Below are 71,723 nucleotides of genomic sequence, written 5' to 3' on the forward strand. Positions count from 1 at the left end.
AATGGCTTCTACACATACTTTTGAACCTTTTTGCCCAGATATTTACTAGTGGCTTCAAGCCCCCTTTTGGCCTCTCTTGTGGGTATTGGTCTTATTCTAAAAACTAACCTTGCTACTAACACGATAGCTCATGGAGAATCATTACTTAAAGGTCAATGAGAATTCATTGGCTCCGGTATTAATTGTGACAATGGGATGTCATCCCTCAAAAGGACTTGAATGCCTCGCTTAACTAGCAACATAATTATAAAAATGACTAGTTAAAGAAAAAATTGATAATGAGATAATTATATAAAGAATGAACGAATCCAAGTAACAGTCACTACTAGTGAGGCATAAATATTACTTTAGCTATTTAAAAAAATATTACTTTAGCTACTAGTGAGGCATAAATATTACTTTAGCTATTTAAAAAAATAATTTTAGGCTATGATGACAAAATGACACCTTGTATCTAGTCAAGGTAGATACACCATCTGAAGAAAGATTCTTTCTCTTTCTATATAGCACAAGTCTACATGTGAAGGAACTTCAAGGGGACAAAAATATAGTGTTTAAAGAACTTCATAAGGATGCAAGCTAATATTACTACTAGCATACATTTATGTCACAAGGTTACTCAACTTGAACCAAGCAAGTATTTGCATAAATATATTGTTAACAAAGGTAATGGCCAAGGTTACTCAATTGAAACCAAGCAAGTGCTCCCATAAACATATTGTTAAGAAAGGTAATGGCCAAGGTTACTCAATTGAAACCAAGCAAGTGCTCCCATAAACATATTGTTAAGAAAGGTAATGGCCAAGGTAGTGATATTAACTGAGTGGTTATAGCCAAGCGGATGTAACTAATGTATCACCTAATTCTTGTTGTAACAAAAAACCCAATCCAATTGTCTTTTTTACGTGTCACAATCATATTGTTGTAGCTATGTGCTAGAAATCGACTTTCAAGATTTTTGATGTTAAAGGTGTAGGATTTTTCATTGAAGAAAAAACATGCACATGAATAAAAATATGCATTTATCTTGTAAATCCATGTGAGTTTGGCTATCATGGATCCCCAATTGTAAACTCATGCTTTGTACGTGATTCTAAGGAAGCTATTTATAATATTTGAAACTTATGCTTTGCCTTCCGATTTCTTTAAGCTTTTGAGACCTTATAGATGAAACTTTAATATAGACACACACCCACACACTACTCTCTCTCTCTCTCTCTCTCTCTCACACACACACACATTTAGACACACACCCACACACTACACATGACTCTCTCCCCTTGTGTGTTGAAATGTTTGTGTGTAGTAGTAGTAGTAATGGAAAATAATACTTAATAATAGAATAGATTAAGGTTCTGTCTCTCTCTTAGACACATTTAGACACACACACACTCATTCTTCTCTCGTGGTGAAATGTGTGTGTGTGTTTTGCTGTTGTGGTTGTAGTAGTGATAGTAACGAAAAATAATACTTAATACTGTAATAAAGCATACGTGTTCAATTTTGGACAAGCACACGGCCGCCCAAGTGCCAACGTGGACACACTTGCTGGCTAGAAGCTTCAAGAGGACGACTGCTGCTGCCTTAGCTTAGAAATGGTTTTCTATTTCCGATCGCTTGGTTTCATCTTCTTGAGCCTTCGATGGGCCTCAAGCTTCACTCTGCAGCTCGCAAGCTTCACAGGTCTCTCTCTCTCTCTCTCTCTCTCTCTCTCTCTCTCTCTCTCTCTCTCAGAGTAAACCATACTTTTCATGTTATCTGGTCTTCAACCTAGGTTTAAGACGGAAAGCAGAGATTAAGTTTTAAATTTATGTTAAAATTTATCTGGTCTTCTTGAGCCTTCGATGGGCCTCAAGCTTCACTCTGCAGCTCGCAAGCTTCACAGGTCTCTCTCTCTCTCTCTCTCTCTGTCTCTCTCTCTCTCTCAGAGTAAACCATACTTTTCATGTTATCTGGTCTTCAACCTAGGTTTAAGACGGAAAGCAGAGATTAAGTTTTAAATTTATGTTAAAATGTCTTTTAATCCATGGAGTCCTCTAATCTGATTTCATCACGTGCTATCCTCGGCGCCCTTTGCACCTTCCGATTCTTCACGTCTCAGAACATATCCATCCATGTCATCATCATGAGATGTTTCTATGTTGTTTCCATGTTGTTCCAGGGTTTTGATGATTCTAGAGTTATGGATTTTGAAGCCCACGGTGCACCCGCTGTCGTTGTGAACAGGTTGGAGCCGTAATCCCTTGATTGCACATGTTAATCTTCACCTGTGATTAGTTTTTTGCACTGATTCATGCGGTGAAAACATGCTCAATGATGTGAAACATTAGTTTTCCAGTGTGATGATGATTTTAATGCAATGTACATTAGTTGATCATTCATGATGTTTGTTTGCGTGTTAACAGAAGGCCAGACAAGGTGGGTAATAGCTCTGAATATCCCATGAGCATGGCAAGTCATGCGAATACATCCACAATGGCCACAGGAAATGTCACTAGCATTGATGTCAACCTCTCTGGCTATGTAGGTCATGATGATAACGTACCTCAGGTCCTCTTTACCGAGGGCACTGTCCAAAATGTACCTCAGGAGGTGCATGCAGCCAGTATTCATAATCAGGTTGCCCTAGAAAATGGCTTGGACAGGCCTGCCCTTTCACCTTCAGAAGCTCAGGGGGGGACTGCTTCTGCATCCAGTCTAGCAGGCCTACAGACTCATGCTCATCCAGATCATACTTTAGAATCTCATGTTGGATCAGTCACACATGCGGGATTATTGCTTGATGCTCAAGCGACACAGACAGATGGATCGGTCACATGCACAGTACTGTCATTGGAGACCCAAACTAGAATGGCAGGACTTCAACAAAATACTGATTTTGGTACTCCTCACAATGATACGGCAAAGCCGATGGATGGATTGGTCACACCAGTTGAAGCTAGACAGCCAGCTATCACTGCTGCAGACAATGATGCTGCTTCCTGTATTGGTCTCGATGACATGGCAACGCTGAAAGATGGGTATGCTGTAGCACAAAGTATCAGAGAACAGCCAGATGTTACTTCTACTGTAGCAGGACTTGAGGATGCTGACTTGACAGAGCCGGTAGTTGGGTTGGCAGCACCATTGGTTGAAGCTAAACTTAGATTGCCAAATACCTGGTTTTCTTTACAGAGTGCTGCTTTGGATACTGGTATGGCATTGCCAAAAGATGGATCAACCACACCAGCAGTACCATTGGTTGTTGAAACTCAAACTAGACAGCCAATAATATCTCCTGCTGAAACAGCACCTCAGAATGCTGCTTCTGATAGTGAGCTGGATAACGTAACAATGCCAATGGATGGGTCAGTCACACCAGCAGCTTCATCAGTTGAAGCGCAAATCAGAAAACCAGATATCATCCCTGATGTGGAGGGACTTCAGACTGCTACATCTGATACTTGTCATGATGAGCTGGATAACGTAACAATGCCAATGGATGGGTCAGTCACACCAGCAGCTTCATCAGTTGAAGCGCAAATCAGAAAACCAGATATCATCCCTGATGTGGAGGGACTTCAGACTGCTACATCTGATACTCGTCATGATGACACAACACTGCTAATAGATGGATCAGTCACATCAGTCGCACCATCAATTGAAGCTCAAACCAAACAGCCAGAGCAACCAGCTCCTGTAGTGCTACAGAATGCTTTGGAGGATACCTCTGTTACAAATATGTTGTTGTTAAAAAATGGCTTATCCACAGTAATAGCACCAAGGATTGAAGGCAAACCACGATTGGTGGAAAACGGGGGCGATATCTTTTCTACTAATCATCAAGGTATGCATTTCTACGCAAGAGTTTTGGAGCATTTGTTACAACTTAGAAATGATGAAGAATATTTTCATAACCTCATCTTGATGCTAATCATGATGCGTGGTTATTTTTCATGGCAGATTGTTTGCCGAGAGTGTTGATTCCAGCTAATGAGATATCTGTACAAGAGCCACAAATTGGTGGCAGTTCTGATCATCCCTGGATTCTTAGTGCACATAAAGATGGACAAGGCAATGAACTGAAACATAGATCTGATGATGGAGGTAGTGATGCTGTGGAAAGAAAAGAACGTGAGGTCACATTGGTTAAGGAGACCAAAGCCAAAGAGGTAGGAGAGGACTCCAATGTTGGAGCCCTGCAGGGTGAAGCTACTGGGACAGAGGTGCAGGGCCTTGGTGAAGGTGACAAACAGGAGCACACAGATCAGGAGGATAAAGTAGGGATGATATGCTCATCAATGGTAGGTCGGACTAAATTTGACAGGGTTTTAATGTATATTTTTTTTTGAGCAGGCAAGGAATACCACTGTGGGCCAAGAAGACGCAGGTGATCTCATTGGAAGAGCGATCACAAAGCGCTTTGGAAAGAAGGATTTCAGTGGGGTTGTTAATAGCTATGATACTGAGCACAACTGGTACAAGGTTAGTGATCACCTTCAAAAAGGCATAGTGACATGTTTATGTGGAGAGTTTTCCTACTTGCCATAGAAGTTTTTTACTATAAGAACGCTACCTTCTTGACCTTCACCTTTCACCCTGAGATAGCCTTCCCTTTGGCTGTCCTGGCCCTTGGAGTGCTTCAGCAATTGTGAATAATGAGATGTTTTAAGCCCTTTGCCTAGCCCATGCTTATATAGGAACTTTATTTACTGGGCGCTTTTTATTGCTCCACGAGTAGAATAAACTGTTAGAATTTTATGTGCATCTCTAGTGTGGGATCTGGACCGTATATTGGAGCATATGTATTTTCTCATGTTTTGGGGATTTACCAGGTCGTGGGCTGCTATCAGCCAACTTTATGGCAGTCGGCCAGCTACATGACGTCCTTATATAAAGGCCTCCCCTCTCACTTGTTGTAACCAATCAATCCCAGCGCATATTGTCTGAATCCCATCTGCTGGCTGTTCAAACCCCTTGTAATCTCATGCTATGATAATACAACTTGATCATTGCCTACTCTCTCCCTCTTTCTGACTCTCTGTACTTTTGTCTATATGTTGATCGTTTCCGCCTGCGCATACTTTCACATGGTATTAGACGTCTAGGTCCTGGCTGTCCACCTCTCCGCGACCTCTTCCCATCTGCGCTTTTTGGAGCAAGAAGTGCTGCTGCGTTTTTCAACTGGTGGCTGTGTTTTTTCTTTTCTGAAGTGTCTTCCACATCAGCGCTTCTTCTATGGGCTGTCCCTGCTGCAGAGCTTCTGGCTAGGCATCAAGGGGAAAGCTACAAGTGGCTGCGTTTTCTTCTGGAGGCTGTGTGTTTTGCTGTATTGTGGTCCCTTCTGCATCGAGCGTTTTCTCTTCTGGTGCTATTGTGCGTTTTCCTTGCAGAGTCCAGGCGGGGCTGCGTTGGTAATCAGTGGGCTGTTTTTACCGTTTGGATAGCAGTGAAAGGTGATTTCTTTGTGTGTGGTGCAGCCCGACAAGCGGCTTTGACAGTTCCTCTTCTTCCCTGGCTTTCCCCCCTTCTCATTGGGTGTTTCCCGGAGGTGTTTTGTGGGCTGTTTTGCTGCTGTCCAGCCCCTTCTTCCCTCAGTTTTCTGAGGGGGCTGATTGGTCCTCGTGCTCTTATCCATTAGATATGCTTGAGAGTGTTGAGATTCGAGTTTTTAGGTGGTGTGTTTCTTTTGCTGTGGATATGGCTCCCCTGTGTACGACACAGGAGGACAAGTTTGATGGGACACATATGGTTGCCAGAGCTTTGCGAGGCCAGCTCAGTTCCAATCTTTTAGATTTTGATGACCTAAGCTCCCTCCTATTCGCAGAGGAATCAGTCCACATGGCACAGGGTAAATTCAAGGTTGTCTCATGATCCGGATCATGCCGTAGCATCAGTGCAGGAGAAGATTCAGAGTCATCGCTACTCGTGTGGGAAGACATGACATTTGTCTTAGGATTGCTTGTCCAAGAACAAGGGCAAGGGCAAGTTTTCATCCCGGAAGAAGGGCAAAGATAGGACATAAGACAGTGATACAGATACTTCTAGTGACTCATCTAGGTCTCCAAGGGCGCTTCTGGCTTAGGAGGACCAGGATGGTGTTCGTCTCTCGTTATACAGATAGTTTCCCCCTTTGTGCTTCCGGCCAAAGGAGGCTTGTGGGCGGGAAAGGGGGATGTCAACAACTCCTCGTTTCTGGTGCATGGGAATTGCGAGTTGGAGTTCCAAGCACAGAAAATCTGGAAGGTAAAGGTCAATTTTGATAGCTATGGGTCGGTTGTGTTCCAGATTCATTGCTTGGTGTAGCAGAAGCGTTGAATTGGATGTGTTCCAAGTTCATTGTTTGAGGTTTTCTGGGACGTGATGTGTTCACAGTCCACTGTTGGGGTGAATTGGGCCAAGCAGAGTTCTTTGCTGTTCAGGGTGGCATTGTGTTTTGAAGAGAGTGCATCCTCCACGGTGTATTCAATATCCGGCCGGTACTGGAGTGTCCTTGGTTGCATCTTCTTCATCAGTTTTCTTCTTGTGACTTTTGCACACTATGAGCTGTAGAGCGGGTGTTAGACTCTTATGTGCAACTCTAGTGTGGGATCTGGACCGTATATCGGAGCATATGTATTTTCTCATGTTTTGGGGATTTACCAGGTCATGGGCTGTTATCAGCCAACTTTATGGCAGTTAGCTAGCTGTAACTATTTGGCCCTCCTAGCTCCATTTCACATGATGGAACACATGCCCGGACACATGGCAAAGCAGCAACAGGGCCAAAAAGCAAGGCCCTGAAGCTGGAAAGGCAATAAACTAAGAACTTTGGCAAAGGATGAGGAATATTTTATTATTACTAAAATATTAAAGCAAAAAGAGAAAAGCAAAGCAAAAAGTATTGCTTTTGGCGCAAAGCAAGGCCCTCCCAAGAAGCTAGAGTTCTCTTGTTTTGGGCATTAAGCTTGTGGAGAGCAAGGAGACCCTCATCTTTATCTACTTGCCGCCGCTGCCCTGCGTCACGCCGACTGGCTGCCGCCCAGCTCAACTACCACTGTGTAGCGCCGCTGCCGTCGCCGTCGCCTTGAGATTCGGGATTTGGATTTGGACTTGGAACTTGGACTTGGGATTTGGACTTGGAATTTGAATCCAGACTTGGATTTGGATTTTCGATCTGGTACTAGCCTGGTGAGAGATACTTGTGGTTCATTCCTGTGGTGTGCTCGGTATCAAAGATCTTGTGCCTCGACATTGGCATCGACTTGGATATCCTACATCAACATATCTGTTTGTTTTGTATTCATTGATTGTATTGATCTTGGTCGGCGTTCTCGTCGATAGTTTCTAAATAAGTTCCTGAAAGGGGGCGGGGCCTGTTCCTCGCTCAGTGTGGTGTACTGTGCAAGATCCCTATTCCCTTCTCTCTCTATATCTTTATCTCTTGGACACGTGGTTGAATTTGTCACGACATGCCCCGTTGGCCTTACAGAGGTATCAGAGCAAGATTTCTCTCGAAGAAACTTTCTTGGGGTGACAGAGCCGCGTTGAGAGCAGAGGGAGACCAAGGGCCTAATGAAGGGAATAACTATGAGGCCAATACAGGACTTCAAGATGGGAACCAAGGCCATCAATCTATTTCTCATGAAATCGCGGCCGTGACATTAGCAGAGTACCGATATTTTCAGCAATTTAGACAGTTTCTCCAAGATGAAGAATTCCTTGCTTGGAGAGCCAAGAAGAAACATGACCAAAGAAGGGCTGAAATGTTTGAAGATTTCATCAAGGATTGAGCCATTGAAGCCGAAGGAGTAGAAGCTGTTGGGGTAAAGGCATTATGCCCACCCTTATAGTGTGTACAAGCCCATAAGTTATAGTACATAGTACACTTAGTACTTTTAATGTACTAAGTGCACTATGTGTACTAGTGCAATATACATGTGTGATAGGGGAGTCACACACTCACATCTTGATGAGTTGACTCATCCCCACAACTCTCTCTCTCTCTCTCTCTCCCTTGTTTCTCTGTGTATGTCTCCCACATGAACTCTAACCCTAATTAACTCTCCCATTCAACTGGTATCAGAGCTATGGTCATTCCCTCCCCTCCCTCTTGATAGCATCTCAGGCTGCATTTCAGGCTGTGGAGCAGGTGCTTACAGATAGCATCTTCGGCCAGCATAGAACAGTGAAGCTAGACGGCTGCAAGGTGGCCAGCATAGAACAAAGAAGCGAGGCTGGAATTCACCACTCGTGTGCTTGCAGCTTTCAAGCGTTGGTCGGCTGGCTACTAGGCGAGTGGCGCTCAGCAGAGCGAGCGAACACAGGCGAAAGCAGGCGGACACGTAACTGGCTGCGGACACGTAGTCAGGCGCCTACAGCAACCAGGCGGACACGTAGGCTTTAGTCGTTGGTTGGCTACTAGGCGAAGTCGGAGGCGGGCATCCATCGAACGCGCTAGCTTCGGTGAGGGCCAACGCGTGTAGCGCAAGCCACTAAACGGAGGCGGCAACATTGAGTCGCCAGCAGCAGCACCGGCTCGCCTTTGCTTGTGTAGACCCCACGCCTGCGAAGCTCGACTACAAAGCAGCCCAACCAGGCAGCATACGTGTATCACTGTAGCAGTGTAGCCGGTCACACAAGCTGGTGGTAGATGCAGCCATCCATACAACTGCAGCACTGCAGGCACATCAGCAAGAAGCGCCCCCCCCCCCCCCCCTCTTTCTGCATCAAATTTCTGCAACAGCATCGCAAAGAAATTCAGCCTGCAGATCAGAGAAATTCAAAAAAATTAAGAGGTATTTGTCTTCAATTTTGGGAATTTCTTATCAATTCAATCAATTGAGCAGGTACAGGTGCCGAATTGCTCAATTTCTGAGCAAAATTGGCAAAATTGGGTGACATTGGTCACAATCAGGATCAATTTGCAGGAAATTGGATGTCGAAATTTGGGGCTTTTAATGTAATTGTGCAATTAAGCATTCATACATGCTATGATGTGAGAAATCACACATTCGGGCAAAATTGCAGCAAATTGCAGTGCAAATCAAGGGGCTTTTGTGCCGATTTGGTTGATTTGCATGCAGGCACTCGCATTTGATGCTTTGGGCAATGTGTTGATGCCTGTCAAGCACTCAATGTGCCTGTAAATCAAGGGGCTTTTATGTACTGGATGTATATGTGGCCAGGGGGAAGCACTGTGAACACTCTGGATGCCTTCATGTGCGTTAATGTACCATGTATGATCAGAAATTGATCTTAAATCAAGGGGCTTTTCAAGATTTTATGCTTGTTAAGCTTGGCAAAGCAGCAGGCAAGACTTTTATGCCTTGAATCCTCAGAAATCAGCTTGCAGTCAAGGGGCTTTTGCCCAATTTCTGTTCGGAACTGTTGTATGCAGTGTTCGGGACTGTAAAAGTCTGATTTTCACTCATTTGGACAGCCAGGAGAGCATTTATTGCTACTGTACCTGCTGGTACAGATTTGGCACAGCTTTGTGCAAGTTTTGGCATGGCTGTACACTGATTTGAGTGAGGAAAAGGTTCAATTTCAGTTGCTGTACTTGTCGGTACAGGTTTGGTACATCACAGGTGAGCACTTGGTACTGTTGTACAGTACTTTGGAAGGGCAACAGAGCACATTTAAGGTGCTGTCCTAAATCTGCAGCAACCAGATTTTGGTGATTTCATCACATAAAGTGGGAGAAAAGTTGCATTTGTGCTTCCGCAGTGGGAGATAAAGCTTGGGAGAACAACTGTGAGCACTTTGTGTGCTTTTGGTGCAGTGTTTGCACATTTTGCAGGGAGTGAGGCATTGACAGGTTGCATATTGCTATGGCAACCACAGGTGAGAGCTCTTCATTGCTTCACATCAAGAAGCTTGAAGGCTCACATAACTATGATATTTGGCAAACCCAGTGCTATAATGTGTTGCTCCAGAAGAAGCAGCACAAGCCTATCAAAGAAAGGGGTGTAAAGCCTGCTTCTCTTACTGCTGAAGAGTGGGAAGATATGGATGAGCTGGCAAGATCTACTATCATGTTGTCTGTGTCAGACTTTTTACTTTTCAGCATTCGTGAAGAGAAGACAGCTTGGGGAATGTGGCAGGGATTGTAGGACTTGTATGCCCAGCAAAGTGCCTCAAGCAAAGTGTATTGGTTGAAGAAACTCATAGGTCTTCAGATGAAGGAAGGGGCGTCTATGGCAGCCCATCTAAATGAGTTTAATGGTATTGTCAGCCAAGTTATAAATCAAAAGTTGGCAATGGACGATGAGTTCAAAGCTACTTTTCTCTTATACACTTTGCCAGAGAGTTGGGACACATTCAGGACAGCCACTAGCAATTCGAATGCTATGCTGTCATATGCAGATGTTGAGGGTGCTCTTCTTCAAGAAGAGATGAACAGGAAAAACAACTCTGTTGGAAAGTCAAATGCAATGAATGCACGTGGGAGATCCCAGCAAAGGGGTAAAAGCCAAGAACGGGGAAGGAGCAAGTCTCGCTCCAAAAAGGACTTGGAATGCCATTATTGTGGCAAGAAGGGACACATCAAAAAGCAATGCTACAAATGGAAAAATGATCAAAAGGAAAAGGGAAAAGGCAAGGACAAAGACAAAGATGAAGCCAAAGATGTAAAGCCAAAGGGCAAAAGTGGAGTCAAGATTGAAGAAATCAATGTGTCACATGCAGGTGACAGTGAGGAGATGAGGTCCTATTCACATCTTCACTTGATGCCCATTCACTTCTTACAGGAGATGGTCATGGTATGCACTCATGGATCATTGATTCAGGTGCCTCCTTTCATGTCACAGGTTGCAGAGACTTGTTTGTCAGGTATACTGCTGGCAATGAAGGAGTGGTTTATTTGGGTGATAACCATGCATGCAAGATTCTTGGCAGAGGTGATGTGAGGCTTGTGTTTTCAGATGGCTCACAGCTTATGCTCCATGATGTCAGGCATGTGCCCGAGATCAAGAAGAACCTGCTTTCTACTGGACAGCTTGATGATGCTGATTATGTTACCACATTTGGTCGTGGAAAGTGGAAGATTAGTAAGGGCTCACTGGTTGTTGCCAGAGGCTCTAAGGTGGACACTCTTTACTTCATGCATGCAGGTGTTTGTCACCATGCTAATGTAAATGCAACCGAGTTGTCGGAAATTTCTATGTGGCATAGCCGGTTGGGACACATGAGTGTCAAGGGAATGGAGCAATTGTCTCGTTTGGGTTACTTGTCTTCTCTAAAGTTTTCAAGTTTTCAGTTTTGTGAGCATTGTATATATGGCAGGCAACTCCAGTGCCCCCACAAGAAAGCTCTTGGACAGAAAGATGCTCAGTTAGAGCTTGTGCATACAGATGTATGTGAGATGCCTCAGCTTTCTTTGGGAGGGGCAAAATACTTTGTGTCTTTTATTGATGATGCCACACGCAAGGTGTGGGTCTATCCTCTTCGTTTGAAGAGTGATACATTTTAGTGTTTGAGAAGTTTGTTGCTCTTGTTGAGAATCAAACTGGCCAAACACTGAAGGCTTTGCGTTCCGACAATGGTGGAGAGTATATGTCCAAATAGTTTCAGGACTTTTGTGATGCTAAAGGCATCAAGAGGGAGCTCTCTACTCCTTATGATCCTCCACAAAACGGGACAGCAGAGAGGATGAACAGGACCATTCGGGAGAAGGTCCGTTCTATGTTGTCACATGCTGCATTACCTCATGGTTTTTGGGCTGAAGCTGTTATGACAGCCGTTCATCTTATAAACAGGTCACCTAACATGAGGCTTGGTGGGAAAGTGCCAGAGGAAGTATGGACAGGGAAGCCTCCGTCATACAAGCACTTGAAAGTGTTTGGTTGCGTTGCGTACGTGCACATACGCAGGGAAATGCGCACCAAACTTGATCCTAAGTCTCACAAATGCATATTCCTTGGATATGGTGACAGAGGTGAAATGGGGTATAGACTTTGGGATCCCGTGAATAGAAAGATCATACGCAGCAATGATGTCATTTTTGATGAAACATGCATGTATAAGGAGCCTGCAAGGCAACAGGAGCCTGGCAGAGTCATCTTTGATGATGATGGACATCATGGACAACAACCAAGGGCTGTAAATCAGCCATTACAGCAGCAAAACCAGCCCTTAAATGGTGCTGAAAATGGTCCAAATGGACAGCCAGAGATGGCAGAAGATATCCCTATGGATATGTCACAGTTAGAGGAGATACCGGGCATGATTTTTCAGCCTTATGGCATGGAACAGGAGCCACCAATAGGTGATATGCAGGCTGGACAGCAACCTGCAAATGATGGTCATTGGGTACGGAGGTCCACGAGACCCTCCAGAGCCCCTGACAGGTTTGTTCCAGGGGTTGACTACTTGATGCTCACTGACTGTGGGGAGCCCTCATGTTATAAGGAGGCTTTACAGAGGGCAGACAAGGCTCTTTGGGAGCGTGCCATGAAGTCAGAGATTGATTCTCTGCACAAAAATGGAACATGGAAGTTGGTGCATTTGCCTGCAGGCAAGAAGGTTTTGCCATGCAAGTGGGTTTATAGGCTCAAAGTTGCACCTGATGCAAAGCCAGGTTAGTGGCTAAGGGCTTCAAGCAGGAATATGGTGTGGACTTTGATGAGATCTTCTCTCCAGTGGTCAAAATGACCACACTTAGAGCTGTGTTAGCTTTGGTTGCACATGATGATCTGGACTTGATTCAGATGGATGTGAAGACTGCTTTTCTTCACGGTGATCTCCATGAGGAGATATATATGCAACAGCCAGAGGGTTATGCAGTGAGTGGAAAGGAGAAGCTTGTATGCAAGCTGAAAAAGAGTCTTTATGGGCTCAAACAGGCACCAAGAGAATGGTATCATAAATTTGATACATTCATGAAATCCTAGAAATTCAGAAGAAGTGACATAGATCACTGCTTGTACACCAAGAAAGCTTTGGATGGCAGTCTATTGATCCTCATCTTGTATGTTGATGATATGTTGATTGCCGGGAAATCTCGTAAGAAGATGGATGCCTTGAAGAAGAGGCTGCATCAAACCTTTGATATGAAGGATTTGGGTGATGCAAATCACATCTTGGGTATGCGGATACTTCGGGACAGAAATCATCATGTGTTGTATTTGTCTCAGAAGGAATACATTGGCAAAGTCTTGCAGAGGTTCAATATGGACGGGGGGAAGAAGACTAGTACTCCTTTGCCTCCATATGTGAAACTCAGTGCTATGGACAGCCCACAGTCAGATAGTGGCAGGGCTGATATGGCCAAGATTCCGTATGCTTCAACTTGTGGCAGTCTCATGTATGCCATGGTTGCTACTAGGCCGGACATTGCATTTGCAGTGGGAGTGGTTTCTAGATACATGGCCAACCCTGGCAAGAAGCATTGGGAAGCAGTGAAAGGTGTCATGAGATACCTGAAGGGCACACAGGATATGTGCATATGTTTTGGCAAACAGGATGCATTAGTGCATGGTTACACGGATTCGGATTATGCCGGTCATCCAGATAACCGGAAGTCTACTACCGGTTATGTGTTTACATTCACAAGAGGTGCTGTGTCATGGATATCCAGGATGCAGAAGTGCACTACCTTATCTACTACAGAGGCCGAGTATATTGCAGCCACAGAGGCTTGCAAGGAGGCATTATGGCTATCTCGGTTAGTGGTTGATTTGGGCTATACAGGTGATATTCCATTGTTGCATTGTGACAGTCAGAGTGCCATCCAGTTGGCAAAGAACCCTGTCTTTCATGCAAAGACGAAGCATGTGGATGTGAAGTATCACTTCATCAGAGAGGTGATAGAGAACAAGCAAATTCAGCTTGTTAAGATTCATACGGATGACAACCCGGCTGATCTCTTGACAAAGAGTTTGCCTCCGGAGCGGTTTGCTCATTGCAGACACTTGATGGGCATTGGATGAGGCCAGTTTCAGCCTTGATATGGCCTTGTATATCATGCTGATTTTTTCTTTTCCTTTACTTAAGGGCACTTTGCCTTTAAGTGGGAGGTTGTTGGGGTAAAGGCATTATGCCCACCCTTATAGTGTGTACAAGCCCATAAGTTATAGTACATAGTACACTTAGTACTTTTAATGTACTAAGTGCACTATGTGTACTAGTGCAATATACATGTGTGATAGGGAAGTCACACACTCACATCTTGATGAGTTGACTTATCCCCACAACTCTCTCTCTCTCTCTCCCTTGTTTCTCTGTGTATGTCTCCCACATGAACTCTAACCCTAATTAACTCTCCCATTCAACCTGCCAAAGCTTATCTTCGGGCCAAAGGAGTCACTATTGCAGAAGGATGTAGGGTTATCTGGTCTATTTCTTGTGGAGGAAATAGGGAGGCTATTCCCAGGCTTGCTTTCTCAGATGTAGCTTCTTTAGGACAGGTAAGGGAAAGGAAGGCAAAGGAGCCTACATCAACTGGCAAGATGGACTTCAAGCCGAGAGAGAAGAGCGTCAAGTTTGATGGTTTTCATGGAAAGCGGGATACACAAAAAGCATTATCTTTTGTTAAGCAGTTTGATGCTGCTTTTGGAGGAGACTACTCTGAAATATCAAAGCTTCGCATGGTTCGCATGCACTTGAAAGATGTCACCTTGAATTGGTGACTAAAAGTAGCACAAGAAGAGATAGAACTGAAGATGTGGACCTACTTCAAGGCTATGTTCAACAAGAAGTTTCTACTCGCGAATTTTGAAGCAAATGTGCAGAAAGAGTGGGATGAAGTAAAAGCAAAAAGTTGGTGAGAATGTGGTATCTTACCTTAACAACTTTTTAGCAGTTTCTTTGAAGTTTACTTCTTATACTCCCATTCCACCACTAATGGAAATGCGAAAGTTTGTGAATGGACTACAATCAAAGCTTATGCAAGCAGTCTATATGGTTGGTCCAAAGTCTTTGGAGGAAGCTCAAGACAAAGCTTTACAAGCCGAGGCCTTGTAAATGCCTTGGATGGACGGCAAGACGAAGAACGGCAATCGGGATCCATCTCAAAGGAGGAAATTTAAAGACCGATTCCCATCAAGAGCCGGGTCTCAAGAAAAGAAGGATGGGAGTGGGGACAAGCATTCGAAGAAGATTGTCCCTCAAGCAATGTGAAGAATATGCCAAAGAAGGGAAGTGTTTCCAATGTGGAAACGGTTGCAAATTGTTCTGACAAGCCAAAGAAAGAAGCCAGATAGATAGGAAGATCATCAGATTGACATTCTGCCAGGAAGTTTGTCAAGAGAAGATTGCACTACAGCAGTCTTGTACCATGTTGTGGTCTATGAGAGTCTTAAATGAGGAATTCAAGGATTGTATTGGAAGAGATTATATAATCGAAATTTTGTGACTTTTCTTGTCATCAAGGAGGATTCTTTTATGAAGTAAACCCGTTTATATGTAACAAACGAAAGCAACTGGCCTAGCAGAGAACAGACATTGAGCTATATGTTCGAGAATGTTTGGTTTTGTCAGATGATCAAGTTTGATGACAAAAGCTAGTAGGATTATTGCACCCATTGAATGTTCTATGGGAGAGTATTGCTATGGATTTTATCTTTGGATTGCCAAAGTCAGTATATGGACCTTTCTCAAGACATGTTTGTTATTGGTTGGATCTTTCAGATCATTGGAGGATATATAATGCCTTCCATGATAGTTTATGGAAACCATGTACAGGGTTACCCCCAGAGGAGCCTTTTTTGAAGGATCCACGAGGGGTGGAAGAGCCAGAAGAGATTGAGTTTTATTCTGTGAGAAAAAGAGGAAAGACAGTGGTCAGAAAGTTCCTAATGGAATACGAGAATTATTTGCTATTGGATGCGAGTGAAATGGATGCCAAAGCTATCTAGATATACTACGAGCTTATGAGAAAGTGGTTGGCCCAAATGTATTTGAAGTATAGATATGGACGTCTTGCGATCAAGAGGGAGGGATTGCGCCTCTAGCCTTGTATATATATTGGACTGGAATTGATCATTATTCTGCTAAGCTAACCTGATAGGGCTAGTATTGAACACATGATTGAATCTGTCATAGCACGCCCCGTTGGGCTTACACCAGCTACATGACTTCGTTATATAAAGGTCTCCCCTCTCACTTGTTGCTGAAAGAATGGCTGTAAATAAAAAAAACAGCAAATAGATCTTGCAAAGAAACACATGTGCAAAAGAACTGAAGTAGAAAACTTGTTATCTGCTGAAGTAGAGCACGAGGGCTGCCCATTACAACCAACAGCAGTGGCTGAATAATGAAGTGCTAATGATGCTAACCCAAGCCACCTATTTATAGGTTGGACAAGAGCTGGTCGGCCAGTATAAAAACAGTGGGCTGGCCGACTATGCAAAAATACTAAAATAATGTCTAAAAAAATAGACAAAAATAGCAGAAAAATATCTAAAATAAGATGAATACATGGCCTCATAAATCTGGCCAGATACAGTATGAAATATGCACATATATGCCCAATCTGGAGATGATAATGCCAACAGTTGTAACCAATCAATCCCGGCGCATATTGTCTGAAGCCCATCTGCTGGTTTTTCAAACCCCTTGTAATCTCATGCTATGATAATACAACTTGATCATTGCCTACTCTCTCCCTCTCTCTGACTCTCTCTACTTTGTCTATATGTTGATCGCTTCCCCCTATGCATACTTTCACATAAACACTATAAAGTTGGCGCCTTTGACACTTGGGCTTCATGGGCTGGCCGACTATGCATGGTCCCCATGCATAGTCAGCCAGCCCATACGAGGACCAGGCCACATTCGGCCAGCAGCAGGGGCCTGTTGGCCAGCCCATGAACCCCATGTGTGAAAGGTGCTGGTGTTTATTCTAGTTGTGGAGGAGCAATAAAAAGCAGGCCAACAGCTTCTCTACAGGCTGACCAGTAAATAAAGGTCCTATATAAGCATGGGCTAGGCAACGGGCTTAAAACATCTCATTATTCACAATTGCTGAAGCACTCCAAGGGCCAGGACAGCCAAAGGGAAGGCTAACTCAGGGTGAAAGGTGAAGGTCACGAAGGTCATCTTCAGGCTGCTGTTTTCCAGCCAAGGAGCAGTTAGTCGTTTACATCATTCAATAAAGAAAAAACACCAGTTCCCTTGGTGGGGCCCTTCAGAGGGTATTGGGACCCTATCTTGTATACTTCTCCCTCTCTCTAGTTGCTGCTTCAGAGGGTATTGGGACCCTATCTTGTATACTTCTCTCTCTAGTTGCTGCTTCCGGATGCTCCCTACTGATGTATTGTAGGGCTAGATACTTAACTTCAGTCCTTTCTTTTCTTTTCTAGATAGTGTATCAGATGTCATATGGTTGTAACTTTGGTCTCATAGGTCACTTTGGCCTTTTGAAGACGTTAATATAACATTTCATTTCATTTCTCTCTCTCTCTCTCTCTTTCTCTCTCTCTCTCAGTCTTATTGTGCTATTGTCAATTTCACTGCTTCTGATATCTACTCTGTGCAATCATCTCGCGGGCCAACACCAAGGGCTTCAAATTTCAATGAATATTCATTATCAAAGTATAATCCCGTCTTCCACATGTTACAATAGGAAAGCTTACTGTGATAACACCTAAAGGCATATGGGTAAAGGAGTGGTCATAGCTTGGTTGGGTAGCACGTGCGTTCTATGTATCTTTTATCTCTTGGCGCTACATCTCATAGCTTGGTTGGGTAGCACGTGCTTTCTATGTATCTTTTATCTCTTGGCGCTACATCTCATTGGTGAAGTATTCAACTGCTTAAGAAGCTAGTAGTGATGAGAGATGGTGGCTTTGGTATTTCAGGTTGTGTATGAAGATGGAGACCATGAAGATTTGGAGAAAGCTGAAGTCAAGGCATTATTACTTCCCTTAAATTATTCAGCTGCAGTTCCATCACGCAAGAGACAACCACCAAAAGGGGTTGTTGAGGAAAGGTGCAGCTCTGAGTTTATGCCTATGTTTTTTCCATTTGTGTTGTAGTCTGAATACCAATGTATGTATTTTTTTAGAGAATCGAAAAAGAGGAATAAGCTTAAAGGTGGCACTCTTGCAAGTGAAGGAAAGAAGAGTTCAAAGAAGGCCTCGACTGTAGCCCACTCTCCAGAGCATTCTGGTGGGAGAAGTCCTGTGGAAAAAGACAAAGAAGGCAAGGCTAGCATGAAGCCCCTTTTACCTGAGAACGAGTCTAAAAACCTACCAGGAACAAAGAAAGGTTTGGCTTCCCCGAAAGGTCTGAAAAGGTCTCCATCAAAAGTCCAAAAAGAAGGGAAAAGGAAGACATCAGAAAACGAGATAGATGATGGTAGTAAGAGCAAGTTCCAAGAAAGGAGGAGATCTGGGATGGGCATAACGCTTCAAGAAGGTATCAAAAGGTATCTGCAGAAACGCGAGGATACTGGGCAGAGTCCTATCAGCAAGGGGGTGAAGCGGAAGGCAGAGACTGAAGTAACCAAGACTCCTAAACACAAGCTTCTAAAATTCGGAACTACAGAGAATCCCAGAAGTGCAAGCATGAAGTCCAGTGGCAAGAAGGCAATTGGACACCCTATGCAAGGGGATAGAGAAGCTTTTGAACCAGGATCTACCTTGGTAGGCAGTCCTACACGGAAAATTTTTGGTGGGCAATACTACAGTGGAAATGTAATCAGCTATGATGAGGAAACAAAACTCTACATGGTGAGGAATCCTCCAAGTAGCTAAACCTAAGCTTTAGGCATGTTCTGGTAGGCTTGATAATTGACTGTGCACTGATGCTTTCAGGTAAGATATGAGGATGGAGATGAGGAGGATCTGCAGTGGAGAGACCTAGAGCCCACTTTGGCTTCAGTAAGGAAGCAGGATTCTCCAGCAAAACCAAAATCAGTGAAGAAGTTGACAAGTAGTAGCAGAGGGAAGGCAGCAGGTGTGCAAGTAGGAGCTGCTTTAATAGGTACACCAACGAGGAAGAAGTTTGGTAAAAAGTTTTACGCTGGAAATGTGGTTAGCTTTGACAAGAAGACACAGTTCTACAAGGTGAGAGGGTATATTGTAGCCATCGGATCTCAAATGTAGTTGTCTTGAATGGCCATTGGGAAACTTGTGATGCTGTTTTTTTGTTTCAGGTGATCTATGGAGATGGAGACCAAGAGGATCTTGAATGGAGTGAACTAGAACCTACTCTACTGGAGTGGCAGCAAGGTATTACGCCTACGAAACTGGGTGCTGCTAAGTTAGCTGGAGATAACATGAACAGTGAGCTGGAGGCCAGCAAGGATTCTGGAAGGAGGCAGGTTATTTCAGCAACATGGAAGGGAAGCAATGCCAAAGGTCGGAGAGGACTGGGAGGTGCGGGAGTTGGAGATTCTCTGATAGGTAGTTCTACATGGAAGAAGTTTGGTAGAAAGTTCTATGCTGGCGATGTGATCAGCTATGACAAGAAAACAAAGCTCTACAAGGTGAGGATTAAATTGGACCTTGTGTTCAACCATGCGAAGGCATTGTAAAGATGATTCGAGATAACATCATCCCAACCCCCCCCCCCCCCCCCCAACACACACACACACACACACACACAATATACACGAGAGAGAGAGAGAGAGATTAACATTCCAAAGGGCCTATGAGACCATGAATAGTACAATAATACCATGGTTATACAGTGCCTATGAGACCTGAAGGGCCTATGAGACCATAAGACCATGAATAGTTTCCATAAAAAAGATCCTTCTATTAGTTAATGAAAAAACAGCCACGATGGGCTAAATACAACCACTCAGGGCTAGATACAACCTTGCCTCATGGACAGGGCGGGGATCAAATAATCAAAAGTGGAGAGAGATGCACTTCCCCTCCAGCTGGCCACTCTATGAGGAGAAGGCTATCTCACACAAGGGGACAAAGGGGGGAGGGGGGGGGGATAACCACATAGGTGGCCTGTAATGCCAAGTGGGATCGCCACCTCTATTGGTGAGAAAAGGGCTTGCCGCCACAGCCTCAAGAAAGCTGTTGTCAGAGCCACCTTGCAACTTCCCCCATTGACTGTGGAGGGTATGGATAATGTTGAGCCAAATACTCATGATGGATCCCGTTGGCGGAGTGTGGGTACCCTCGATGGCTTCGCTACATCTAGCTTGCCATATGTGCTAGGTTGCAATGCTACTGCAAATCTCCCATCTCTGACATGAGCCCAGTCTCCAGTGGTCAGTAGATGGGGCTGTGACTGGTCCAGCCGAAATGCGGAGGTGAGAAACCTGAAGGGCTAGCCCCCCACCATCCTCCTCGTAAGCTCTGGCAACCTCAACCTCTGTGGCCCATGCGACGGTGCCCCATGTAATGATCTGGGTCGAGGCCTTATCCATCATGAAGATGCGGAGAATCCGCTGCCAAACTTGCCAAGCCTTTGGGCAATCCCAAAGACAGTGTGGTTGAGACTCTTGGGGGTGGCCACACCTCGTGCAAGCTGATGGTCGACCTCCAATGGCTAAGCACGTGCCAATTGCCAAGCTCTTGTGTGCCATCAGCCAAAGAAAGAGAGTGATCTTTCAAGGCCGAAAACTGTCCCAGAGTGTAAGATGCCGCGCAATTGTGCGTAATCTGCACACCTTATTGGATCCCAAATTACCCACTGAAGGGCCGCCTCCTATTGCTAGGAGTATTTGCTTTTATTACTTTGAAGAGAATGACTGTATGACTGACTTGGGACTGTAGATAAGCCAAACACAAGACCTTCGAAAGACCAAGAGGTTGGCTGAACTGCACACGGCTTTAGAAGCACCAATGATGTCCAATCTCAAGGCCAATACACTCTTCCAAGGGGCTGTAGCAACCTGTGGCTGAGAGACGGGCTTTTTTTGTGCAATATGAATGAATGAACATGCTGCGTTTACCTTCACCTTGATGGCTGGAGCAAACGATGAAGTGGATGGATGCTGAAAACTGTTGAAGGCTGAAAACACAAGGGACTGAAACGCTTTCTCCTTGGCTGAACGCTGATGATGTGTTTTGTTGATGATGAATGCCTATATGCTCCAAGTGATGATGCTCTTAAAGGCTGAGGGCTGAATCGTTTTTGCTTGAGTGATGAGATGCTATGGAATGAAGAAAACGATGCTATTTATATGCACATGAAGCTGACTACAAGCTGGCCGGCTGCATCAATAATGCTACACAACTTGTTATCATGTGATAAATGCTGAAATAATGTGTATAAAATGCTAAAATAATGCTAATAAATATGGTAAAAATGTGGAATAATGTTGAATAATATTCTAAGGCTTCTGCAACGGTCTATATGTATATGGGATGAATGCTATGCAAATGCAAACCGTGATCTGATGCAAACCCTAAGGCTTCTATTGACTCTACATGCGTGAATGATTCTCTTCAAGTGGGTTAAGGGACTTGATTGACTGATTGACACTCTAAGGGTGAGGAATGATCTACGTAGCTCGTGCCTGACATATCCTGGACTGAGGATTACGATGGGGCCACAACATACGATATTTCATATCCTAAAGGGTCATGTTGCTGTACAATGAAGCACTGATGATGAGCCATCTTGTCACCATGCACTGCAGTGCAGAGTGTATATGACATATCCTCTTGCTTAGCGGTTCATGGCTTCCAAGTAGTTCGCTAATAATTGGGGGTACTCTTGAAAGAACTCCTCGTCTAGCCAAATGGCTTGGTGGGTATCTCGAGATCTTGGAACTTCATGTAGAACTGATGGAGTCTTCCACCGGAAAGCTTCCAACGATGAAGAAGGATATGCTCATTCTGCTTCGTCAACCACGTCTGGCTGTTGTTCATCTGAAACATCAAGAAACATGGAAAACGTCATGCATCGTCCAACTGTTAGGCAACCTTAATTTCATGGAGACATCACTTAGCTTTTTAACTATAGAAAAAAGGTCCAAAATTACGGAAAGAAAGCTTGGGACATGTTTGTCCACTTGTTTCAATCTCTGTTTCATTATGTGAAAATAGACCCAATCCCCTTCCTTGAAGTGGACATCCTGTCTAGGCGTATTTGCATGTTTGCTATAAGCTTCCTGGGCTTTGGTCAAGCGGTCTTTAACTGACTCAATGATTTCGGAGAATGCTTCCGTCGTTTTGTTAGCCTCTAGAGATGGAGACACCATTCTCGTCAAAAGAGAAGAGAAATGACGACCAAAGGCTGTCTCATACGGAGTACGTCTGACATTGGATGAATGAGTATCGTTTAAGACGGCTTGGACCAATGGAAGAAAATGTTCCCATTTGGACTGCTGGTCATGACAGTATGACTTAAGAACATCAATAGTTATAGATTTCTGTCTGGCCGTCTGACTGTGGATGGAATGCACTAGACAATTGTAATTTGGTCCCAAAGTTCTCGAATAATGCCCTCCAAAAATGCGAGATGAACTTGGAATCCCTGTCTGATGTAATGGTGCCATGCAAACCACAAATGGGATACCAAGGCTTGAGAAAAAGGCGTGTTACATCCTCAGTTGTGGCCGTATGGTTGCATGGGATGAGTATGTAGAACTTACTAAAGCGATTCACAATGGTAAAACATTGAGTGTTACGAGATCTGGTGGATGCTGGTAGAGAGGCGCTACTAAGTCCATAGAAATGTTGATGAAAGGTCTATCAGGGATAGGCAAAGGTTGAAGTAAACCAACCTTTTTTGTATGTGGAACCTTGACTTTTTGACGAATCTTACAGGCTTGAACATGTGAATAAACATCATTTTGGCCAATAAAAGGACTGTTCCAATTTCTCAAGGGTACTATTGACACCTCTATGGGCTCCAGCTAAGGAGTCAGGGGCATCATGGAGAAGAGCTGATTGCTTTTCCTAAATGACAACAGAGACGGTTCTTGTAGAGTAACCAACCGTTCTGCATTGATTAATGGCCAAGCTCAGAATTGAGGGCCAAAGTATACTAAGTACCAAACTCTTCGAAATTGACGTATTGATCTTTCATGCTATCCAAGTCTTTTCTAGTGATTTCGAGAATGGTATACTATTGCATGGTCTGGATGCTGGTCTTTCGACTAAGAGCATCTGCTATCTACTGGGTTATGCTTACCAGTGATGTACTTGATCATTCCTCCAAATCTGACTCCATCTAGCTTGCCGATCACTCCACTGGGCACTTGGCATGGTTTGAAGCCACTTAAGTGCTTGGGGGTGTGTTTTGACTGTAAAAGCCTGTCCATAAAGGAAAGGCTTCCAATGTTTGAGCGCTATGATCACACCCAAAAGCTCTCTATCATAAACTGAATAATTTCTTTCGACAACATTCAACTTTCTACTCTAGTAGGCCACGGGTCTATTGTCCTGCTCAAGAACGGCACCTATGGCTCCATTGCTGGCATCGGTAATGACTTCAAAAGGTTCATCCCAAGATGCTAACTTCAAAACATGCGCTTCTAAGGTTGCTTTCTGGAGTGCATGGAATGCATCAAGCGCCTTACCTGTAAGAGTGACTTTTTGTCTACGAGTTTTCACCCCCTTAGCAAGTCAGTGAGAGGTGCTGCAAGGTTGGAAAACTGGTGAATATGCGTACTGCAGGCTTGGCAAAGACCGACGAATGAATGGATCTCTTGGGCGGTCTTAGGAATGTCTGAATCCAAGATCTCTTGAACCTTTGAGGGATCCAATCGAATCCCAAAGGAATCGATGATGTAGCCTAAGTATTGAACCTTTGTAATGTAGACTTTTTGGCGTTAATGGAGAGCCCATTATCTCGCAAAAGTTGCAAGACTTTCTCCACATCCTTCTCATGCTGCTTGTATGTCATCAAGGAATATGAAGACACACTTACCAATGAGGATTGTGAAAATCCTGGACATCATTTTATTGAAGGTTGCGGGTGCATTGGTAAGCCCAAAGGGCATGACTTCGAACTCGTAGTGGCCACGCTTTGTCCTAAAAGCTGTTTTTGGAATGTCTGCTTCAAAAATGCGGACTTGATGGTAACCACTCTTGAGATAGATCGTAGTGAAAATTTTTGTGCCGTCTAAATTCTCCAAAATGTACTCAATCCTTGGCATAGGAAACTTATTCTTAATGGTGAGTTTGTTTAATGCCCTGAAGATGGGTGCAGCAAATGGTGAGAAAGATGGTTGAACAAGTTTGGCTTGGAGGAGCTCAGATAACTGCTTTTCTAGCTTGCCCTCTAAAGTCTTGTAAAGACGATAGGGAAACCTGCTAGGAAGTTCTACTCCAGTGTCACATGCACTTTGCACTGTAGTGCATGATGACAAGATGGCTCATCATCATCAGTGCAACATTGTATAGTATTAGAACCTGAAACCGGCCTCTGGTAGAAACCAAACTGCGGTAGACTAGCAGTCACCCTTCCACTTGTAGTCCAGATATAAAAACAAATTTGATTGGAGCTAGATTGCCCCAAATCTGAAATGAAAACGACACCTGTTGGCCCCAAAGCTTGGCGCCCCTTTCGGTATTTCTTTATTCAAATTCAAAATGATGTAAAGCTGAGTACAACAAAACCAGCCAAGAGAATACACCTGTATGTCCAATCTGGCAGCCCACAATACCTCTTAGCACAGAGGATTCACACACACACAGATCTGTGTCCCACAAAAGCAACACTCTGTGTTCCCCTCTGATCATCCAAGACTATTCAACAGGGCAGCCTTGAGCACACATCCGGCATATCCCATGTACATGGTTCCACAACTCAGCACAAACATACATTCACTGTCCAATCTCTGTGTCCACCCTTCCAATCTGCCATACCCCTCCTCTCACAAGGGGCCAGATAGCACAACTCTGCAGAGCAGACATAAGCCAATGGAAAGAAAGATAGATGGACAAGTTCAGAGCTTACCAAACCAGCTCGTGGTTCTGCACTCGTGAAGCCAATCGTACCAGTCTGTACTTGCCTTCTTGCAACCACCTGTCTGATGCACCAAATAAGCTCTGATACAGCACTGCTTGCAACTGTCTAAACAGTCTCAATGCCTGCAGCTGCTGCCACCTGTACCCGCCGCTGGACAGTACAGTCCCTAACACTCTGCACCTGTTCGTACAGGTCTTCAGCACACGACTGAATCTGTCCGTACAGAACTATACGGATTGTGCTGCGCACGCCTGAAGCAGCTTGTTCACCTGCTGTACCCGACTGTACCAGCTGGTACAGTTCTGAACCTGCAACCAGCCACCTGTCAGCAGTCGTACAGTCGCCTGTACCTGCTGTACGGTTCCCTGACAGCTTCACCCGCACCAGCCAACCACAGTGCAGCAGTCGACTGAATCAACGCCGCCTGTACTTGCAGCTGGCTGTGCCTGCAGCAGTCGTACACTGTACCTGCCAGATCTGTACGGGCAGTCTTCACAGAGCTGTACGGCCTGTCTAAATCAGCTTGCTCTTCTCACACACAGCCCAAAAACAGTCGACCAGCCCTCTTCTCTTTGCCTCCACGCATGAGCTTGCACGACTCCCCCAAAAGCTAGAGAGAGAGAGATGAGAGAGGCGTGTAACTCCAAAAGTGGAGTGGCCTCTCTCCAAAATTGTCCTAGGGCCCCAACTTTAATAAACATTAAAGTTCCCTAGGGGCCACTTAGGCCTAGGGGCAACCCATAAATAAAACATTAAAACATTAATGTTCTTGTTCCCCCCTTCACACCTTTTTTTTTTTTTCGAGAAAAGATCCTTTCATTAGTTATATAAAAAACGCCCGTAGGGCTACAAAAGATCTCTCCTGCTCCTAAGAGAGATAGAGCAGCGAATACATCATGGCAGCCTGGGAGACTCTCCCTAGGTGCTGCAGAATACAAGCATCAGTACAAAGAACTGAGCGGCTAAATCATACAATAGGGGGGGGGGGGGAAGCCAAACAGGTGGCCTGTAGTGCCAGCGGGGGGATCCCGTGTGTAAGGTGTAGAAAGGGCCACAGCGCCAAGTGGTGTGAAAGGCCTGGCGCCGTAAGATCGCCTCATCCGAGTCACCCCGGATGCGGTCGTACTGTCCTCGCAGGGTGTGAATCAACTCCTGCCAAATCCCCCGTACAGTCTCTGCTGGTGGCTCCAATCTCCCCTCAAAGGCCGTAAAGCACCGGGCCCTCCATGTGAACCAGATGGTGAGGCTGCTGAGGAGCTCCCATCGTAAATCCCTCTCCTGTGTCCAGCTGGCGGACGAGAAATCCGGTGCTGTAACCAGGCGAGGCTGGCCCCTAATAAATCTGATGGCCTGACTGCCCTGCTCCATCTCATAGCCCATAGCAGGCCCTGACGAAGTCGACCAAGCAGCGGCACCCCACGTAAACATACCCTCTGGAGAGAGGGGGGCCAGAATACGCAGCATCCGCAGCCAAATCTGCTGTGCCTGAGGGCAGTCCCAAAGGCAATGTCTCTGTGTCTCCATAGGGTGGCCGCATCGGACGCAGGCCGCCGGAAGACCGCTGTAAACAAGCCAAGTGCCAACTGCTGAGCCCCTGTGGGCGACCAGCCATTGAAAAGCCGAGATCCTGCGGGCCTGCCGACTAGCCCAGAGCCGAGCCCAGAAATCCTCAAGGAACTCCTGTGAGAGTCCCTGTATAGCTGCCAATGCCCCGCTGCTGCTGGAGAAACCGTCCTCCTCGCCGTCAAAATATGCCGCCCCAGTCGAACAGTATACTGGAAAAAGGTGATCTCTGTGGCCTCAAGGGATGCATAAGGATCATGCCACTCGTACTCCCCGGGGTCCCACTGTAGCCGGGCCAAGGGGCGCGCTGCATATGCCCATATGCGCCAATCCGGGAGCACATCAGCACGGTCGGGGTCAATATGCCACTTCCGAGAAGCGGCGGCCACTACCCGAATCCTCTGAAAGGTGCACTCTGCAACCAAAGGCGACTCCACCTCCACTCTCTGGAGTCTGCCCTCATCCTGAATCTCATAGTAGAAGCATCTGCCATCCTCAGTGCTAGCTCTGACAGCAATCAGGATCTCCAACTGTGTGAAGGCTCCCATCCACCGTGGGGCCACTGGCTCGAGAGGCGTGAACCACTCCTCTGTGAGTGCCTCCTGTATATCATCCCTCATAATCAAACCCCCTCTGAAGTGACTCAGCCTCTCCACCCGGATCTCCTCTGGTAGACTGCAGAAAGCCTGCCAGTCTCCAAAACTGCGAGCTGGGCCTGCCGCTAAAGGTCCCCAGGCTAGACGAGGCCGAGAACCCAGCATATGACCCTGCTCCGTGCGAACCGCTGGGCTCCAGATGAGCGGCTGTCGGGCCCGCTCCTCAACACAAGAAGGAGGCCGCTGAGAGAGCCCCGGTCTCAGCAGCTCCCAAGCTCTCAGGATGCTCAAAGCAAATCTGTCCTCCCATCCTCTACTGAGGCCTGTCCTCCTCATCTCTGTGAAGATCCAACGAATCTCTGGTGCCCAAGTACCCCCTGCTGGGGGCGCCCGAGCTTGTAGTCGCTGCAAGAGAAGCTCTTTCCAAGGCTCAGCGCCTGGAAGCAACCCCCGAACAATAAGCTTCCCCAATAAGGCTCTACTCTGATCGACCGGATCTATAATGCCCAAACCGCCCTGAGCCAGCGGAAATGTAATAACTGCCCATGCAACCTTTGCCCGAGTTGGCTGACCGTCCCTCCCGGACCACAGAAAGTTCCTGATGAGCCTCTGTACCTGGCTGATGCAAGAGCTCGAGAAAATCCAGCAAGACGTAATGTACCACATGGTCGCTAATAGCACCTGATTTGCCACCACCACCGTCCCAGCCAAGGATAGTCGAGCTGTACTCCAATACAATAGCTTCTTCCGAATGCTCAGAAGAAGCGGGGCAATTTGCTGCTCAGGTGACAAATCAAGGCCAATCTGGCATCCCAAATACCGCACTGCTGTGCCTGGAGGAATCCATCTAAAACTGGGGTCCGGGCTCCATGCCGGAGTGGGAGCACTACTGATCCAAAAGGCCACTGTCTTGCGCCAATTGATCAGTGCTCCCGAAGCTGCACTAAAAACCTGGAGCGACTGCTCAGCCCGAATAAGATTGGCCTCATGGCCATGCAAAAATAAGCCCGTGTCGAGATCAAGCCCTCTGAAAAGCTCTGCGGCATCACCCCAGTGTCCAAAACATGCTGAAAGCCCCTGCGGAGGCCTGGCCCCAAAAGGTCCCAATAGCGCATAAAAAAGGCCGGCGTCAGTCCGTCCTCCCTTGGGCAACTATGTCGCGGCAGGACCCTCAAGGCCTCGGCAAGCTCAATCTCTGACAGAGGCGCACCTAAAACTGTACGCATATGGTCTGTGACCCTCCTCTGCACATGGGCCCACACAGTCTGTCTGCAAACATCTCGATCCTCAGTGGCTGGCTCCGCTGAAAGCAGGTCACTATAAAATGCAGTAGCAATGGCTCTGATCTCCCCGAGCTCAGTAGCTACCGATCCATCCGGTCTACCCAGCTGGCGGACTCCTGCTCGCGCATGACGGGGTCCAGTGATCTCAAAAAACTCTCCAGTCACTCTATCACCAAGCTGCGTCCACTGAGAGGCCTGACGACGATAGTAAAACTCATGTCTCTGCTCCTCTACCTCTCTAACCTCCTGGCGTGCCTGGCTCAGCTGGGACGCCACCCACTCACATGCAGGCTGCTGCTCCTGAAGGCGCTGTAGCGAAGCAAGGCTGCGTCTCAGCCGTTGCTCCCGCTCGCGAATCTCTCCCAGTCGTGTCAAAGCTGCAGCGTGTAGAAAAGAGCTAAGATCAATGAGTCCCTGGGCACAGTGGCCCGCTGCATCCTGGTCAGAGCACTGACTATCATGCCAGATCCTCTCAATGTCCTCAGCGAGACTGGGATCTGTAAGTACCCGCTCTGGGATCCTCAACTGCAAGCTAGGCTCCCGGGTCCCCTCCTCCAATGCCAATATAACTGGTGCATGATCTGAAAATGAGGTGCCAGCGAGAATGCCGACGGAGCCCCCTCGCTCCCCTAACCAGTCGCCCACATAAAAGCGATCAATCCGTGATAGATTAGTCCCTCCCTGTCGGCGATCCGACCGAGAGAAACTAAGACTGTCCTGAGACTGAGAGAAACTAAGACTGTCCTGAGACCGGGAGAAAGCCCCATGCTGCCATGCATCAGTGATCCTCAGTGACATGCAAAACCGGTCCCAAGCTGCAAGCTCCGTGCCGTGCACTGTAACATGACTGCCTCCCACCCTATCTGCCGGGTCCTCAAGCATGTTGAAGTCTCCCCCAACACACCAATGTGCGGCCTCTAGCAATGCATCTGTAACCTGAGTCCAGAACTCTGCTCTGGCACTAGCATGATTGGGCGCATAGATGTTGAGCACACCCAATAGCTCATCATGCATCCTCAGAATGACATACTGTGCTCTACTAGGCACAATGATCCCTTGATCCACAATGGCCTGCCGCCATACATCTGCAATAACCATGCATACTCCTCCCTGTCCACCCAAAGGACCAAACCCTGCAGACCAAAAAGTGTCCCATCTACCAGGCATCACCGAACCATATCTCCGGATCCTGCTCTCACCCAAGTGGTGCTCCTGCATCATCAAAATATCAATGCTGCCACCAACCAGGCATCTCTGAAGCTCCTGCCTCAAGCAGCCTCGATAGCGTATAAAGTGTGCTCCGCCAAGGCCCTGTACATTCCATGAGATGATCCTCATGGATGCCCTGCTGAGGTGGATGCTGTCTCAGCCGTACGGCGGGCCTTCGCAAGCGGCTTGGATGGAGAGTAGTCCCCATCCGAACGGCTGCGAATCTGCCCACCCGGTGTACTGCAAGAATCCCGGATCAGGCGCCCGTGGCTGTGGCCCATGGCGACTGCCTCCTGCTCTGACAGAGCAGGAGGTTGCTCTGACAGAGCAACCTCGTGTATACTAACATATCCAGGGTCGTGTGCCAAGTCTGCCACTATGCGCACGACCAAATGACGAATCCCTGAGGTATCCACACTCCCGGGATCCAAGAAAAAATGAGCCAACTCCCAAAGTCGGCCTATCACATTTGTCACCTCCAGATCGCTCATGTGGTGCGAAAACTCAACTGCCTGAGTCTTCAAAGTGCTGAGAGCGAGCTCTAGAGTCCACTCCCGGTCACAAGGTCCACAAAGAGGGAACGAGAAGGCCACCGCTGAGTCTAGTGCCTCCTCCCCGCGGGCCGGAGGTATCACTACATGAACGCGAATGGGTGCTGGCTCATGGGGGCCCTCTGCTCCAAAAAGCCGTGTGAAAGTATAATCAAAAGCCTCCGAGCGCTGTCTAATGCCAAGGCGACTCAGCCGACTGCGGATAGATGAAATCCGTGAGGCCCTAATCGGCATAGGTCTCCTCTGTGATGCTCGAGCGAGGTCAGTGCTCAGCGCTCTCCGGACTGCAGGTGAGCGCCAGGGAACTGCCAGGGCCTCCCGAGAAGGTGAGGCAGGCGGAGGGGGAGGAGGGGGAGGCGAGGGAGGTGGAGAGGGAGCCGCTGCCGAAGCCGGAGCGGCGGAGGCGGGAGGAGGCGATGGTGGAAGCGAGGCGGAGGAAGGGGACGGGGGAGGGGGGGGTGAAGAAGGGGGAGCTGGCATCTCCTGGTCCTCAGTCGCTGTAGGGGTCTCCTCCTGAAGGGGAGCGAAGCTGTTCCTCACGGGAACCCAGTGAGGCTGAGACTGTGGCTGCTGCTGTAGCGGTCTCTGGGCGTGCTGCTGTGGCTGTCTCCCTCGGTGGCGCCTCTGTCCAGGCTGCCACTCCGAGGTCTCTGTGGCCTGAGCAGGTGTCCCGGAGGCAGCCTGCCGAGCCGAATCTGTGGGCGGGCCATCAGTAGCCCGCTGCTGTGGTGCGGGTCGAGGTCTCCTGCGAGGGCAGGCCTTGGCCAGATGACCGACCTGCCTGCAAATGAAGCACTGGTTCGGGAGCCCCGAGAACTCCACTCTCTGATCTATCCACCCCCCCCTATCCTAGGTAGCTGAATGACCTTAGGAAGGGAGGAGATGTCAGACACCAACACTCTGACCGAAGGTAGCCCCGCTGCTCTGGCCACCACTGAAGCAGCTGAGGGGCCTGTCTCTAGTACCGAGCCCACCAATGCTCCGAGCCTGGAGAGGAGCGGAAGATACTCCCGGCGGAGACCAGGGAAACAAACTGTAACATGGAAGAGGCGCTCTCCCTGCTCCGCCGCTGCTGGGTCAAATCCATGCTGCCAAGGTCTGAAGAAAGCCCGAGCACCCCTGATGTCAAGGGGACTCATGGCAAGGACCTTGGCAACGCTCTGGGCGGCCTCGAACTCGATCTGATAATGTCCCCGGCCCAGAAGCTGTACATCCAGGATCTTGCCCACATTTGCAAGAAGGCGGGCCTGAAGAAGATCCCTGATCTCCCCTCTGCTGGGGCGAGTGCCGACTATACGGCAGATGGTGGAATGAGCCTGGAGGCGTTCCACCTCTGCGGTGAGGCTCGCTTCCTCTTCCGGCGAAAGAGAAAGCCTGATGGGGGTGACCTCGGGGGCGGGCGAGGGGGCTGCGGATGAGTCCCTCTGAGGCGGGGCGGGAGGAGCCTCCATCAGAGTCTGAAGCTGCGGCGAAGGCGAGGTGAAGGCGGAAACTTGCTGGAAACGAACGGCACACAGAGAGGCGGGATACGGAGCGAAAAAACGAAACAAAACCCCAAGGGAGGGGCGGAAGCAAGAAGGAGAAGGCGAATGATAAAAAAGAAAAAAGGAGGAGGGGGGGCGGAAGCAACAAGGAGAAGGCGAATGATAAAAATCGAAAAAAAAACCCCAACAAAGGGGACGGCGGGAGCTGCGCGCAACTGGGAAATGGAGGAAGCGAGCGGATGGGGGAGGATGAGGCGCAGCAGAGAGGGGGCACGAAGACAAGGGGGATGCGCGAGGAGAGGAAGCGAGGCGACGGGAGCTTCAACGAGCGCAGAACCTATCGGGTTTTGTTGTTCTAGCTTGTTGTTTCTAGGTTAGGTCGTCTATGTCCTCCCCCCTTCACACCTGGAGATGTCCACACATCATTATCTCTGTCCGGGCACCCCAAATGTGAATCATTTAATATTTTTGCTCAGCAAACACCATGCCCACACTTGTGCTGTTCCATTTTCACAGGGTCATGACAGAACCCTTTAGGATTGATATTTGTCGTACGCTGTGATCCCATTGTAATCCTCAGTCCAGGATATGTTAGGCATGAACTACGGAGGTCATTCTTGGCCATCTAGACCATTGCAGAAGCATCAGATCTTTAAATGGTAATTTTTCCATATTTTATAGTATTTATTCATCAATTTTCAGCATTTAAATACCATCTATAACCCATTTATCTTATAATATCCAGTCGTGTAGTATTAGGGATCTAGTCGGCCAGCCCTACAGCCAACCGACCAGCCCCTTAGCACTCATACCTAATCCATCTTATAATTCAGCCATCAAGCATTCAAGTGTTTGAGCCTTTAGCACAAGGAGCATAAAACAATTGACCACTCAGCCCAACAGCATCAGTGTTTTGGAGCAGCGTTTTCATCCTTCATCTATTGAAGCATAAACGCTCGAGCTTTCAGCACGCCAACAATAAAGCGCAACAACAAATAGCATTCAGCCTCCAGGGAACCTTGCGTTTTCTGCTTGCAAGCAGTTTTCAGCATTCATATCATTATCGTTCTGCTACTTCACTCTGGTGAATGTAACCCGCATGCATTCATTCATTTACATCATTCAGACACAGCATAGAAACAGTCTCAAACAGCCCATATCTCAGCCTCAGATTTGCAGCCTTTCTACATTCCATTGGGAAGAGTGCATAGGCTTGAGATTGGTCATCATTGATGATTCTATAGCCGTGTACAGTTCAGCTCGGCTCTTGGTCTTCAGAGATCTTGCGCTTGGCTTATCTACAGTCCAAAGTCATTCTTACTCCTAGCAATAGGAGGGGACCATTTAGTGGGTAATTTGGGACCCAATTTGGTGTACAGTTCTCTCTCTCTCTCTCTCTCTCTCTCTCTCTCTAAATCTCTTAAAGTTTGAAGTTATAAAAGTGGATGGTAAACTCGCAAAACTTAGGATAAAAGAAGACGGTGTGAGACTTGTGTGACAGGATCCTTAATTACGAATACTTCCGCTGCATGTTATATCTAGGGACCAAATTGATATGATGGTTCTCAGGATGAGAGGGGGGGAGACTGGGTGTGGGACATCGTCCCTAAGCATAATGCTTGGTGTTGAGACAGGAGACTTGCTAACTGTGGGACTGGAGATAAAGATGAGATAGCTGCTATTGATGAGGTAGAGGCTGTTTGAGCATGAACATAAATCAATGCTCCTTTCGCTCCCTTGTGGATAGCTCGTCGGGCCAGGAGATGAGAAATCAAAGGGATGCCGAGAATGCTCCTATCCCCACGAATCATGATGGGCTCTGGAAAACCTTTACAGATAGTAAAAGTGTCATGTCCCTAATCGGGAATAGGCTCATACTGACGAAACCATTGGATTCCTAAAATCATATCACACCCCAAAAGAGGCGAGACAATGAAATCTCGTTGGAATGAGGCCTTTTGAACTTGAAAGGAAAACTGTTGTGCCTTTTGAGAAATGTGGGTGCGGAGACCAGGTGTAAACTCGTCCACATCCAAATGATAGGGCACTAATGTATAGCTCATTTTGGTAGCCAACTAGGGAGAGATGTCGTCCTTAGGGAGAGATGTCGTCCACATCCAAATGATAGGGCACTAATGTATAGCTCATTTTGGTAGCCAACTAGGGAGAGATGTCGTCCTCAGAACTGCCCATGTCAATAGGACTACAAATTGGTGGTCCTTGGTAGAGCCATAAGCTTGGATGAGGCTTATCTGTGCAGCTTTACTCTCACCCTCCTGCTTAGCATCAAATACCAGAGATGGCACAAGATGCATGGAAGGTAAAAGCTGAACTGCATCGGTGGTAGTAGGCGGGGATGGAGGAGCAGGAGATGCTGAGGCAACTGTGGAAGAAGGTGGCTTGGAGGCTTGCTTCGTTTGCCGTTTCTGACAATCCTTCTTACCATGCCTAATGGTATGACAGAAAAGACATTTGTTTTCTGATTGGTACTTCCTTTGCTCCTCTGGAGGAAGACAGCCTTTGGAGATGCTTGCTGAAACCGGCCTCTGATAGAAACCAGAGTGCGGTAGACTAGCAGTCACCCGTCCACTTGTAGTCTAGATATGAAAACAAAACAGATTGGAGCTAGAGCGCCCGAATCTGAAAACAAAGCGACACCTGTTGGCCCCAAAGCTTGGCGCCCCTTGCGGTATTTCTTTATTCAATTCCAAAAATATGAATGGCTGAGTACAACAAAAATCAGCCAAGAGATTACACCTGTATATCCAATCTGACGGCCCACAATACCTCTTAGCACAGAGGATCTATGCACACAGATCTGTGTTTCACAATAACACACTGTGCCTCCCTCTGATCAGCCAAGACCACTAAGCAGGGCAGCCATGAGCATACATCTGGCATAACTCAAGTGCATGATACAACATCTCAGCTCATACATACATGTACTGTCCAAACTCTGTCTCAACCCTTGTCAATCTGCCATACCCCTCCTCTCACAAGGGGCCAGATAGCTCATATCTGCAACAGACATCAAGCAGTAGAAAGAGAGATAGATGAACAGATGAAGAGCTTACCAAAATCAGCTCGTGAATCAGCACTGGAGAAAACAACGGTACCAATCTGTACTTGCAGGCACTTGTTTCCACAACCCTGCTTCACACGCATGCACGTACTTGTCTGTACCCTCCTCCTTGTGTTCACTTCTATGCTGTCTTTGAATGTACAGATCTGAAAAACAGTCCCGTACCCGTCTGTACTACCTCGGAATACGTGCCAGGAGTTGTACTTGCAAACGCAGCCTGCTGTCCACACTTGTACTCGCCTGAACCTGCGCAGTCAGACCTGTCCAGCGCCGCCTACTGCAGTTCAGTCCAGCGCAGCCTGTGTCAGCCCTGTCCGTACACTGTACGGCAGTCGTACAGTACTGTACGAGTGTACCTGAACCAGCAGCCTGTCCGTACAGTCGCCTGGGCAGATGTACAGGCAGCAGTTCCTGTGCGCAGCCAAACCCAGAGAGAGAGAGTACTTGCAGCAGATCTGGCCGTACAGTGTTGTACGGCTGGTTTGCACTCAGAAAAACAGCAGCAGTAGCACACACAAAATTTGCAGTCGACTCTTCTCTTCAGCTTTTCCACGCATGTACACAAGCGCATCAATCCTCCACGACTCCTTTTCCCGAAAGCTAGAGAGAGAGGGAGGAGAGAGAAGCACTCACTCCAAAAGTGGAGTGGCCTCCTCCCCATAAAAATCCTAGGGCCCCCAAACTTTAAAAGTCCCTAGGGGCCACTAAGGCCTAGGGGCAACTTTAATAAACATTAAAAGTTTAATGTTCTAGTTCCCCTCTTCACACCTAGGGATGTCCACACATCTTTAACTCTGTCCGGGCACCCCCCATGTGAATCTTTCAATATTCTGACTCTGCAACCACCATGCCCACACTTGTACTGTTCCATTTTCACAGGGCCATGACACTTGCTTTAGCATTTTCCTCAAGGGTCTTCTTAGGTTTGGATTGGGTATCCTTCTTACTCCTTGAACTAGAGCTAGAACTGTCGTCTTTCTTAGCGTCTTGAAAAGACGAATTACCTTTCGTCGGCTGCGAAGTAGATTGCTGTTGCTAGGGTTTGATACTAGACTGCGACTGTTTTGGCTTGTCCCCGTTCATCTTCATTTCTTCATTTTGAGCGAGTGTCAAAGCTCAGTCGTATGTGTTGGATTCAAAGTTACGAACTGTGAACTGGATGTTAGGATCTAATCCACGAATGAATTGATCCATCTTGGCCTGCTCAGATAATCCTAACTACTGTGCTAAAGTGATAAGAGGGACATAACGGCTCGCTGAAGCTCCCGCGCTCCCCCCTGCTCGCGCTTCTGTCTGCACACCCCTCACCCTGCCCGCCCTCGCGCTTTCCCCCCTCCGCCTGCCCTCAGGTTTTCGCCGCCCCCCCCCAGCCTGGTTTGCCTGCGCTGAAGCTGTCACCAGGAGGTGAAACTTTTTGCAGTTGTTTTCTTTATTTACATTTCTTTATAAATATATATATTTTTCTTTTCTTTCTCTTTGGTTGCTGTTGTTTTCCCCCGGGATCTCTTGGAAGGGCTTGGGCCATTGCAATGTCAGAATGGGTCAGCCAGTGGGACTTTGGACCAGTGGTTGGCTAAGCCTGAGAACTGCACTGAAAGATGAATGACAGTGTCCAGGACATGGCCACTGAATGAGGGCATAGGCCGGTTTACACTAGTAAGTGGCCGCCACCGAAATGTGAATGTATCTTGAATTCTAAGCAAATTCTGAAGTGACCATAGTGGTCAAAGATGGTCAGGAGACCAGAAGGAATGCAGATGACATCATCCCTAAAATCTAGGGAACTGCTATTTTGGGCAGTGTCGGAATTGAAAAGTGTTCGCGTCAGTTTGTGCAGAATGTCAAGGGGACCAAAAGCTGGCAAAGGACTGTTGTGAGAATGTGAACGAGTCAGGAGATTTTTAGCTTGGAAGATTGCATGTGGAAAAGGCTTAAAATGTGCCAAGTGTCAAATTTTTGTGCATTTTCCACACTAGGAAGAGGGAAGCGTGGGATTTTGGGCTGAATGAGGCCCATTTGCAGCCATTATGGTGGATTGTTGCAGGTAAAGAGCTATTGTGGTGCACTCCCTTGCCCTGCAACTCATGTATTGAGGGTTGAGCTTGCTCCCCACAGCTTCTCTCTCTCTCTTGCAGACTTGTGTGAATTTCATGCCTATATGCAGAGGCTAGTTGCCTCCTTGAACAGGAACCGGTGTAGTTAGTTCCTACACCAAAGCAGGGACGGAAGAGGGTAATAACCTCTTCAATACAACGCTGTTTCAGCACTGTTTAGGTGCTGTTTTTGGGCTGTTATGTTGCCCGGTTGATGCCAGAATGCAGTAGGACTTTGCTAAAGTCTTCCAGGACAGTACAAGGGTTGATTTGGGCTGAAACCAGAGCTGAAAACAGGTCTGTGCAGAAAATTACTGCAAGCTGAATTGTGATGTTTTGGACTCCATTGGGTAGTCTGATGCCTATGGAAGTGAGCCTGTCAGTTGGGACTCATTCTGAGATGTTATGGGACAGTTTTAGTGCAGTTATGCTGGCAAATTTCTCCTAGAATTTGTAAAACTCAGCTGGTGCAAGTAGAGTGCTCTGTTGCACTCGTGCTTTGTATTTTCCAACTTTTTAACAATAAAGAAATACCGCAAGGGGCGCCGGACTTCGGGGCCAATGTGTTGTTGAGCGAGGGAGCGAGGATTCTGTGATTGTGTGTCTGAATAAGTCCAGGTTATTTATGAATGAATTACCGCTTTATGTGTCCATAGACCGGTTTTAGAAGCGCCCCCCTCCCCTGCACTTCGCCTTCGCCCCCCCCCCCCCCTGTAGCTCTTCGCCCTTGTGCTCACCCCCCTCCTCTTCAGCGCCTCGCCCCCCCCCCCCTTCGCCAGCTCTCGCTCCCCCCTCTCCCGCTTTTTTTTCGTGCTACCCTCCCCCCCCCCCCCAGGGTTCCGTCTTCGCCGCCTCTCCCCCCTCCCCTCCTCTTCTTTCTGTTTTTCTCCGCCCCCAGGGATTAAAAAAAAAAAAAACCTTTCGCCTTCCCCCTCCTTCGTGTGCTGCTCGGTTCTTGCAGGTTCTCCGTCTCCGCTCCGCCTTCGACACAGCTTCAGACTCTGATGGAGGTTCCTCCCGCCCCACCTCACAGGGACTCATCCGCAGCCCCCTCAGAGGGACTCATCCGCAGCCCCCTCGCCCGCCCCTGAGGACACCCCCATCAGGCTTTCTCTTTCGCCGGAAGAGGAAGCGAGCCTCGCCGCAGAGGTGGAACGCCTTCAGGCACATTCCACCATCTGCCGTATAGTCGGCACTCGTCCCAGCAGAGGGGAGATCGAGGATCTTCTTCAGGCCCGCCTTCTTGCAGATGTGGGCAAGATCCTGGACGTTCAGCTACTGGGCCGTGGACATTACTAGATCGAGTTCGAGACAGCCCAGAGCGTGGCCAAGGTCCTAGCCATGAGTCCCCTTGACATCAGGGGTGCTCGGGCTTTCTTCAGACCTTGGCAGCATGGCTTTGACCCAGCAGCGGCCGAGCAGGGAGAGCGCCTTTTCCATGTTACAGTTTGCTTCCCTGGACTCCGCCGGGAGTACCTTCCGCTCCTTCCTAGGCTAGGAGCATTGGTGGGTTCGGTGCTAGAGACTGGCCCCACAGCAGCTTCAGTGGTGGCCAGAGCAGCTGGGCTACCTTCAGTTAGAGTTTTGGTGTCTGACATCTCCTCCCTTCCGAAGGTCATCCAGCTACCTAGGATAGGGGGGGGATGGATTGATCAGAGAGTGGAGTTCTTGGGGCTCCCGAACCAGTACTTTATTTGCAGGCAGGTCGATCATCTGGCCAAGGCCTGCCCTCGCAGGAGACCCCGACCTTCACTGCAGTAGCAGGCCCTGATGGCCCGCCCACAGATGCGGCTCGGCAGGCAGCCTCTAGTACACTTGCTCAGGCCACAGAGACCTCGGAGTGGCAGCCTGGACAGGGGCGCCGTCGAGGGAGACCGGGGCAACAGCACGCCCAGAGACCGTTGCAGCAGCAGCCACAGTCTCAGCATCACTGGGTTCCCGTGAGGAACAACTTTGCTCCCCTCCAGGAGGAGACCCCTGCGACGACTGAGGACCAGGAGATGCCAGCACCCCCTCCTTCACCCCCCCCCCCACCCCCATCCCCCCATACCGCCTCGCTTACACCTTCGCCGCCTCCCGTCCCTGCTCCGGTTTCGGCAGCGGCTCCTTCTCCACCTCCCTCGCCCTCCTCCCCTCCCCTCCCCTCCCAGCTCCCCGGGAGGCCTTGGCAGTCCCCTGGCGTTCACCTGCAGTCAAGAGGGCTCTGAGCACCGATCTTGATCGAGCACCGCAGAGGAGACTTACCATGCCGATTCGGGCTTCACGGATATCATCTATTCGCAGTCGGCTGAGTCACCTCGGCACTAGACAGCGCTCGGAGACTTTTGATTACTCCTTCACACGGCTTTTTGGAGCAGAGGACCCCCATGAGCCAGCACCCATCCGAGTTCATGTAGTGATACCTCTGGCCCGCGGGGAGGAGGCACTTGATTCAGCGGTGGCCTTCTCGTTCCCTCTCTGTGGCCCATGTGACCGGGAGTGGACTCTGGAGCTCGCTCTTAGCACCTTGAAGACTCAGGCAGTTGAGTTTTCTCACCATGTGAGCGATCTGGAGGTGACAGATGTGATAGGCCGACTATGGGAGTTGGCTCACTTTTTCTTGGATCCCGGGAGTGTGGACGCCTTAGGGATTCGTCATTTGGTCGTTCGCAACTTCGCATAGTGGCAGACTTAGCACGCGACCCTGGATATGTATGTATACACGAGGTTGCTTTGTCAGAGTGGGAGGCAGTCGCCATGGGCCACAGCCACTCGGCTTCGCAGCCGCTCGGATGGGGACTACTCTCCATCCAAGCCGCTTGCGAAGGCCCGCCGTACGGCTGAGACAGCATCCACCTCAGCAGGTCATCCATGAGGATCATCTCATGGAATGTACAGGGCCTTGGCGGAGCACATTTTATACGCTATCGTGGTTGCTTGAGGCAGGAGCTTCAGAGATGCCTGGTTGGTGGCAGCATTGATATTTTGATGATGCAAGAGCACCACTTGGGTGAGAGCACGATCCGGAGATATGGTTCGGTGATGCCTGGTAGATGGGACACCTTTTGGTCTGCAGGGTTTGGTCCTTTGGGTGGACAGGGAGGAGTATGCATGGTCATTGCAGATGTATGGCGGCAGGCCATTGTGGATCGAGGGATCATTGTGCCTGGTAGAGCACAGTATGTCATTCTGAGGATGCATGATGAGCTATTGGGCGTGCTCAACGTCTATGCGCCCAACCATGCTAGTGCCAGAGCAGAGTTCTGGACCCAGGTTACGGATGCATTGCCAAAGGCCGCACATTGGTGTGTTGGGGGAGACTTAAACATGCTTGAGGACCCGGCCGATAGGGTGGGAGGCAGTCATGTTACAGTGCACGGCACGGAGCTTGCAGCTTGGGACCGGTTTTGCATGTCACACTGAGGATCACTTATGCATGGTAGCATGGGGCCTTCTCCCGCTCTCAGGACAGTCTTAGTTTCTCTCGGTCGGATCGCCGGCAGGGAGGGACTAATCTATCACGGATTGATCGCTTTTATGTGGGCGACTGGTTAGGGGAGCGAGGGGGCTCCGTCGGCATTCTCGCTGGCACCTCATTTTCAGATCATGCGCCAGTTATCTTGACATTGGAGGAGAGGACACGGGAGGCCAGCTTGCAGTTGAGGATCCCAGAGAGGGTACTTACAGATCCTAGTCTCGCTGAGGACATTGAGAGGATCTGGCATGATAGTCAGTGCTTTGACCAGGATGCAGCATGCCAGTGTGCCCAGGGACTCATCGAGCTTAGCTCTTTTCTGCACGCTGCAGCTTTGACACGGCTGGGAGAGATTCGCGCGCGGGAGCATCGGCTGAGACGCAGCCTTGCTTCGCTTCAGCGCCTTCAGGAGCAGCAGCCTGCATGTGAGTGGGTGGCGTCCTAGCTTAGCCAGGCATGCCAAGAGGTTAGAGAGGCAGAGGAGCAGAGACATGAGTTTTACTATCGTCGTTAGGCCTCTCAGTGGACGCAGCTTGGTGATAGAGTGACTGGGGAGTTCTTTGAGATTACTGGACCCCGCCATGCTCGAGCAGGAGTCCGTCAGTTTGGGAGGCTGGATGGATCGGTAGCTACTGAGCCTGGAGAGATTAGAGCCATTGCCACTGGATTCTATAGAGACCTGCTTTCAGCGGAGCCAGCCACTAAGGATCGGGATGCTTGCAGACAGACTATGTGGGCCCATGTGCAGAGGAGGGTCACAGATTGTATGCGTACAGTTCTTGGTGCGCCTCTTTCAGAGATTGAGCTTGCTGAGGCCTTGAGGGTCCTGCCGCGACATAGTTGCCCAGGGGAGGATGGACTAACGCCTGCCTTTTTTATGCGCTATTGGGACCTTTTGGGGCCAGGCCTCCGCAGGGGCTTTCAGTATGTTTTGGACACTGGGGTGATGCCACAGAGCTTTTCAGAGGGCTTGATCTTTCTTATCCCCAAGGGGGAGGGAGTATCAGATGATATTCGGCATTGGAGACCTATTACGATCCTCAATACTGTCTACAAGGTCTTAGCAAAGGCCTTGAGTTTGAGGATCCAGCCCTTCCTGGGGGAGTTGATTCATGCTACCCAGACAGGATTTGTCAAGGAGTGCAGTATCCTTAACAACATCTTCACCTTCTGGGAGGCGACGGCCCGAGCTAGATTTCTTGGTGAGGACTTGGTCGTGATGCTTCTCGATTTTGAGAAGGCATACAATAGAGTCGATTGGGGTTTCTTAGAGGGCACTATGCTTCGCCTGGGCTTTGAGCCAGGTTGGATTAGAGGGGTGGCGGCTCTGTATTCCACAGCTCGTAGCGAGGTGTTGATTGTAGGAGGACGGGGGCCGAGTTTTGAGCTGACCAGATCAGTCCATCAGGGGTGTCCCCTCGCCCCTTTTCTTTTTCTCTTCTTTGCGGAGGCTATGAGCATGTATTTGACGGCAGAGGAGGTTGGTTTGAGAGGACTCCAGCTCCCAGTCCGGGGGGAGGACTTGCTCGATGCTGAGTTTGCTGACGACACGGGTTTATTTTTGCATGGCCAAGAGGCCAATCTTCTTCGGGCAGAGCAGTCGCTCCAGGTTTTTAGTGCAGCTTTGGGAGCATTGATCAATTGGCGCAAGACAGTGGCCTTTTGGATCAGCAGCGCTCCCACTCCAGCATGGAGCCGGGACCCCGGTTTTAGATGGATTCCTCCTGGCACAGCAGTGCAGTATTTGGGATGCCAGATTGGACTAGATTTGTCACCTGAGCAGCAGATTGCCCCGCTTCTTCTGAGCATTCGGAAGAAGCTTTTGTATTGGAGTACAACTCGACTATCCTTGGCTAGGAGGGTGGTGGTGGCAAATCAGGTGCTGTTAGCGACCATGTGGTACATTACGTCTCACTGGATCTTCTCGAGCTCTTGTATCAGCCAGGTACAGAGGTTGATCAGGAACTTTCTGTGGTCTGGGCGGGACGGTCAGCCAGCCCGGGCAAAGGTTGCATGGGCAGTTATTACACTTCCGCTGGCTCAGGGAGGCTTGGGCATTATAGATCCAGTCGATCAGAGTAGAGCCTTATTGGGGAAGCTTATTGTTTGGGGGCTTCTTCCAGGCGCTGAGCCTTGGAAAGAGCTTCTCTTGCAGCGGTTGTAGGCTCGGGCTCCCCCAGCAGGGGGTACTTGGGCACCAGAGATTCGATGGATCTTCATAGAGATGAGGAGGACAGGTCTCAGTAGAGGATGGGAGGACAGATTTGCTTTGAGCATCCTGAGAGCTTGGGAGCTGCTGAGACCGGGGCTGTCTCAGCGACCTCCTTCTTGTGTTGAGGAGCGGGCCAGACAGCCGCTCATTTGGAGCCCAGCGGTTCGCACAGAGCAGGGTCATATGTTGGGTTCTCGGCCTCGTCTAGCCTGGGGACCCTTGGCGGCAGGCCCAGCACGCAGTTTTGGAGACTGGCAGGCCTTCTGCAGTCTCCCAGAGGAGATCTAGGTGGAGAGGCTGAGTCACTTCAGAGGGGGGTTGATTATGAGGGATGATATTCAGGAGGCACTCACAGAGGAGTGGTTCACGCCTATCGAGCCAGTGGCTCCACGGTGGATGGGAGCCTTTACACAGTTGGAGATCCTGATTGCTGTCAGAGCTAGCACTGAGGATGGCAGATGTCTCTACTGTGAGATTCAGGACGAGGGCAGACTTCAGAGAGTGGAGGTGGAGTCGCTGTTGGTTGCAGAGTGCACCTTTCAGAGGATACGGGTAGTGGCCGCCGCTTCTTGGAAGTGGCATATTGACCCAGACCCTGCAGATGTGCTCTCGGATTGGCGCATATGGGCATATGCAGTGCGCCCCTTCGCCCGGCTACAGTGGGACCCTGGGGAGTACGAGTGGCATGATCCTTATGCATCCCTTGAGGCCACAGAGATCACCTTTTTCCACTATACTGTTCGGCTGGGGCGGCATATTTTGACGGCGAGGAGGATGGTCTCTCCAGCGGCGGCAGCGGGGCACTGGCGACTACAGGGACTCTCACAGGAGTTCCTGGAGGATTTTTGGGCCCGGCTCTGGGCTAGTCGACAGGCCCGCAGGATCTCGACTTTCCAGTGGGGGCTGGTCGCCCATAGGGGCTCAGCAGTTGGCACCTGGCTTGTTTTCAGCGGTCTTCCGGCGACCTGCGTCCGATGCGGCCACCCTATGGAGACACAGAGACATTGCCTATGGGATTGCCCTCAGGCGCAGCAGATTTGGCTGCGGATGCTGCGTATTTTGGTCCCCCTCTCTCCAGAGGGTATGTTTACGTCGGGTGCCGCTGCTTGGTCGACTTCGTCAGGGCCTGCTATGGGTTATGAGATGGAGCAGGACAGTCAGGCCATCAGATTCATTAGGGGCCAGCCTCGCCTTGTTCCGTCATCACTGGATTTCTCGTCCGCTAGCTGGACACAGGAGAGGGATTTACGATGGGAGCTCCTCAGCAGCCTCACCATCTGGTTCACCTGGAGGGCCCGGTGTTTCAGGGCCTTTGAGGGGAGACTGGAGCCTCCAGCAGAGACTGTACGGGGGATTTGGTAGGAGTTGATCCACACCCTGCGAGGACAGTATGACCGCATCCGGGGCGACTCGGATGGGCGATCTTGCGGCGCCAGGCCTTTCACACCACCTGGCGCAGCGGCCCCTTCTATACCCTACACGCGGGATCCCCCCGTTGGCATTACAGGCCACCTGTTTGGCTTTTCCCCCCTCCTATTGTATGATTTAGTCCCTCAGTTATTTGTACTGATGCTTGTATTTTGTAGCACCTAGGGAGAGTCTCCCAGGCTGCCTTGCTTTGTTCACTGCTCTGTTTTTCTTATGAGCAGGATCTTTTGTAGCCCTATGGGCGTTTTTATATAACTAATGAAAGGATTTTTTCTCGGGAAAAAAAAAAAGAATTTGTTTGTGTGTATGTGGGAGTGTGTGATTTAGTTATATTTTTGTCTATTTTTGCAAGTTATTATTACTATTATTATTATTTTTTTCTCGAGTGTCTCTAATTTAATTTAATAATAATAATAATTTAAATTTTGTTTGTTTTTGGTGATTCTCTTCTTTCTTTTAAAATTATTCGCAAGTTCAGAGTCATCTGGCCTTATGACAGTATATATATAGACCAATGTTGCCTCACCCGTGAGGTAGGGAGCCGCTACGTGGACTTTATCTTGAGGATCTTTGCCAAAGGAAAATATGCATTAAACTGATGAATAATTTGATTGACAGCTAACTGATCACACTTACTATCATATGTACTAAATTTTGATTGAGTTCGGATGATAGTCGTTGATATCGCGCGAGTCTGGCTAGTGGCACCTATGGGTGGGAAAACTGAAGAGAGGATGTGCTGAAATTTCAAATGCATGGCCTCCTTTTCTTGCTGGTGCATTTGCTCTCGATCGAGCTCTCGGTGGTTCTCTGGAGTTTGGAGTTCAGCTTGACGTCGGGCTTCTTCAAGCCTGCGATGGGCTTCCTCATAGTCATGTCTGTCTATTTTTTCTTGTTGTTTTCTTGCTTCAGTTTCAGCTTTTTCTTCTTGCCGTTTGGTCTTATCCTCTCGTCTATGTTGTTCCATCTGAAAGAAGAGGGAGATAAAGTTAGGGGTAGCTGGTGGAGTGGGTTTTGCTATGGTTGCATCCAAGAGTTGGAGACACTCCATGAGAAGTTGGTTTTGTGCTCGGCGTAGAGCTATGGTATCTGCTATCGGAGGAAGAGCATGGTCTCCTTTGAGGGAGACGTCTTCCTGCTGCTGTGTACTCTTCTCTGTAGACATGTTACTAAAGTTGGTGGTCGTGCCGAAGTGAAGTATGACCATCCAAGGATGCCCTCAAGGCAAAAGGACAAAAGGACCATATGTACGAGAGATCAGAGCAAAACAACAAAGCATGAAATAGGTGAGTGAGTCTATATATAATGGTGAATGAGCATATGTACGAGAGCCTTATGATGTGAGCCGACTCTGAGTAGAAAGACTAGTGCAGAAGCAGAGATGATGTCGGAGCTGAAGCATGGTCGATGACGAAGGCTCTCGTTGATGCGAGGCAAAGCAATCCGAGAGGTGGTTGGTGTCGAAGGCTCGTGTCGGTGGATGCAGAGGCACTTCGAGGTGGTAGTGGCAGCGGAAGATGAGGTGATGCAGGCTCTGGTGACAAGGGTGCTGTGGTACCTGAGGTGGTAGATGATGAGCAGAGACGACTGTCGTCCCGAGTGGTGTAGTGGTGCAAGCTGTGGTGACAAGGGCGCTGCGTACCTGAAGGTTGAAGAAAAACGCTGAAGTGCTCTATGTAGCATAGAGGGTTGTTGTCCCATGAGCTGAAGATAAACCGCTGATATGCTCTATTGTAGCGGAGAGGGCTGCTATCCCATGATTAGATATGCATGTAATCTATGTAGTAGAGAGGCCTGCTGTCCCATGAACAGATATGTAACGCTGATGTACTGAATGTAGCAGAGAGGGCTGCTGTCCCACAGTGTGGCCTGAAGCAGAGAGTGGGCTGCTGTCCGAAGGTGTGGCCAGTAAATACTGAGGTGCTATACTGTCAGTCGATGATGAGAAAGCAATGTGGTGTGCACGCCGGCAGCATCAACAGCAACAGCAAATGGTACTGGATATGGTCAAGAAGTGGTACACCCTGATGAATGATGAGGCTACCCTATATATATGGTGAGGGATTGCTGGTTGGCCAGTAGCAAAGACACAAAAATCCTAAATAAAACCAGTAAAAGCCTAGTAAATTCCCTTTTTAGGGTTGGACAAAAAGCTGTTTTCACACACCCCCTCTCAGGCCAAAAAGGGAACCACGAGAGAAGACGAGGGAAGAAGAGAGAAGATGATGGATGCCAGGGTCCCACACTGACACATTGGCAGAAGGAATATATCCCCCTCTGGAAATGAAATCGGATAAAGTTAGAGAGGGCGATCTTGATGGCAAAGGTGGTGAAGGTGAGTTGATGTAGATGGGTTGATCATCTCCCAAAGTGAGATCTTGAACGGGGCTCTTCTCTAAGTAAGAAGTCCCATTCCCTGTGTGGTCCATATCAAAGTTTGGAGAATCAACTTCTGGTGAGAAAAATTGGTCCTCTGGGAGTGCGGGTAGACAATCCATGCTCTGTGCTCTTGAGGTATTCATCCCTTTGCTCATGATAGCTCTGATACCATATGTGAGGGCAAAATGACGAAAGGACCAGATGTACGAGAGATCAGAGCAAAACAACAAAGCATGAAATGGGAGAGTGAGTATATATATAATGGTGAATGAGCATATGTACAAGAGCCCTATGATGTGAGCCGACTCTGAGTAGAAAGACTAGTGTAGAAGTAGAGATGATGTCAGAGCCGAAGCACGGTTGATGAGACGAAGGCTCGCGTTGATGTGAGGCATAGCACTCCGAGAGGTGGTTGGTGTCGAAGGCTCGCGTCGGTGGATGCAGAGGCACTTCAAGGTGGTAGTGGCAGCGGAAGATGAGGTGGATGCAGAGGCACTTCAAGGTGGTAGTGGCAGCGGAGGATGAGGTGATGCAGGCTTTGGTGACAAGGGTGCTGCGGTACTTGAGGTGGTAGATGAAGAGTAGAGAGGGCTGTCGTCCCGAGTGGTGTAGTGGTGCAGGCTCTGGTGACAAGGGTGTTGCGTACCCGAAGGGTGCAGGCTCGGGTGACTAGGGTGTTGCGTACCTGAAGCTTGAAGAAAAACGCTGAAGTGCTCTATGTAGTAGAGAGGGCTGCTGTCCCATGAGTTGAAGATAAAACGCTGATATGCTCTATTGTAGCAGAGAGGGCTGCTGTCCCATGATCAGATATGTATCGCTGATGTAATCTATGTAGCAGAGAGGGCTGCTGTCCCATGGTGTGGCCTCTAGCAGAGAGTGGGCTGCTGTCCCAAGGTGTGGCCAGTAAACGCTGAGGTGCTGTACTGTCAGGTGATGATGATAAAGCAATGTGGTGTGTGCGCCGGCAGCATCAACAACAGCAGCAAATGGTACCAGATATGGTCAAGAAGTGGTACACCCTGATGAATGATGAGGCTACCTATATATATGGTGAGGGACTGCTGGTCGGCCAGCCTAAAGGCTGTTGGCTAGCAGCAAAGACACAAAAATCCTAAATAAAACCAATAAAAGCCTAGTAAATTCCCTTTTTAGGGCTGGACAAAAAGCTGTTTTTGAAAGCCCAGTGGGGCGTGCAATGAGGGACTCAACCATGTGTCCAAGAGATAAAGATATAAAGAGAGGGGAGAGAGAAGGGAATGGGGATCTTGCACAGTACACCACATTGAGCGGGGAACAGACCCCGCCTCCTTTCAGGAATTTATTTAGGAACAATCCACGGGCACGCTAGCCAGGATCAATACAATCAATGAATACAAAACAAACAGATATGCCGATGTAGGATATCCAAGTCGATGTCAATGTCGAGGCACGAGATCTCTGATGCCAAGCACACCACGAGGATGACCCACAAGTATCTCTCACCGGGCTAGTACCAAATCTAATAGCCAAATCCAAATCCAATGAATCCAAGTCTAAGTCCAAGTCCAGATGTCACCAGCCTAGACATTTCTAGGTGTGAAAGGGGTTTGGTGGACTCCAAGACGTCTAAATATTTGAAAAGTACAAGCTTTCGGAATGGGGGATTATCCTAGAATACAAAGGACCACACTCCTAATTTAGGAGAGTTGCTATTTTGTCCCAACTCCAATGGAAATTCTGTTTGCGTCATTACATCTAGGATTGAGCAGATACCAAGAGTTGGCAAAGTGCCTATGACAGAATGTCTACCAGTTGGGATATTTTTAGAGATAAAGTTTATGGAAGGACCCATCTCTTCAATTGGGACATGTGGCAAGAAAGTGGACCGAAGTGATACAAGTGGCTTGACACTTGTTAGAAAGTGGATCAAAGTGAGACAAGTGGCCTGACACTTGTCACTTCAGCTTTTGTGTGGCTCTCCACTTGTCATCATAGCTTTCTCTTTCCATTTCCACTCATGGGAGCCCCAGATCTATAAATTGGAGCCATAGTTGTCATGGTACGAAAATACGATACTGTACGGGAATTTTTGGTACGATATGAAAATTTGGGATACTGTACGATAAAATATAGTTTTTTAATTAAAGAACACCTACAAACATAGACATTTTCAATTTGGAAGAGTAGAGTCTAGATAAGTTGTTTCAAACCAAAATATCAAAACAAGTTTGAAGTGACAAACAAAAGTACATAAAGCACAGGGTGCGATGCGATCATGCGCGCTAGGCGCGAGTACAAAAAGAGAGCCAAGGCCCAAGGAGAGACTAGACAAAGGCATCACTATCAGAGCGAGAGCATCACTATCAGAGCTCTCGCTGAAATCATCCTCATGAGAAGAGGACACATCAGTGGCCTCGCCGAAGTCGCCATTGCTAAGAAGGTTGCCCTCATCATTGAACTCGGGCTCTCTAAGCTCATGTGAGAAGCCAAAGGGAGCATCCTCATCTACAGGAGCGAGTGTGGAGCTACCCGAACCACGCCGCACACACTATGTCCCTAGAAGCACCATGAACCGTGCATCCACAGCTTCCTACTTGCACTTCTCTGACACTATCTCCACGCCCACGACGAGTGCGAGTAGGTAGTCGATCAAACGACTCGAGCTCTCGATAGATCTTTGCATAGATCCTCTCCTCCTCCTCATCTTGCACTTTGTTAACACTCTCAAGAGTGCCCCCTGTGAGCTTGAATGCATCCACATTCACCTACATTGTACAATGATCAAGTGACAAGCAATGTATTAGAATTTAGTTTCAAATTTCAATAGACATTGAAGTTTGAAATTTGAATGCTTATAACTTATGACTTATAAGTTGTAACTTATACATGTCTCGCCGATTCCATCTTTTGCATTGCGCGCACCATGCGCAAGTTAGCGTGGCAATACACTAGCCGCTCTAACTGGTGCGTGCTCAAGCAATTGCGTGACTTCGTGTGTAGAAGTGAGTAGGAACTCTAGTTCCTCTCACATGCACCCGAAGAGCAATCCTGAGCTAGGATTCTCAAACCCACCTTTTGGAGGCTTGAGAGCGCATACCCAAATGTCTCCCACCAAAAGAGGGGCTTCACAAGGGATTCCCTCTTCTAACAGGTAGTAGATGCAAATGCGGCTCCTCCCCTTTGGTCATTGTAGCTTATGAGCTCCTCAAGGAACTTCCCATGGCGATCCTCCGGCAATGCTTTGGGCAAGTAAGCATCTCGGGCTTCAAGTAGCTCCACGTTGGTGAAGAGGGCGGGTGATTTGTAAGCCGGATGCAATAATGCGGCAAGACCATGGATAGGTCTTCGCATCCACTTCCATCTCTTCTCCACAATGGCCAACATACCATTGCGCTTCTCCTCGTCGATGGAAGGAGAAGCGCGCAACTCTGCTATGGCCTCTCTCATGAAGTGAACGAGAAGGCCCATGGTGGCTCCCTCCATGTCGATCATCCGCAATACCCTATAGAACGGCGTGACTGCAATGACAATAGTGTGGACCAACTGCCAAAACTCCTCCTTTAGGCAAAGCTGTTGCATGGCTTTGGCCTCCGCCGATTCTCGCTCATCCCACTCATTCCACATTGTGGAGACGACTGTTTGGCGAAGGGAGGATTTCACATCGTGGAGGCGCTCCAAGAGGAGCCACATGTAGGCGAAGCGTGTAGATGAAGGCTTCTTCAATTCCAACTTGCTATGTTCACGGAACATGGCAAGTATCTTCACCTTTGTGGTGAAGAAGGTGACAATAGAGATAGCTTCGGTCATTACTTCCTTCATCCACACTAACTTGCCCATATCCTCCATGAGCAAGTCAATGCAATGGGAGGCACAAGGCGTCCATACTATGGAGGGATAGTCTTCCTCCGGCAATTTGAACCGTTGTCGGGGATGACTTGCACCACGTTCTCCGATCCGACCTACATGTCACAATGCACATGAATGGATGCAATGAGCATATGCAGTATGAGACTTAGTCATGACATAGCCACATATCATATATACTAAAGCCTAAACTTTAAACTTTAAAGACTTGAGTGCAATTTGAAACTTACCTCCATGATGGCTTGCTTAATATGGCGATATATGAATGCACCCGATGTTTTCCTCCCTATGACTTGGACTTTCCATCGGCTTTCTCTACATGGATAGCATGCACATTGAAGGCTTCATTCTTCTCCCTCGTCATTGTAATAGAGAGAGAGAAGTTAGAAGATTCAAGAGATGGATAGGCTTGACAGAGAGAGTGGGGGAGAGAGTGGCTTGAAAGTTGAGAGTTGAGAGAGAGAGAGAGAGAGAGAGAGAGAGAGAGAGAGGGGGGGGGGGGGCTTGATGGTCACTTGAGTCTTGACTCTTGAGTAATGAGAGCCTTGAGAGAAGCTTAGGGGGTGGGCATTTTATAGGAATGGGCTATGGCCCATGGCAATGGGCCATGCAAAGGCCTAAACCCATGTGACATGTGACATGTCACATGGGCCACAAGGCAAGCCAAAAACGGCCCTTAAAACGGTCATAAAACGGCGCAGGAAACGGGCAGCGCAACGGCTAGAAATGGCTACTCGTACCATACGGTATCGTACCGTACAACTCGTACCGTATGAACCAGTTTGTACCGGCACGAGAAACAACTATGATTGGAGCCCCCTCTCTTCATTAATAGAGGCTTTCTTGCTGCACACTAGCGTCTAGCACCGTTAACAGGCTGCCCTAATGATGGCTACTCTCTCTCTCTCTCTCTCTCTCTCTCTCTCTCCGGCTGCCCATGAAGTATACCGGCTGTTGGGGACTGTTTTGGAGGCTTCCATCGCGAAGAAATACTGAAGACAAGGTATTTAATCATTTTATTATGATTTCCAGCCATTGTACCTACTGTACCAACCATTGTACCGGCTGTACCAGTCCTTGTACTTGTACCAGCCCATTAATCTCACTTTTAATCACAGTTAGCAGAAAACTGAGAAAAAGCTTAGTGCTCACCAACAACCAGTGGATGTATTGCTGCAAGATTTGATGTGTAGACCCCTCTTGGACCCAATTGACGATCCCTAAAAGGGATTATCCGCTCCCCCTTTGTAGGCGATGTAGTTACCATCTCTTTCTAGAAAAACAGCGCCTGTGCAGCAATGTTTTGAAGGTGAAATTTGACGAATTGAGTGGTGCCCTTTGATATGAGCTAGGTGGAAAGGCTCAGCAAGGGCTGTATGTAGTTTGTTCGCTGTAGATTAGCTTAAACAAGCTCAAATGAGCTGATTTGCAGTAAGTGGGTTTTGTGAGCTAGCTCATGATCACTATTATTAGTGATTAATTACTAATGATTCTCCTAATATGAGTCTAGATGAGTCTAATGTGAACCCTAACTCTCATACCAATTGTTGGATTAAGTGTGAGTGCTTGAGAGCAATTTTATGGGAAAACATGATTAGGGTGGATCATAGGTATGTGTAAGCATCATTCTGAGAAGTGATTAAAGATAATAATGATGATTAGAGAATAAAAGCAACCAAATAGTACACAAAGTTTAATTAGTGAAAAACCATCATATTAATCAAGGACAAAGGTGCCACAAATATCTCCCCACTTTATCACCTCACTCAAGGCTAGACACCTCCTATAGTTCCTCAAGAGAAACTCATGGGATTTAGGTAGATTCTAAGAGCAAATGACCACTTACATTGGCTTTTACACGACAAAGTAAGAGATTCACATAGCATGGGTTCGGAGTTCCTATGATGCTCCCCCTAGTTAATAACATTGAACTTTAACAAGTGATTTACTCAACAAGGCAGCTTGGCTATGCCCTGTGTGGAGAGAGAGAGAGAGAGAGAGAGAGAGAGAGGGAAGGAGCGTCTACCCCGCTGCTTGGATTGATGGTGTTGTTTTTTTGTTTCAGGTGAAGTATGAAGATGGAGACCAAGAGGAACTTGGATGGATTGAATTAGAACCTACTCTAGTACCGGAGTGGCAGCAAGGTACTAAGCCTGTGAAACTGGGTGCTGCTAAGTTAGTTGGAGATTATATGGACTGTGAACTGGAGTCCAGTCAGGTGTCTGGAAGGAGGCAGGTTAGTTCAGCAAAGTTGAAGGGAAGTAATGCCAAAAGCAGGAGAGGACAGGGAGATACTGGAATCGGAACTTCTCTGATAGGTAGTTCAACGAGGAAGAAGTTTGGTAGAAAGTTCTATGCTGGCAATGTGATCAGCTATAACAAGAAAACAAAGCTTTACAAGGTGAGGATTAACTTGGACCTCTGATTCAGCCGTACGAAAACATCAGAAAGTTGATCGAGATAGTAGACGTGTATTTATGTATACATATACATACATACATAGATATACATGTGTGTGTGTGTGTGTGTGTGTGTGTACCATCCCCCCCAACCCCACACACACACACACACACACACACACACACACACACACATGCAGGACGTACAAGTATATATGTACTCATGCACACACATGTATATGTGTGGAGAGAGAGAGAGAGAGAGAGAGAGAGAGAGAGAGAGAGAGGCTACACCCCAGTTTGGACTGAGAGTGCAAATTTCCCTTTTGCAGGTAAGGTATGAAGATGGAGATGAAGAGGGCCTTGAATGGATTGAATTAGAACCCACTTTGGTATCCGAGGGTAAGCTGGCCACTCCTGCAACATCTAAGATAGATGAACACCAAGAGGACTTCACTTTGCTAAGGGAAAGGGAGCAGCAGGACACTTCGTCAAAATCGAACTCTGTGAAGGGATCTAAAAGTAAAGTTAAAAGTCAGGGTAAGACAGGTTTTGAGTTAGGAGCTGCAGCGGTTGGCCAATCTACAAGGAAGAAGTTTTCTGGAAGGTTTTACAATGGAAATGTGGTCAGCTATAACAAGAGAACAAAATTCTACAAGGTGAGAGGATTCACTTAATTAAATCTCAGTTAGAATGGTGTTTTTTGGCATCTTACTCTTCGCACCAATGTCAGGTGAGGTATGAAGATGGAGACCAAGAGGACCTTGAATGGAGTCAACTAGAGCCCACATTGGTCGTTGAGGAGAAGAACGATACTCCTGCAAAGGGCTTCAGCTCAAAATCAAGAGGAAAGACAGGTCTTTGTCTTCTTCGCCTGGTCTGCTTCTTTATGTCTTACACCCCTCCAATGTGGCTATCCCTTTCCCATCACTCTAGCATTCACAATGAGGAGTGGGATATGGCATTTATACTTACCATTTGCTATATTATGCAACAGGACTGAGGCAGCTATAAAGATGGATTTAGTAGACCCTAGCAAGGCTCATACTTTATACTAAGCAAACCGTTTCAGAGCATTCAGATTGTTTGTGGCCACAACTTTGGTAATGTTTATGAGTTTTCGGCTTCAATGCAGGCCTGCAATTTTTAAAAGTTGGTTTTCTACCAGCACTCAAGACAGTAGTACCTCCATATTACAAGAAGAGGCATACATGCTTTGCCCTAAGATACACAATGAACTTCTAGAAATTCAAGGACGAGAGTCATACTTCTTATTGGAGTGTTGGATTGCATGAAACTATGAGGTGTTGAGCCAATGGACGATTGAAAAAGGTTTTGCTTCTATATATGGCACATGTAAATTGTTTGTGACCTTGTTTATATGAAACACCTTCAAAGAATCATTGGTGGTACATATGAGTGGGATGCCTAAAAATTTATTGTTCATGGAATCCAAAATGACTTTGACTTTAGAATAAGCTCTCTCTAAGATAAAATTAGACCCATAAAGCCATTACCTTGCTCGCATCATAATCACCATAATATGCTTCAACCTTCATGCCAATGTTTTCGTCTCATCTCGGTATTTTTTTTTAAAATTGGGATGAATGAAATCTGCAAGCCGCAATTATCAACAAATTGTGAATTTCAAATTCATGAGGTGACCTTGTATATAATAAATCAAGTAGATTTTAGTGGCGAGAAAGATGGATGAGAAGTTTTATACAATGTCAGATGCTAACGTACATGTCAAATGCTTGTGTGTACGTTGGAAGTGTGCATGGGACCAATCCCACCTCTAGTAAAGGGCCTTTTCCTTTGAAAGTAAGTTGCTAATTAATGTGGAGTGGTTGGACTTGAAGGAAAAACATTTTGTGATGCATGCAAAGGATTTTGTGCAAGGCATACAAAAAGGCCAACAACAAAACGATTATTGAAGCTTGTTGAGTTGAAAAGAGGTTTTGAAGAGAGTCTGAAAGATAATCAATACTTTTAAACTATTGTGACTTAAATAATGAAATGAACATCTAAGATGTATAAGGAAAGTAAATCACTTCAACCAAGGAAATTAGAAATTTGTAGTCAATTGAGCTCAATCGTGTGTAATGTCAAATTTTGTAATTTGCAATTGTTCTCTGTAATTTGTAGATTTCATTAATGGATTTCAAAGGCACATACAACACTTTCTTGTAAACACAATTAATATGTGTGCATGTATTAATATATGTAATATAACCACACTTTCATGTGGGTGGAAAGTTGGTACCCTTCCTCTTTGAAAATAAGAAGGCTTAAGGGACATGCCTTTGGAAGAATACTATAGACTTGTGAGTCTGACACAAGCCAGGCTTAAAAATCTCTTTTGGTATGCAAAGGAGCAAAGGGTTACTCCCTTCTACAAGGCACGCTCAAAGAAGTATGAAGGAGGTAAGATTGCAAGTATAAAAAGGTGAGCAATGAAACAATTATTGAAGCTTGTTGAGTTGAAAGAGGTTTTGAAGAGAGCGGCAAGAGAGTTAGAAAGATAATCAATACGTTTAAACACTTGTGACTCAAATAATGACATGAGCATCTAAGGTGTAAAAAGAAAGTATATCAAAAATTAGAACTGAACGTGTAGCCCGCTGCCCCCTGCGCCTCCCCCTTCGCAGTCGCCGCCGCCTCCTCCCCCTCCTCCTTCACCCGCCTGTCCCCGCAGCCCTTCCTCCCCTCCGCCTTCACCCGCCTGTCCCCGCAGCCCTTCCTCCCCTCCGCCTTCATCCCGCCTGCCCCCCTCTGCCCCCCGCCTGAGCCAGACCCTTCTGCCCCCGGCCTTCCTCTTCCGCGCCGCCCTCCACTTCCCCCCCCTTTTCTCGCCTTCTCTGCGCAGCCCCCCCCTCGCCATCTTTCTTCCTCCGCCTCTCTCCCTCCCCCCCGCCCGCCTTTTTCCACCTCCTTTCCCCCCCCTCCTTGCGTCGTCGGCTTCTCCGCCCCCCGTCCCTGCCTCTCCCTTTCTCCCTGCCTCAGCCCCCCCCATCCCCCCCCCCCTTTTTGTTTTTTTCGGCGTCTTCAGCGGAGTGGCGTGGTCTTTCTTGGGTTCGTCTCGTCGATTCAGCCAGTACCTGGTCTTTTTCCCCTAGGAGGACTCCATGGCAGCCTCTCCGTCAGCCCCGACCGATACAGGTCTTCGACTAGACTTCTCAGATGCAGAGCAGCAGCTTCTCGCGTCCTCCGTTTCTTCTTTGGAGGCCTCCTCCTTGGTTTGCAAGGTGGTGGGTAGCCGCCCAATGCGGAGAGAGTTACGCGACCTACTTCAGGGTAGCCTCATCGGCGAGACTGCCAGAATCGTCAGCGTGGATTTTTTAGGCCGCGGCTACTACCAGGTGGAGTTCGAGTCCCCACCAGCAGCTCAGAGGGTGCTGGCTCGGAGCCCCATTGCCCTACGCTCCTCTCGGGCGTTCTTGGCGCGATGGACACACGGTTTCGACCCATCGTCTGATCCACTGGCAGGCGCGACTGGATTCCCCATCACCGTCTGCTTTCCAGGTCTCCGAAGGGAGTACTTGCCCCTCCTGCCGGCCATAGGCAAGGCTTTCGGGCAGGTGGTGGAGGTGCCACAGACCGCGGCTTCAGTGGTTGCTCGGGCAGCAGGACTCCCGGCCATTCGTGTTGTTGTTTCGTCACCGGAGTCCCTCCCGAAGACGATCCTCCTCCCTTGTCTTTCTGGAGGACATCTGATTCAGCGCGTGGAGTATTCGGGCCTCCCCGGTCAGTGCTTCATATGTCGGGAGATGGGCCATCTCGCACGCTCTTGTCCCCGCAAGGGGGCTAATCCTTCACGCTTTGCTGCCTCTGGACCCCCTGCGGGAGACCCGAGAGGTGGCCATCCACCTCCGAGACCGGACATCTCTGGCTCGTCACAGCAGGCGCCACCATCGGACGAGCAGGCTCCGGCGGAGGACGCCGCACAGACTCAGGAGGCTGGAGGCTGGCAGGAGGTTCGCCGGCAAAAACGCCCGGCTCGCAGGGACCGTCGCAGACGCCAGCAGGCAGCGCAGGCTGGCGGACAGGATGGTGGACGGGCGACTCCGGCTGGCCCACAGGCACCTACCCGCATTTATGCTCCAGTCAGGGATAGGCGGCCGGTAGGTCCCACCCCGATGGACGAGGATTCAGTCTCAGTGCCCGTTGCTGAGGCCGATGGAGGAGTCTCCCACGTGGAGACCCCACTCCCGCCTCCCCCCGCGGGGGGCCCCGCCCCCTCCTTGGAGCAAGGTCACCCTCTTTCTGGAGAGACTCCGCACCCGGACAGACAGTGATTATTCTCCCTCCAAGCCGGCGCCCAAGACTCCTAGAGTGGAGGGCAGATCATCCGGGCCGGCTGAGAGGGGTGAGCCAGTGGCGGCTTCTTCACTTGCCTCAGCTCATCCATGAGGATCCTCTCATGGAACATCCAGGGTCTCGGTGGACATCGTTGCCACATTGGTCGGGGCAGACTTCGTCAGGAGATCCAGAGGGCTCTCGTTGGAGGACCCATAGATATTCTTTTCATCCAGGAGCACCACCTTTCTGCCGGGCGTACCCGCATCTGCGGGAAGATCTTGCCAGGCAGGAGTCACACTTTTTGGTCCCCGGCATATGGCCCCCAGGGGAACCAGGGCGGAGTATGCATCTCAGTCAGCGAGCAGCTTCTTTCTGAGGTTGTGGACTCTGGCACTCTGGTTCAGGGTCGAGCGCAGTGGGTCATCCTTCGGGTTGGGGAAGACCGCATTGGCTTCCTCAACTTCTACGCCCCTAACGGGGCGTCCGGGAGAGCCGAGTTCTGGAGCACCATCAGGCAGTCCCTCCCCTTGGCAGACCACTGGTGCCTAGGAGGGGATTGCAACATGCTGGAGGACGCAGAGGATAGGATGGGGGGCAGCCAGGAGACCATTCATGGGCCAGAGCTAGCTGCCTGGGAGGAGCTAGTGCTACAGGTGAGAGGCCAGGATCCGTGGACTCTCCCGGAGTTTGGCAGGTTGCAGGGGAGTCTATCTTTCTCGCGCTCGGATAGACGAGCCACAGGCGTTAACCTTTCCCGCATCGACAGATTCTACATTGATGAGTGGGCCTGTGATAGAGGCGGCACTGTGGGCATACTTGCTGGCTCCTCCTTTTCAGACCACTTCCCAGTGCTTCTCCAGATTGAGGACCCTACGAGAGGAGAGCGGGGCCAGAGCGTCCGGATTCCTGATTGTCTCATAGAGGAGCCTGAGATCGCACTCAGAGTTGAGCAGGTCTGGCAGGAGCTACAGTTCAGGAGAGGCTCGGCAGCCAGTGATCTTGCCAGTGGCTTGCAGGAGATTAGTCGGATGCTCAGACTGGCTGCCTTGGACCGTCTGGAGGCCTTCAGGGAGCAGGAGAGGAGCCTACGGAGGAGTTTAGCGTCCCTCCAGAGACTCCAGGAGAGAGATCCTCTGAGCCCTTGGATCTCTGAGCAGATGGAGACAGCTCGCACTGAGATCAGATCCATCGAGGAGAGGCGGGTGGAGTTCCGATTCCATGCTCGGTCTTCTTTTTGGACTCAGGCTGGAGATAGAGTGACTCGGGATTTCTTTGAGGCGACTGGGCCTCGCTTCAGACGAGAGGGTCTCAGGCGGCTTCGTCAGGCTGATGGCCAGGTTGTGGTGGATCCCCCCAGGGTGCGGGCGATAGCCACAGATTTTTACAGGGTTCTTCTCTCTGCTGAGCCGGCAGACGACAGGGTGAGAGAGGCTAGGGAGGCAGTCTGGAGCTTCACGAGACCGGTTGTGCCGGCCCATCTACAGCACTCCCTTCTCTCCCCCTTCTCGGATACGGAGCTGGAGGAGGCTCTTCAGGCATTACCGCGGGGCAAATGCCCAGGAGAGGACGGTCTTTCAGTGGCTTTCTTCCAGAGGTACTGGGGCCTCCTTCATAGGGGCTTCAGATTGGCATTCCAGGAGATTATGGAGACGGGAGTCATGCCGGACAGCATTGCAGAGGGGTTGATTCACTTGATCCCCAAAGAGGGCGGAGACAGACTGGAGATTAGATAGTGGAGACCGATCACCTTGCTAGGCACGGCCTACAAGGTCCTAGCTAAGGCGATCAGTAGGCGGCTTCAGCCTCACCTTCCGGACATCATCCACTCCACGCAGACAGGCTTCATCCAGGATCGGAGCATTCTGGATAACATTTTCTCTTTCTGGGAGGCTACGGCCTTGGCTAGATTTCGGCAGGAGGATTTGGCGGTGCTCCTTCTCGACTTCGAGAAGGCATATGATCGGGTGGACTGGGCCTTCTTGGAAGGCACTATGGAGAGGATGGGCTTCCCCCCTCAGTGGATCCGTGGGGTATCTGCACTCTACACTTCGGCTCATAGCCAGGTGCTGATACAGGGTGTGTGCGGAGAGAGGTTCCAGCTTTCGCGCTCGGTGCGGCAGGGGTGCCCCTTGGCGCCCTTTCTTTTTCTTTTTGTGGCGGAGGCCATGAGCACCTTCTTGACGGCACAGGATACAGGTTTGAGGGGCCTCCAGCTTCCCATCCGCACCTCGGAGGAGCTCCTAGACTCGGAGTTTGCGGATGACACTGCTGTCTATCTTCAGGGAGGTGAGGAGAACCTCCGCCGCTTCGCCTCAGCCATGGACAGGTTTTGCAGAGCCTCGGGCGCTTTGATCAACTGGCACAAGTCGTGTGGGCTGTGGGTCAGTTCTATGCCCCCCCCGACTTGGAGGCCAGTTGATGGTTTTCAGTGGCTGCCCCCTGGCACTACAGTGCGTTATTTGGGCTGCTATGTGGGCATTGATATATCTCCGGAGCAGCAGATAGCCCCCCTTCTTCTGAGCATTCGGAAGAAGCTTCTGTATTGGAGTACTGCTCGTTTATCTCTGGCTGGCCGCGTAGTGGTGGCCAACCAGGTTCTGCTCGCTACCATGTGGTACATCACTTCCTGCTGGGCCTTCTCTCGGGCGTGCATTGGCCAGGTGCAGAGGCTCATCAGGAACTTTCTTTGGTCCGGAGGCGATGGGGGACCCGCTAGGGCAAAGGTGGCATGGGCTGTGATCACTCAGCCGAGGGAGAGAGGCGGCCTGGGCATTGTAGATCCTATTTGCCAAAGCCGAGCTTTGCTTGGCAAGCTGGTAGTTCGTGGTCTCCTGCCAGGTGTTGAGCCGTGGAAGGAGCTTCTTGTTTCCAGGATGCTCAGCCGCACTCCGTCTCTTAGCGGCCCCTGGAACCCCAGCATCAGGTGGATCTTTACGGAGCAGCGCTCCAGAGGAGTGGGCCTTGGCTTCGAGGAGCGTTTTGCAGCCAGCCTTCTGAGGGCCTGGGCGCATCTGAGGCCGGCACTCTTCCAGACTCCCCCGGGCACCGATGAGGAGCGCCTGAGGCAGCCATTGATCTGGAACCCCTTGATTCGTCTCCCCAGTGGCCATATGGTTGGCTCGCGGTCTCACGTGTCGTGGGGCCCGTTGAGCTCCGGCCCAGCCTAGTCCCTAGACGACTGGATATGTTTTCAGCAGCTGCCTCCAGAGGCTCAGGAGAGGAGACTCAGTGGGATGAGGGGCAGAGAGTTGATGAGACAGGATATTGAGGCGGCCATCCCCCGGGAGTGGCGGACCCCAGTACAGGACCCTTCACCTCCACAGTGGATGGGTGTCTTTACTCGGCATGAGATCCTCCTAGCGGTCTGCGGCACAGCGGAGAGAGTCGCCCCACTCACTTTCGAGGTGGGAGAGGGTGGCCAGCTTCAGAGGTCACGACTAGATTTGGATGGGTTCCAGGGTTGTATCCTTCAGAGGGTTCCGGTGGTCGGCTTTCATCAGAGACAGTGGTATGTAGACCCCTCACCGGCCTCGATAGGGGAGGATTGTTCTTGGAGACTCTGGGCTTGGGACAGCAAGCCTCTTGTTCGCCTTCAGTGGGACCCAGGGGAGTGGTTTTGGCGAGATCCCTACTCGGCCCCTACCAGCCCTGCCATTCCCTTTTTTCAGTACACAGCGAGGCTGGGGCGGCGGATTCAGAGACACAGGATAGAGAGCACCCCGGCAGCGGCCGAGCATTGGCGGCGACAGGGGCTCTCCCCTGCCTTTCTTAGGGACTTCTGGCAGCGCCTTTGGGCCAGCTTCCGTCCCCGGAAGGTGACACTTTTTCTCTGGCTCACAGCGCATAGAGGATTGGCTGTGGGGGCTTGGCTTGCTTTTGGTAGACACCCAGCGTCCTGCCCTCGGTGCGATCATGCACAGGAGTCACAGCGGCACTGCTTATGGGATTGCCCACAGGCACAGCAGGTCTGGCAGCGCGCTCTCAGGATGGTTTTTGCAGGTTCTCCAGGGGAGATGTTGGTGACATGGGGTGCGGTAGCTTGGGCCACGGATAGCGGCCCTGCACTTGGATATGAGGACGCTCCTGGCAGTGTGACCATCCAGGTCTCTAACAGGGCGATGGCGGTGGTTCCGACGCCAGACTTCTCCTCGGCAGCCTCTCAGGAGGGGGTCGGGCAGAGATGGGAGTTGATCAGCAGCATGACGGCCTGGCACATATGGAGAGCCCGATGCAGGGAGGCCATTGACCACCAGACGACTCCACCGGCGGAGGTCATACAGGCCCTCTGGGTGGACATCATCCACACCTTGAGAGGACACTGGGTGGGGGAAACTCCAGGGAGACTCGGATTGCATGAGAGGGCGCCGCAAGGCTTTCCTCCGCACTTGGCAGCCTGGCCCTTTCCTCACCGCGAGGGACGAGGATGTCATTTGGCACTATCGGCCGCCAGTTTGGCTTTTCTCACCTCCTTCATGTATTACTAGGTAGCCCCCCCCAGAGAGCGGCCAGCCACGGGGGGGAGCTCAGGTGTTCATTGTGTTTTATCCCTCCTTGCGAGGTGAGCTTTGTAGCCATATGGCGTTTTCTCATTAACTAATAGAAGGATCTTTTTTCCGGAAAAAAAAAAAAAGAAAAAAGAAAGTATATCAATTCAACCAAAGAAATTAGAAATGTGTAGTCAATTGAGTTCAATGGTGTGTAATGTTAGATTTTGTAATTTGCAACTGTTCAGAGCTTTGTAATCTGAGGATTCCATTAATGGATAACAAAAGCACATACACATTTTCTTGTAAACACAATTCATATGTGTGTGCATGTACTAATATATGTAATATAACCACACTTTCATGTGGGTGGAGAGTTGGTTTCTTTCCTTATATGTAATACAATTAATATGTATTTATATATGTAATATAACCACACTTTCATGTGAGTGGAAAGTTGGTATCCTTCCTCTTTGAAAATTAAAAGGCCCAACGAACGTACCCTTCCTTGGAAGAATACTTCTTGTAAATATTGTACTATAGATTTGTGAGTTTGATTTGTGTAGTTGTAGAATCGATTTTTCTATGGAGCATTGCCGAAGAGCTATAGAATCATTTTTTCTATGGAGAAAATACAACTTACTATGATAATCCAAGTACACAAATCACACTTACAAATCTATAGCTGAACCAAATTTCTTTTGGAGTGAACTTACTATGAGACTCCAAGTAGGCTCTTTTATCCTTACATTGTAGGCCCTCCGACAAGTTCATTTGGTTTATTACATGTGAAAAACATGAGAAAGAGTAAGGATAGTCATTTGACTTTGTTCTCTTGACAAAGGCCAACACACTACACACTTGAAGGCACCTCTAAGTAGTAGTGATATGGCTTGGTTTCATTGTCAACATGCAACAATGATAGGGCATGCTCCCCACTCATGAGATGGGCTTTCGTATGCAAAAAGGGTTATTGCCTTTCTTGCCAATTATATACTTCACTAGAGCATGACAAGATGTCGATGCCCATTATGCACCACATAACTGGAGTTGGCCATTTAATGCTCCATGATAAAACTATGGTTAAGTCTAATCCATAGTCTATGTAGCGTGCTTCATCTCCTGATTAGCCTCTTGCACCACCCACCTCTTGGACTTAGTGACCCTAGTATGAAACAATGATTTAGATAAAATACAGAACCTTGACAATCAGTTAGCATCAGAGAAGCTTTTTGATAGAGATAAAATACAGAACCTTGACAATCAGTTAGCATCAGAGAAGCTTTTTGATAGAGATCAACCGTGTAGTTTATTATTACCCAAATCAAGTATCGAGAAGGTCAGATGGTGGTACAAGGTCAAATGGTGGTCACAACTTTCAAAATAACAGGAAAGGACAATAAAAGCAAACAAGACCAATTTCCAGCTAAAGTAAATGCTAAAAAGGTACAAAAGCTGGTTTGGAGAAAGAAGCCCATTCAACATAGAGAACTGAAGATAGCACTACCATCAACTACACCCACCAAGATAAAAGAGCTGGACAAAGTTAAGGAGAAAAGAAGAGACAACATGCAATCACATGTAAAAGAGACAGAACCCAACTAACAAGATTCAGTGGAGGCACTCTTCAGTTGGATGGAGGGAAAGATCAAGCACTCCCACACTGAACTTAAACGTTTGCAACAACAAATTCCCACAAGTGCCAAGGTACCACATTGGTTTTTGTGGCAATAAACAGAGTTGAAGAACAAAAGGTATCCATTTCTCAATAATGAGTACAAGGTAAAAGTGTTTGATCTTCATGCCATGAAACATGATCATTTGTTTCGTTTGTATTCAACCATTTTCTGACTTCATAATTCAGTGTTTGAGCATGTAGTGACATGAAGTTGCATCAAGATTGTTCTTGAAAAGTATGATAGCTTGGTCACCTCATTGACCACTTAGGTGAGGAATCCTTCTCTTTTGAAGAGCATGGCACAGCCTAGTGCCATGCTCGTGGAGGAGGAGATGCGTTAGAAAAGTAGGGATGATTGTGATTCTGCTTTTTCTGCTACTAGCACAAAGAAAGGTAAAGAGAAGGACTCCAGTAACCCCTCTTTAAAAAAAAGAAAATGGTGAAAATTTTCTACTACAACAGAAGAATGGTACTTTGAAGCCGTCAAAAGAGGAATCAGTAGAATTTGTTGGAGTGACAAGCTCAAATTGACTGTAACATAAAAATGATACACTTCTGAGATGAGTGACAATTGTACACGACGGCAGTAGAAACAAACTGCTATATAAGAAAACCCATAAAAATCAAAAGATAAAGAAAAACGTTAGGCCTTCAGGCTACCACATGTGGTCTCTCCCGTCTTCTCTATTGCTTCCGTTGCATCTTCTAAGTTGGTATCAGAGCTTGGAGAGCTCAAGGCATTGATCTTCAGGCATCCCAGGCCCAAGGACAAGAGGAGCAAGAACAAGTAAGTGAAGTATAGTTTTAATCTTATCCATACTGTGAAGAGCCGTGTGCAGCTATACCCACAGGTAGAAATCAGCTTGGTGTGGGAGATTGAGAAAAAACCATTCGCAAAACCCTTTGAGAAGAAGTAAGAGGACATCATGGCGCACTCACAATCCAGAGGAATCAAGGAGATAATACTTCTGCAGGCCACCAGTGTGTAAGTACTATACAGGTCGACAACTTTACACAGTTTGACAGCCCTGCAGTGTTTTGCACTTAACTTTTGCCAGAAAAATTGGATTGACAAAGGGATTAAAGCGTTGGAAAGCTCTACAACATTGTAGAAGAAGTCGTGGTCAAATTTAATGGTCAGGATGGTTGTTCCTAATCTAATGCCGTGAGCTACAAACACTTTCAGCTGGAACGCTTTGGTACAGAGGAAGCCCTATATGTCTACTTGCTTTCCCTACGAGGGTTTTTCCATCCGTTAACTGTGGTACGAACTAGAAGCTCCACAAGCACTGCCTGTCTAGAAAGCCTATCTCTAAGGCAAGGGTGGAAAAAAACATAAAATGCCAGTGAAGATTTGATGCCAGTGCTTAGAAGTAATGTTTGGGACTTACTTGAGCAATGTTAGCTCACCGGATGCCACATTTGATGTCTGTGTAACATTTGATGTCAGTAAGGTCAATGCCAAGAAGATGCCTACACATGCTTGCAGGAAATGCTAGTGGCAGTGTAGCAGAAAATGCCAGTACAAATAGTAAATGCCTGTGACCTTGTAAAGCCTTGTTTTTGAGCATTTTTGGTTGCCAATTTGTGGAGCCGAAGAATGCATACTGACCAGTGATACAAAAGGTGCTTGTGACACATGCCTAGTGAATGCATACATGCTTGTGAAGCATTTTTTGGTGATTGTTGGATTGTTAGTGCTACTGGAATACTTTTTTGGGACTGTATTTGCTGGTCACAATGGCTGAAGTTCAGTTGGCCAAGATTGAGAAGCTTAACTGCAAGATTACTATACGTGGAGCTTCAACATGCAGCAGTTTTTGGAGTCACGACTTGTGGAACATGGCCATTGGAAAGGAAACTGAGTCAGGGATTCCAGTATCACAGGAAGAGAGTAACAAAGGGAAAGAACCAGTTGATGAGAGTATTGCATTGCGTACTGCTAAAGCAAGGGAAAAATATGATGCTGACTTAAAGGAATGGAAAAAGAAGATAAGAAGGTTATGAGCATGATCACACAGACTGTGAATACTGTACTTGTGCCTCAAATTAGGCATTGTAATACTGCATGTGACATGTGGAATCAGCTAGCTACCATGTTTGAAAATGTGTCTAGAGCCAAGAGGATGCAGCTCAAGAGTGAGCTAAGCAATATGGAAAAGAAAGCTAATATGGCTGTGCTTGATTATACTACTAGAATTCGGGAGATTTGTGATCAGTTGAGTGTCATAGCCTATGACATAAGTGATGAGGATATGGTGGACACATGCCTGGAAGGTTTGGAAAAGGATAGGAAGTTTGCTGCCTTTAAAACTTCCATCATTGCTAGAGAGAATATGCTTGATTTCGATGAGTTGATTGCTAAAGTATTATAGCATGAGCAGTCAGTCAGGAGCACCTGCACCACATGCCTCACATGACTGGAGTGACGAAAAGGCCCTATATGCTGGTAGAGGAAGCGGCAGATTTGGTAGAGGCCGAGGCACAGGCCGTTCACACTTCAATCAAGGCAGAGGTCATAGTCCTCCTCAAGGGAGAGGAAACACTAGTTGGACACCTAGAGGTAGGTCTAATCAGTTTGGTCAGCAACATGGCTATGCACACACAACACAGGGACATGAGGACTGGAATGCTGGTTATACACCTCGTGGTACCTTCAATGCACATAGGGGCCATAGAGGTGGAAATGCAGGAAGAGGAGGTTATGGAAACACACATGTGAGAGGTCCATATGCAACTACTACTACTGTGAGAGGTCCATATGCAACTACTACTACTGTGGGAAACCAGGACACTTGGAAAGAGAGTGCTATGCAAAGCAAAGAAATGCAGGTGGCACAGATAGAGAATCACACTATACGGAATCGAGTTCTGGAGACTGAGGATGAAAAGCTGTTTTTGATGGAGCATCATAAGCCTAAGGCAGGCAAAGTATATTGGACTCTGGATGGTCTAATCATATGACTCCGCATGATCAGTGGTTCATAAGCAAGCAAGGAAGCGACATACGCACTAGTATATGTAGCTACAGGAGACGGATCGTCTCATACAACTTCCCACGTTGGGAAAGTATCTATTGCTATGCCAGATGGCAAGATGAAGGAAATGCATGATGTGTTATGCGTGCGTGGCATAACTAAAAAACCTTGTTTCATTGGGACAAATAGTGTTGAGCAGAACATGCAAGTGGTGTCGAATCCCAATGGATGCATTGTGCATGACTTTGGCAACCCTGACAAGGTTGTAGCTACTGGAAAGAAGGTAGGACGTATGTTTGTCCTTAATGCGGTACCCAGGAATATTACATGTGGCTATGTTGGAAAGATGACAGATCTGGAACTTTGGCATAAGAGACTTGGACATGTAAACATTCCAAGACTTAAGGATATAGCGTACAAGCATAGTGTAAGAGGCTTGCTGTTGCTAAAAGGATAGGATTTGGAGAGTATATGTGACTCATGTGAGAGGGAAAAGCTTGCCTGTAAGCCACTTAAAGGAGAAAGTTACATACATGAGAAGCCATTGGATTTGCTACATTCTGATATTTGGGGACTAGCCAAGACGCAGAGTATCGGTGGAATAGGATACTATGTGACATTCATTAATGACTTTAGCAGAAAGGTATGGACATATTTCTTGAAACATAAATCAGAGATGATGAACAAATTTATGGAATTTAAAGTAGAGGTTGAGAATCAATGTAACAGATGCATAAAGAAGTTGAGGTGTGATGGAGGAGGTGAGTACCTCTCGTGGCAATTTGACAAATACTAGAAGCAGCATGGCATATGTAGGGAAATCACACCCAGGTATACTCCTCAAAGAAATGGTGTGGCAGAGAGGAAGAACATGCACATTGTTGAAGTTTCTAGAGCGATGTTGTATGAGAGACAGATGCCTGATCATAATTGGGATGATGCATGCCATTATGCAGTGTTTGTGATTAATAGGATATTAGGATGCCTATTGCACATCATTATGACATTACTCCAGAGGAGAGCTTTATTGGTATAAAGCCAACTGTGAAGAACATTAAAATATTTTTATGCACATGTGCTAGATGAGGTCAGAACAAAGTTGGAACCTAAGGCATTAAAATTTGTGTTTGTTGGAGTTAGCACAAAGAGAGATGCATACAGGTGCTATGACCCCACAAAGAGAGATGCATATAGGTGCTATGACCCCACTAGCAGGAAGATATATGCTAGTAGGGATGTTGATTTTGATGAGATGCATGTGTATTATGGCCCAAAAAAAGCACCTTTAGCCTAAATTCTGATGTGCATGATAAGGATGCAGAGAATGCTGCACATAAAGTCTTGCCATGGAAGGGCAGATTGAGATATCATAATGATGTTGGTAAGGAAGATGCTAGAAAGTTTGATGATGATACACATGTATCCCACTTGAATCAAGGGGGAGACTTGGTTACTGAGTCAGGAGGAAACTCAGAACCACATAGATCTGCAAGGGTGAGATATGCCCTTGACAGATTCACATTGAGTCTTTTGGAGCATAAAACCATGCCTACATGATGAAGGTTACTGAAGTACAGGAACCACAGAGATATGCAGAGGCAATTGCACGTAGAGAGTGGTTGGATGCTATGCATGAGGAGATTGATGCCTTGCATAAGAATGACACATGGGAGTTAGTGCCACTTCCACATGGCAAGAAAGTTATTGGCTACAAATGGATGTATAAGGCAAAACATAATGCAGATTGAGCCTTAGAAGATATAAGGTCAGATTGGTTGCAAAAGGATATACACAATCTTATGGTGTGGATTTTGAAGAAATATTTTCACTTGTTTTGCAAAAATGTCAATCATCAGGACTATCATTTCTTTCATTGCAAATTAGAAAAGGAACTGCACCAGATGGACGAAAAAAATGCATTTCTAAATGGTTATTTGCAAGAGGAGGTCTACATTGACCAGCTGGAAGGCTCTATAGACAAAGGCCATCCTGAGTATGTATGCCGATTGAATAAGGCATTGTGTGGCTTAAAGTAGGCACCAAGAGCATGGTATGATAGATTGTCACAGTTTCTGATGGATATTGGGTTTCAAAACAGCCATGTAGACACTTCACTATTCATGAAGAGAGATGGAGATAGTGTGATATTGTTGGTGCTATATGTCGATGATCCGATACTTGTAGACAATGATGAGCACAAGATTCGTGAGACAAAGGAAGAGCTACGCAGGGAATTTGAGATGAAGGATCTTGGCATGCTACAGTTATTTTTGGGCATTGAGGTCATTGCAACGCATATAGGGTATATTCTATCCCAGCGTCAGTATGTGTTGAACATGCTTAAGGAGTTTGGAATGATGAACAACAAGTCCATCGATACACCATTGGATGCAAATAGCAAGCTTACCCTTAATCATGGAGTAGAGTTGGAGGATGTGACCATGTATAGGCAAATTGTGGGTAAGCTGATATACCTCACTATTATGAGACCAGACTTGTCTTATGCTGTTGGTATTGTGAGTCGGTTTATGCATAAGTCAAGGAAGCCACATATGGATGCAGTGAGACGGATCATGAGGTATATGATGCTATAGTGAATTAAAGCCTTGTCTATGATGATAAAGAACTCATCCCTCATCTATATATAGACTCAGATTGGGATGGTGATCCCTCTACGAGGAGGACTACGAGTGGAATGTGTTGCTCATTGGGTATGACATTGTGGCAAAGTATAGAGAAGCGTCACAGGTTGCGTGTGAGGCTTCTTGGATGGAGAAGCTATTTCATGACATGGGTTTGCAGATGTGGATACCACTCCCTATTTACAGTGACAATATGAGCTCTATCTAGTTAGCTCATAATCCCATCTTTCATGCTGGCACCAAATACATTGAGATGCATTATCATTTTTTGAGAGAGAAGATTACGGCGAGAGATATTGAGATGTGTTATGTGAACACAGAAGATCAAGTGGCTGACATCTTTACAAAGTCACTTGCTAGGGAGAAATTCCATAAATTCAAGAGATTGTTGGGAGAGTGGAAGACCTCAACCTCACCTTGAGTTTGAGGGGGAGTAGAGAGTAGGTTTGAGTTTTCAAACTCAATTTGAGTTTGAGGGGGAGTGTTGGAGTGGCAAACTCAAATTGAATGTAAGATAAAAATAACACTCTTGAGATGAGTGACAATTGTACATGACGACAATAGAAACAAACTCCTATATAAGAAAACCTATAAAAATCAAAAGATAACAAAAAACATTAGGCCTCAGGCTACCACATATGGTCTCTCCCTCCTCTATCGTTTCCGTTGCATCTTCTAAGTGAATCGGATCTCTTTGTTGTAATTAAATATATGCAAAGACACATTATTCTACAGCACTCGATGTTTCATGGATCATCGATAGTGGAGCATCTCGACACATGACCTATTAGAAGGATTAGTGTAGCTCCTTACAGCTATTATGGAAGTCCATCCAGGTACTATTGAATGATGCTAAATGTTCAGAAAAAGGCACATGTACTATCTTTTTTGTATCAAGTAACTGTGCTACTAAGAAGTTAGATATCCTTTGTGTACCACGCAGATATCAAGATGAACCTTCTCTGTATTGCGGCCATCATGGATCGTGGCCTGAGGATTCACTTTGATTGGACGTGGTCATCTTGAATGCTAGAGACAATGTCATTGGGTAAAATAATTTGTATAAGGTATCAACTTTTTTCGCATAGACTGATTGGGCACCAGAAGTCTATGGGGCATGAGAGATTTGGGCACCTAAGCTATGTGGTCTTAAAAGAAATATCGAAGTATGGGATTGTGGTATACCTACTAGCTTTTTCAAAGATGTTAGATGCATGTGAAGCTTGTATGATGATAAGCGAGCCACATTGATAACACTTTATGCAGGAGATTAGCAACATAGTTAAGTCTTCTCTAGAACTTGTACATACTAATCTTTGTGGTAAGATGCTTGCCAATGCACTAGGTGGTTCTATTTTTGGTTATTGATCGATGAACTTAGTAGGAAGATGTAGGTGTATTTTCTTTAGGATAAGGCATATGATTTTGGAAAGTTTAAATTATGGCAGTAGACAATCAAGAATGAGACATGAAAAAAGATGAAAAAGTTTCGGACAAACCAAGGTGGAATGTTTATGTCACATGAACTCAATGCTTGCTGCAAGAAGCATGGTATTAAGAGATACATTTCTGATACTCCTTAGCAAATAGTGTGGTGGAAAGAAAAAACCACATGGTCGTGGATATGGCCCAGAGTAGTATGCTTGAGGAAAGCATTGCCAAATACCTTTTAGGACAAGGCAGTTTAACACATTGATGCATATATTTTGTGAATAGGAGTTACACCAAGGCAATGAAGGGATGACTCCTCAACATGCCTACTTTGGTAAGAAGCCTTTAGTGCTATATTTCATTCTTCCATCCAAGCCATTTTTCGAGCTTTTCTTGCTCATAACCTAGCCCTAATACAATCTTTCATAGCAGCTTATGGCACATTTTTTTCTAATCTTTTAAGAACCTGCAAGTTTTGTTAACAACCTATTCTAATCTTTTACAACTTTCATTTACATCTTTTGGAAGTTTAGCTTAGGATATGTCTAATTCAGATAGTCCCTCCCAAAGAAAGTTTCATTAAGCTCAATCTTGAATATGCAACCTGGCGCAGGGCAAATCAAATATCTTTGAAAGATACAAATGAAGCAAACCGACTTTGAATGGAAGGGAGGAAAAACACATTGACTTATGGGTTGATGGTAATCTCTACCCAAAAGATCCCTCAACTGGAAAGTGTCCTTCTTTTTATTCTATTCATGATCTTATCCGGTTTGTAGGAGATGGTGTAAATGGTCTTTTAGGATACTATACAAGGTTATGCCAATCTAGGAATGAACAAGTGCATCATATTTTGAACTTAAACACTGCTTTGATAAATTCTCAAACACATCTTACTGAGCTAGAAAGAAAACTTAAATCTCTTGAAGATTTAAATGAGTACTTAAGTGGTAAATTATAAAATCTTAAAAACACACCCATTGGGTTGAGAGAAAGGACAAGGCAAATGAAACATATAAATAATTTGTTTGAGACTTCTAGGGCAAGAAAAAGAAGAAAAAAATAACCAGATAATATGTCACTCAAATATACGGTCTAAACATGTATGATTCTGAAGATAGAGTACAACTTTTGAATAAGACGATGAATAAAAAATACATCAATAAAGTTCTTAAGCTACCACTCAAAGCAATATGGAAACCAATAGTCGGCACCAACAATTTACATACATTGATCCTCCTTATCTTGGCTTCACTTGTAGTAGCTTCACCATAAGAAACTTCAACATTAAGAAAAAAAATGCAACTAAGGAGTCTGTAGACTTGGCATGAAAGTCTAAAATTCCGAGGCGTTGAATGATATAGAATGACACTATGTACCATTTTCAGCTTTAACAAAATCATTGCCAATGAGAGATTATGCCTCAACATTGCACGCTGGTCACAAGAGGCGTGCACATACTGCCCTGCAAACCACTTATGTTGTTGTCTCTCCGCTGGGTCAGGAAAATATAAATCCTCGAAATGGCTTGCGAGTCTTGCTCGACTTGTTCGAGTCAAAGCGGAAGAGATGAGATGCTCAAAGGCGAATGCGGTCATGTCTTGTGGGAGGTCGGGAATACCGGATAAGTATGAAGATAATAGCTCCTTTTTCAGTAAGTGAACGTTTGTATCAGAGCATGGCTATGGCCCACCAGTACCATCATCATATGCGTCTCCCGAGGAGATTTTGAATTCTGGAGAGCCGAGCTGCTCTATGTACATATCGCAACTTATATATAAATAAAGAAATGTTTTCTGGAGAAAAATTTCCAATTGTATAAGTGATTGTTTATGGACGA

At 47.5% G+C, this 71,723-nt stretch overlaps 1 protein-coding gene and 1 long non-coding RNA gene across 5 annotated transcripts; both read left to right on the forward strand.

Annotated features, from left to right (window-relative positions):
* Positions 1 to 1,382: 1,382 nt before the first annotated feature.
* On the forward strand, positions 1,383 to 53,768 carry LOC147635890 (uncharacterized). Of its 4 annotated transcripts, none has more exons than XM_086801290.1 (13): positions 1,383 to 1,683; positions 2,162 to 2,226; positions 2,406 to 3,826; positions 3,943 to 4,259; positions 4,336 to 4,464; positions 17,760 to 17,890; positions 17,966 to 18,632; positions 18,717 to 18,968; positions 19,058 to 19,390; positions 52,035 to 52,370; positions 52,701 to 53,027; positions 53,102 to 53,245; positions 53,366 to 53,768. In XM_086801290.1, exons 2-13 carry the CDS (start codon positions 2,183 to 2,185, stop codon positions 53,369 to 53,371), a joined length of 4,107 nt encoding a protein of 1,368 aa, XP_086657416.1. In that variant the 5' UTR covers positions 1,383 to 1,683; positions 2,162 to 2,182; the 3' UTR covers positions 53,372 to 53,768. The 4 variants fall into 4 exon arrangements, with proteins under 4 accessions (XP_086657416.1, XP_086657418.1, XP_086657417.1 ...); XM_086801292.1 differs by having other exon boundaries at positions 53,102 to 53,225; XM_086801291.1 differs by lacking the exon at positions 1,383 to 1,683 and adding an exon at positions 1,803 to 1,885.
* Positions 53,769 to 63,336: 9,568 nt separating this feature from the next.
* LOC147635891 (uncharacterized) lies at positions 63,337 to 69,018 on the forward strand. The gene is made up of 2 exons (XR_015266452.1): positions 63,337 to 65,557; positions 65,588 to 69,018. It is a non-coding gene; the product is annotated as an uncharacterized LOC147635891 (long non-coding RNA).
* Positions 69,019 to 71,723: the final 2,705 nt, after the last annotated feature.

This window comes from Cibotium barometz, chromosome 8 (assembly GCF_041138505.1).
Source record: "Cibotium barometz isolate CiBa-2024 chromosome 8, ASM4113850v1, whole genome shotgun sequence".
In the NCBI taxonomy this organism is placed as follows: domain Eukaryota; kingdom Viridiplantae; phylum Streptophyta; class Polypodiopsida; order Cyatheales; family Cibotiaceae; genus Cibotium; species Cibotium barometz.

Coding starts and splice junctions, on each gene's coding strand:
- LOC147635890 (XM_086801290.1), top strand. CDS start 2,183: ATGGATTTTGAAGCCCACGGTGCACCCGCTGTCGTTGTGAACAG. Junction 3,827..3,942: donor CTTTTCTACTAATCATCAAG/GTATGCATTTCT, acceptor TTTTCATGGCAG/ATTGTTTGCCGAGAGTGTTG. Junction 18,633..18,716: donor AGGAAACAAAACTCTACATG/GTGAGGAATCCT, acceptor TGATGCTTTCAG/GTAAGATATGAGGATGGAGA.